Here is a 63,414-nt window from a genome sequence, read left to right as displayed (position 1 = left end):
AAAATGGTCGATTGCGAAAAAAGTAGTTGATTTATTAGTTTTTAAGACACCAAAATCCTCCGGGGTAGGTCCCTTTTTTATTTAACCTATGTCAAGTTTTGTACCTCTGACATCATGTATGCAAAATATCATGACGATCTCTTGAGTGCTTAAGATGTGAAAGCGTAATAAACAAACAAACAAATTTTTGCATTCACCCTATTAGTTAAATCGACGGGTCGAATTTCCGGAACTAGTATTTATTATATTGTGCAAACTATCTTGTTTTGGTTCGAATCGATTTTTTCCAGATATCTTCTGTTAAATGATAGATATCCCTACAATTAATTTAGAAACGGACATTTGATCACAAACTTATAAAAAAAATATTAACAGAAAAAAAATTACAATTGGATTGTTCAGTTATTTGAAGCGTATTATCGATATAAATTTTGTATTTTGTTTAAGTAAGCTCTATTTCATATTTCAAGTGTTGTACTTTTAATCCTGTAAATTTTTTAAATGAAGTATATGGTTATGGTGACATTTAGTGTTTTTTTTTCTGTATAATAAATAGTTCAACCTTCGAGCAGAAGATCTCTTAAAAAATATTATTATATTATGTTTTCAATGGCTACTAGGGTGTCATGTAAAATCGCAAGGTTGTTGTCTTCCTTCCGCGGAGCAGTAAGCATTCCAGTTTAAAGGGCTGGGCAGCCGTTATATAATTGAGACTTAGACCTCATGTCTCAAGCTGAAGTGCCTTGTTGTATACGCATATGCGGGGTGATGTCTATGGGCGCCGTTATGTAGTTATTTTACATCACCTGAGCTGGTTTATCTGTCTACACTTTAAAAAAAAAATAATACAAATTCTTCGAATAAGAAGTCGCTGACTTAACGATGACAAAATAGAAAGGTATGAGGGATCTTTTTAACTTGTCATACTTTTGTGTAGTACTGCTTGATTGTGTGACTTTGCAAAATGAAAAATTTAAATTATTTTGCTCCCGCTTTTTATTATTGAGCAATGACTAATATGTTGTTATAACATTTTTCATCTTTTCGAAACATAAATGAACGAGGTTGGACGGTGGCTAACTAAAGTGGGCCGCCACATGGTGTTAAGTGATTACCGGAGTCTATAGACATCAAAAACGTATACGACTAACCAAAAAAGGTTTTTTTTTTTTTTTTTTTTCCTACCTATGCTGATAGCCTTGAGAGGCTATTTCAGCTTCACCCTAACGTTAGTAGGTGAGCTCGCGGGGCTCAACCGGAGAGTTGCTAACACTGACCCTAGCAAGAGCAGTGCTTTGCAGAATCTACCACCGGATCGGAAACGCGACCCACTGAGAAGATCCGGCGAGAAACTCAGTGGGCTGTGTCTATGGGTTAGTTCGCTTGTCGAACCCGTCGCTTGCGACGGGTTCGACGAGGACGGTGACCGGTGCTTGTGGTGCCTAAAAGCACCGTTAATGGATCAGGAGGATCCGTAATGACGTGCTTTGGGCGACGTCGACGGTTTACCATTCGGTCTACTGGGTCGGGTATGTAATTTCCAGCGGCTACGATGAGAGGGTTCTCATGTCGTGCCGCCTTCTCAAAATGGCGCAGCGATGCCGACTGTAGATACTTACTAAAAGAGTCGAGCTCCAGGTCGTCGTGGAGATCCACATTCCTAAGGAACCAAGGCGCTCCGACGGCTATCCTGCAGAATCGTGATTGAATAACCTGAAGGGATTTCAAGTGGGTGCGGGCTGCGTGAGCGAACACTACGCTTGCATACGTCATGACGGGGCGTATACAAGTTTTGTAGAGAGTTACCTTATTACGGAGGGACAGTTTGCTTCGACTACAAAGCATTGGATAGAGTCGTCCTAGAATAAACGCGGCGCGGTCGCGTACCGTTTTTATATGGGGACGGAATGTCATCCCTCTGTCGAGGGTGACGCCTAGATATTTGACCTTCGAGACCCACGGAATGGGCTGGCCAAAGAGAGTGATGGGACTAACGGCGGAGGTGTTTGCGCGCCTACTACGGAGTGGGATGCTCGAAGTGATGTTCGGAGGGCGACCCCTTTTGAAGAGCACCGCTGCGCTTTTCGTGGGGTTAATGTCTATTCGCCACTTCCGGAACCACTGTCCCATGGTGGCTACTGCGATCTGGAGTCGCCGATGAAGCAGCGACATCTTCCTACACGAGTAGTAGATAGCCGTGTCATCGGCGAAGAGCGCTAGATGGGTCTCCGGAGACCGGGGTATATCATTGATATACAAACTAAATAATAACGGGGAGAGCGCGGAGCCTTGCGGGACTCCGGCGGTCAGTTGACGGGGACGAGAACGAGTTCCCTCTACTCGATATCGAAACGAACGGTTCGACAAGAAGTCTCGTATGATGAGCACGAGTCTGTCTGGCACTCCCATGTTGTACAGTTTATAAATTAAACCGTTGTGCCAGACTTTGTCGAACGCCTTCGCGATGTCGAAGAAGAGGGCGCCGGTCGGGATTTGTTTACGCCTATTTAGTCCTATCAGAATGTGCTCCGTGAGGCGGTGCACTTGTTGTACGCACGAGTGTTTAGAGCGGAATCCGAACTGTTCGTCTATGAGAATTTTGTTCGCGGTAACAAAATCCCAGAGGCGTTTCCTAAGGAGCCGTTCGTAAATTTTTCCTATCGTCGAGAGGAGACTAATCGGACGGTAACTGGAAGTTTCGTTTGTCGGTTTGCCCGGCTTATGTATACCGATAACGTCCGCTTCTTTCCACACCGCGGGAAAGATGCAGTGCGTCATAGCGGCATTTAAAATTGTAGCCAACATTGCTATCAGTTGGACTGGCAAAAATTTTAGCGCGCGGTTGTGGATGCCGTCGGAGCCGGGTGCCTTCCTAGGTTGGAGGTTGTGGATCGCGTCTCTAACTTCGTCAGTGGTAATGGGGGGTAACGCGTCCGAGGGCGGCAGGGAAGCTCTGCGCTCGACCTCCCTGTCGACTAACTCGGTGTGTTCGGGGTCCGCGTGTTGAGTGCTGGTGGTGCACTGCTCTTGCAGTGCATCGGCCAGCAGCTCAGCCTTGTCATCGTCATCGAATGCCGGTGGTTGGCCTGAAGGGCGTATGAGGGGAGGCATAGTAGCGGTAGTTTCGGATTTGAGAGTCCTAGCTAGTCGCCAGTATGCTTGGTGGGAGGGCGCGAGTTGTTCTAGATAACTATGCCAATTATCGTTACGCGCGTCGCTTAAGCGGGAGTGGACTTCGCGTTGTAGACGACGCATCCGAATCCGGTTTGAATGCGTGGGAAGACGATCGTAGGCCCGGATTGCCGCGTTCCTAACTCTTAAGAGATTCCTAAGATCGGGGGACAGTCTGATGCGGTGGAAGCTGTCCTCCACATCGACTTCTTTTGAAGATCTAATGATCGCGGAAGAGATGTGATCGGTAATGATGTTTATGGATTCGACGGTGTCCTCGGGGGATGGATTCGAATCCGGGCCGCAAGGGAGGATTGGCGGAGTGGCGTCGGCTAGGCACGTGCCCAGCTTATTCCAATCCACCATGGTCCTCGTAACAGTGACTGGGTTGTGAGGGCGACCGAGCTGCATAACGACAGGTCGGTGGTCTGAGTCGAGCTCTGACATTGCTTCGATGGAACGTAAGCGCAGAGTTACGTTCCTAAGCAATGCCAGGTCTATAGTGCTCGGACGGAGCGCGATGTTATACGGATAACATGTTGGAGTTGGGGGACCGACTATTTCAAAGGTGAGGTCGTCTATAAACGCGTCGAGACGCCTACCGTTGACGTTTGTACGATGGCAGTTCCACCTAGTGTGGTGGCAATTTAGATCGCCTGCCAGGATGACAGAGTCTCCCATGCCGAACAGTGACTCGATGTCACTGCTCAGAAGGGGCTTGTCCGGGGGGAGATAAACGGATGCGATGACGATCGGCTGGTGTCCCGTCAGCGAGATACGGCACACTGACGCCTCGATATGTAAGAGCGAGGGAGTATCGAGAGGGACAACGTGCAGGGCCCGTCTATAGTAAATGGCAGTCCCGCCTTTGGAGGCGGTGAGTCTGTCATTCCTAACCATGACGTAGTTCGCGACTTTCGGGTCGCGACGCGAGGGCTTCAGACAGGTTTCCTGCACTAATAGAATATCTACAAGATTATCGCGGAGGAATTCAAAAATTTGATCGCGTTGCCGCGCGAGTCCGTTAGCATTATAGAATGCTAACGTAAGGGAATACGGTTTTTCTCTACCTTTTTGCGCCATTGATTATCGGTAAAGATTTTATAACGTACGCGACACGGACTCGTAGACGTCCATGTGATCGAAAGCGGCCGCGAGCCGCTGTTCGGGGGTTACCGACCTACGTATCGCGTCTGCGAACGATCGCAGACGGTCGAAGTTGACTGCGGTGACGAAGTCACGCACGAGCGCGAAGTCGTTGACGGCAGAGGGTTGCGGGGGACGGAACGCGGGTGCGGGGCGTGTCACGAGCGGGGGCGGGGGTGCGGTTTCCGTTCCCGCCTTCGTATACGGCAGCGGTTTTTTCCACGCCGACACCGTGGGAACTGCAGCCGGCACGAAGGCGGGTTTCGGCACTGAAGGCGCCGAAGTCTTTGGGCCGACGGTTCGGGGGGCTGGGTGGGTCGGACGTTTTCGCGGAGCCCTAGGACATCCACGGTAGTTCGCGGGGTGCCCTTGCTTAAGGCATAGGACACAGCTTGGAGGTTCGGTCGCGGTTTCCCTAACACGCGAGCAATCTAGTGTGGCGTGGTCGCCGAGGCACTTTACGCAGCGGGGGCGCGCGTGGCAATTACGAGCCGAGTGGCCGTAAAGCTGACATCTGTAGCACTGCCCGGGAGTGCCACGTTTATGGGGGGCTTCGATGGAGACCCCGGATAGGCCGCAGACTGTCGAGAGGCATGAGATCTTTTTCTTGGCCTCCGGGGTTGGCTCCAACGCGACGAGTATCATGTTGTAGGGCTGCTTGCCCCGCCCGCTGTGCATCCGATGCACACTAACTATAGGGAGTGCCTGAGCGATCAGGTCCTCCTTAACGTAGTCTATGTCTAGCTCTTTCGGTACTCCGCGTATTACTACACGGAGCTCGCGGTCCTCCTGAAGAGCATAGGTGTGGAAACCTATGTTCTCCTTTCGGAGGTATGCTGAGAGGGCCCTATGGTCGCCCGGCGTTGCGACCTTGATCTGAATCCCATGCGCGACGTTACGCGCATGGGTGTAGTTGATTTTATTTGCCTGGAGGGCCTGGGAAACGCGGTTCCACGCAGTTTTTTCCTGGAGAATCAGCGGGGGCGGGGCAGCTGCTTTAGGAGCGGGCGCGGGCTTGGGACGCGGCGGCGGGGTTACGCGGCGAGCGGAGTCCGACTCCGGTGTCACGACTACTTGCGGGCGGGAGGCGGTCGCGGATTTTGTCTGCTTCGTCGTGGAGCTCCGGGACTCCACGGCGCGAGTACGCTTTTTACCGCGCGTTACGGTTTGGAACCCATCCGAAGTTCCAGGCTGAGGGCTTGACGCGGATTCGAAATCCATCTCCGATTCGGTATCGGAGCCTGAACTCGAAACGATCGAGGTCGCGACGGAAGAGACGCGCGATGACGTAGTCGACGCGAGCGCGGGGGTGGGGGTAGCGCTAGGCGCTTCATGAGTCGCATCGTCGGAACGTGCGCTCGAACTTAACGCGGCGGCGGGGGGCGCGCGGCGTGCCTCCGAGGCACGTTTGAAATACGCGGCGACGGACGCGGGGGGGGAGGGATTGCCACGGGCGGCCCTATACTCTAAGTACTCGGCCTATACTCTAAGTACCCTAATTGACGGGTACCTATCCCGGAGGAACCCAACAATATCCCTAACATCTTCTTGCTCCATTTCTTCGGTCTTCTTGCCCGGGGGGGGCGGCCCCGGGACTTTTGTTGAACTCGCCGAAAGGCGAGGCCCCGGATAGGATTTGTAACCCCCCTGTGCTGCAGGACAGCAAGGAGCAGGGGGGGGGAATGCCTATGCCGTGAAAACGGCAATCGGCGGGGAAAAGGAAAGGAACCCGCTCGGGCTGTATAGTGCTACAGCAGGCAGAATCGCGAGCGGGGGTCTAGTCTTGAAAAAGACTGTTGTTTTGGGAAGGGTTAGGAAATCGCTAGCCTGTGAGTGCCACAGGAAGCCTGAACGTAGCGATTGGTTTTGCCTTGAAAAAGGCAGTTGGTAAGGGTGGGTTCGCGGTTACAAAACTTTAGCGCACAAAAATGGACTCCGAGACGCAAATCGCAAGCGACCAACGGATCGGCACGTCCGCACTACCGAATTGTACGCACGATGTATTCACGGTCACTACACTGTCGAGCACAACTGTGAGTTCAGAGACGCAGCTCGCAAGCGGGCTACGGATCGGAAAGCACGTCCGCGCACGACCGAGTCGTGAGCGAGAATGCCAAAAAAGGACTAGATAAGCTCAGGATTTTACAAAGCTAAAGTTTCGCTGAGAAATAAACTCAATTCAAGGGATGATTCATCGTAATTCTTACGGTCAGAAGATAAGGGTATGTAGCTACCCGTTGCTTCGTTATCAACCATAACTTAACTGCCTACTTTTGCTGATAAATATTTTATGGTTACCTATATTTTGTTATTTCCTTTTTTCCACTTAACCTCAAGCTTCGATGCGATAATGTCCAGCTTGCCAAGAGAACACTACTCCGTTAGTGCTACTGAAGTATTACTCCAGGAGGATATGATTTGAAGTCGTTGTGGCCTAAAGGATAAGACGTCCGGTGCATTCGTATGAAGCGATGCACCGGTGTTCGAATCCCGCAGGCGGGTACCAATTTTTCTAATGAAATACGTACTCAACAAATGTTCACGATTGACTTCCACGGTGAAGGAATAACATCGTGTAATAAAAATCAAACCCGCAAAATTATAATTTGCGTAATCACTGGTGGTAGGATCTCTTGGAAGTCCGCACGGGTAGGTACCACCACCCCGCCTATTTCCGCCGTGAAGCAGTAATGCGTTTCGGTTCGAAGGGTGGGGTAGCCGTCGTAACTATACTGAGACCTTAGAACTTATATCTCGAGGCGGGTGGCGCATTTACGTTGTAGATGTCTACGGGCTCCAGTAACCACTTAACATCAGGTGGGCTGTGAGCTCGTCCATCATCTAAGCTATAAAAAAAAAAAAAAAACTCTCGCTCCACGAGAAAAGAATCCTTCTGTGAGGCCGAGTGATCGACCTTCTCGATTCTTGACTCAGAAATGGGTACAGTAAAAAGACACCAAAGAATATAAGCTCCGACAGTAGTACGTAATTGGAGGCATCTCGATAAGGATCGACATCCAGGACCAAACAATCCCACTTTCGTGCCGCCCCACCACCGGAGGATGAAGAGGATCGACGCCTGTATCATGTTATTGTTATCATATTGTTATCATTAGATGCACGACTCGCAAATCTAGAAGCCCATCTGTTCCCAGAAACACGACTACAACCGTCTCTGGATGCGGATGCAAACAGAAGAAAGGACGAACCGGAATCGCACACTAGCGAAGTCGTGCCGGAGGCTACGTCGCTTATTGCATCGCTGCAGACGACACAGATCAACAAAAAGGCGAAGTCCACCGGTAGTCACCGACTCTACCCGAGCTTCAAGCCGGTAAGCTGATCACTCTACCTCGTGTAAAGTGATCAGCTTACCGTGAGGACAGCGGGCGCGGGGGTTTCCCCGCTGCTGATCCACAGTCGCCCACAGAGGACGGAAACCCAGGGCGGAACCGGAGACGGTCCCAACTACCTCTGAACAAAGACAGTAGCAGTGACGATAAAGAAGAAGAGTTGGCTTTGGCCACCATGCTCGCAGGCTGTGGTCCTAAAACTGCAGACGGAAGCCGCTGAGCGAGGTCTCACATACCACATCTCTGCATCCCCATTCAAGAGGTGCGGATCGGCGAGCAAAAATTCTGTTCATGGACGGAGATGAAAAAGAAGTAAAAGCGGGTATACTAGCTGAGAAGTTTAGAGAGATCTTGCCCACACGAAGAATAACCGGCAGAATAATATGACAAAACCATCGGATTTTTTTTCTACTCAATTCTTGGAAACGTAAGGGTCTATTCTAACTACGCACGGACTGCGAAGAAGATCGTCTCAGCACCGCAGCAACGGATGGTGCTTGATTCACGTCCGCCTGCTGAAGGCTCCGTAAGTCAAGCCAACGGCAGCGGGACGCCCATAGATTTTCAGCTTTCGTCTGGCTTAGGGAAGACCTGGAGCTGAAGAAGATCCGGGGCCGCTGAAAAACCGAAGAGGAAGTCGAGAGATGAAGGTAGTGATCTTCGGTTCATCGACAGCGAAGGTGGAGCGGGCGATGTAGTCAGAATGCCCCTGTCCGGCTTCCGCAGAGGCCTGTTGTGGGGCGCCCGGTGCTTGACATCGAGGTCCGCTGGGGTGGTGGTGTGCTGTAGCTACAGCGCGCCCCTCAAAATAGTAGAGTAGAGTATATAAAAGGAAGAAATCCCCCGTGGCAGATTCCGCCCAGCGTATGTACATTGGGGTGGTGCCGGCGAAAGCAGACCCATGGTGCGTATATTGCGGTACCGGGATTCTTGCTTAACCGGAGTGGTGGAACTCGATAGGGCTTAGTCGACAGTGCTTCTGTGGGGCAGATCTTACGGGCTCAGGCTACACGTCATCCCGTGCGTGCCTTTCTCAAAGCGTAGTCTCCTAAGATCTATTGGAAGAGGGCGAGGACTTCGACCGATAGGCAGCGGCTTGGTTCTGCCCCTAGCATTGCTGAAGTCCATGGGCGACGGTTACCACTCACCATTGTTTGGACCGTGTGCTCGTCTGCCTACAAGGGCAATAAAAAAAAAATGCGTCCTCTCCTTCTTATTATCTGGAGGCGCCGGAGTCTAAGATAACCTGGCCTTTTATCCCTCTTAATTTGATAGCCTAAAATATCAAGCCACTATAAGTCAATAAGGGGACGAAAAATATATCATTTTTATATCTTAATTATGTATTTAACTCAAAATCTACTTAGGCCGTCACTTGTTTAAAATCAAAACCAGTACATTAGTAGGCGGCATCTTAATGTATCTAGTGCAGTATAACGCAAAGTGGCATAAAAATAGTAAAATATTTAAATAGGTGGCAATGTATGAGGCAATATGAACTTGTTTTTAAACAGTATTATATAAATATTTAACCTTGTATCAAGCTTTCAGTACCGGTTTTTTTCGGTCATATTAAATAAAAACTATGATTTTTTTAGGCAATCGAGCTCATGGTCCAGCTGTTTGTCTCTTCTATCATTTATCAATAAATAGATATAGATTAACACGAGATAAGATTAATAATGTTCTGAGTCAGTATGATTTTCATGAGAGGAAATCGTAGAACAGGAATTAGAAATACAACCAAACTCAATTTTTACTTTATTTTTAAAACAGCATTAATCACTAAAATTTACCAACAACTTATCAATTTAACCGGCAAGAGAATGAAGTATTGCTGACGGTACAGCTCCGCCGGGACCTTGCTCTATTTCTGGTTGGTAACCATCTTCATCAGCCACAAAAGTCACGGTATAGGTAACGCCGTCTGGACCCACCCAAGAAAATTTACCTCTAACAGCCAGGGATTCATCTTCTTGGCCCTCGTTCTTCAGCGTACCTTCCTGCTCAAATACGGTCCCATCAGATTGGCTATATCTGTAAAACATTAGATACAACATCAGATAGCTATTAAAAACATAAAAACTCTGATTTAGATTTCGATACTATGTGAAAAAGTGTACAGTGAAGAGTAGTCACCAAATATTCCTTTTGTATAGATGTATTTTTGTAGAGATAGTTATACTCTGAATATGTTTGTTTAAATAAAAATTTAAGGTATTTACCCAAATCTGTAATTACCCCGTCCATTATGCACATTTTCGTAGCTTGTTAGCTGAGCCTCACCAGGTGGACGGGAAGCGGCAACTATTCCCACCAAACACAATGCTAATAACTGAAAATTAAGGAAAATTCAAATAGTTTAATTCGAAATGAAGTTTTCGTTTAGGATAAATATATGTATGTTCGTGCTTTTGCTATTTTGAGTCCTTTATAACTTAAAACAACATTAAATCACTTTATTAGTACATGTTTATTTTTTAAACGCAATGTAATTTTCACTTTGTATACATTGATTTTACTTGTAAAACATTTAAAACTTTAATTCTAGAATATTTTTAAACTTTTTATTAATTTTTAACAAAAAAAACTATTTTTTCCAAAATACACTTCACAAAAAAATAAAAAAAAATAATAGCGCACCAGTTTCATTTTCGATTGGATTTCGTAGCTTGTTTGACAAACGTTCGAGTGATCCGACAAATATATATAGCATCCGCTAGAGATACAGTCTGCAAAAAAGATAATATACGATTAATTTCTACAAACAAGAACAAAACTTTAACCTTGACCTATTCCATTACAATAGACATCTTTAATCTTTATATGGCTTATTACTTTCTGTTTTTTTTTAGATTTTCTAAATTTCGAATAATAATTTGAACGAATGAGCAACGATCCATTAAATCGCCGGTCCCAAGAAATAATGACATAAGAAATAAGTTTAAAGGTAATGTTGTCTCTTTTGCATTGACATCCATTTCTAAATACAACCGAAAGGGAAAATATAATATATGTTGGAATATTCTTTGGTTGTGTGTCAGTGAAACTGTTGATTGTTTAAACAAAAAAGTTTTATTTTTACGTGGGTAGATGAACTCACATTCAATCTGGTGCTAAGTGGTTGTTGGAGCATAGACATCAAAATATTGATGGTACCACCCACCTTAAAATCAGTTTCAATTTTCTTGTACTAAAATAGATCTACCGCCCTTTCAACTAGAACGTATTACTGGGTCGTGGGGGTACGACTTTATTATTCTTTTTAAATTAGAAAAAAAGTAAGTGATATAGTTCTGTGGCAAGCGAGTTATTTTAAGGTAATATAGACTAGTAGGTACATAATTTAAAATAGTAATTGTAAATCTTTTTCAAGGTATAAAACAAACATAAAACACATAAAAGAAATTAGTATATACCTAAAAATTGTAAATGAGAACACTTTTCTTTATCTAATTACTATATTTGTATAAAGATAGGTTTTTCAATGGAATTTTATACAGCTTAATCATTAGTTATTAGGTTTCTCTTTTAAGTGAAAATATACATGATATACATATGACATAGATAAATTGATACTGAACTTATTAATATTGAATTAAAATTGAATACAAAATAAATTGAAAAAAATCATATTCAATCTTATTTAGGATCCGCAGCAGCTTCAAAAGTAGTTTTTACTTTAAGGGAACTTGATCCTGAAATAATTTTTTTTAAGCATAGTAGCCTAAAAAGTGCCTAAGAGTGTCTAAAAGAGCCTAAAGAGTACCGGACATTTATAAAAGAGCATGAATCTATTATCGCGCTATATTATTTTTCTGTCATTAGTTTTGTTCTCTTTTGTGTTATTAAATAGGATTATTGTTCTGTATGTTTTCGTAAATTTAAATAGCAGAGTATATGTTTCATTTTATTATATAGATAACAAATATTATGAATATATATTGAATTTTGAAATTTGAATTTTGAATATGTTTTTAAGGTACACAACACGACTACTTGAAATAAAGCAATCTTTAGGTAAAATACAACTAGTCAGGTTGATATCTGACTGGTGGTAGGAACTATTGTACGGTGGGGTACCTACCCCACCCCACCTATTTCTGCCGTGAAGCAGTAATGCGTTTCGGTTTGAAGGGTGGGGCAGCCGTTGTAACTATACTCAGACCTTAGAACTTATATCTCAAGTTGTGTGGCGCATTTACGTTGTAGATGCGCCACAACCTTACTCCAGTAACCACTTAACACCAGGTGGGTTGTGAGATCGCCCATACATCTAAGCAATAAATAAATATATATATATATTTGGTCATTCGCTACCTACACCACAAGTAGTGCATAAAAACGCAAACATCTCATCTTTGTCGTTTTAGTTATATTTGAGTGTTTAAAGGATTGTAGAAATTAAAATATCCATGCAATTCTTGAGCTAACCGTACACAAAAAACAAGTTAAACGGTGTTCCTTTGTAAGCGCATCACCTAAGAACGGCTAAAGCGAAATGACAATTTTATTCAAATGTTCATATTAGTCCTAATATATATTATGAGGAAATAAATAACTTGAAAATGTGACATATAGAGAGATTTATTAATCAAGTTCCAGGCTACACTTCGTTTGACATTGGAAATAGCTAATCTGGGAAGTGAGTTGAATCGCATATTGTTTGAATTATACGAACACAAGGGACCCGCCATCCCTTCGCTTCGGAAACTGTAATTTCTTATTGATTTTAATGAATATTATTTTATACAAATCTGGTCCTGACAGTGACAAACGCAATAAAAAAACTACGTAACAAATGAAAAATCTAATCCTTCCTAAAATTTACTTGCTTAAAACATCTTAAAACTCATCTGTTATTTAGCTACTAGTGTTCCCGCAGTAGTCGAAATTCGACTATAATTAATTGGAATTGTAAGCTTGTACACCATTATGATTGTATTTTATACTTCTATAATCACAAATTTCGCCAAGACTACACTATAAAAAATATTAACAAATACAAATAATATTTAATCTATTCTCAATTTGACAACAGACGTCAAGAACAAAAGCTTGACAATAAATAGTAGGTATGCATGCGTGTGTGCGTCAAATACATGGTACGTAGTGTGTGTAATTTTTTCTTTATCGATTTAATGTATCTTTTATGCATTATTTAAAAAAAATATTAGCGTTGTGCACTTCTTCTCTATATTCTCTATAAGTGTGGAAAATTTCATACTGCTCCGTCCGCGCAATTTTCGTAAAAAGGGATACAAAGTTTTTGCTTCACGTATTAATATGTAGATTTTCATACACATTTGCAACTTAATGATTTAACTTAATGCTTGACATGCATTAAACAGAAAATCGACAAATAATAAAATGCAAAACTGACCAGAGATTACTTTGTCATTTAATTATCTTGTAGTGGCTTTCCTTCACCTAATGTAATATCTGGAATACCTCCACTTTAGTACTAAATTACAAATATTTATAGGCCGATATTTAACATTCATCATATTCAGTCTTCTCTTTTTTCATTTTACCATAAAACGCAAGATTCATCATAGTTTTAACTTAGTTTTAACTATCAGCAATACGTTGCTTCTGTATTTTCGAGATATGTTTTAAAAAAAACCAGTAAAATAAGCTTAATATCGAATTTTATCTATGTGCTGTTTTATAATAAGACTGCATAACTAGTGATAACCCAACGCTTTTCTCGCTTCGTGTCGTAAAAAGCAACTAAGGAATTTTCTGAAAATGAACAGCAGCGTCGACAGGCGATCGGCATTAAATTTATTGGTGGTAAGAAGTATTGAAAGTCCGCGCGGGTAGTTATCACTATCTTCCTTCCTTCTTATAAAAGGTTATAATATAATAATAATAATGTATAATACACTCAACCATTACATAATGAAGACTTCGAGATCATGTCTCAATATAGATAGCATAAGTCGCTCTGTGATGTCTATAGGGTCCCATAACAGCTTAACGCAAAAGGGGTCTTAAATCGTTCACCCATCCACGCCATAAATAAATAAAAATACATAAACATTATCTTTACGTAACGTAAACATGATAGTTATCCAACAAGCATATTAATCAGAAAGGGTCATTTTGGGGAATAGGTTACGAAAGTGAGTATAAGAAAAGAAAAGGAACAAAAAAAACTCTGTTTTTTTATTACTTAAATGGTGGACGAGTTCACAGCCCACCTGGTGTTAAGTGGTTACTGGAGCCCATAGACATCTACAACGTAAATGCGCCACCCAACTTGAGATATAAGTTCGAAGGTCTCAAGTATAGTTACAACAGCTGCCCCACCCTTCAAACCGAAACGCATGACTGCTTCACGGCAGAAATAGGCAGGTTGGTGGTACCTACCCGCGCGGACTCACGTGAGGTCCTACCAACAGTAATAATAAGGGTTAGGGTGCTTTGGAACACACATTATTTATTTTTATTACATACATACTCATATTATATATATTTATTATTTAATACAATGTTGGTCGGGATAATACTGAAACCTAGACTCGGTGCTTAATTAAAAGAAAAATAATATTAATTTGTATATTTAAAATGGTCGTCTGATCTTTTATAGACTACTAATACATATGTATGTTATAAAAAAACTATAACTAGACGCATTTTATCACACGACGATGTTATGCAAATTTAGTTGAAGAATGTTGAATAATATTAAAATATATTTTATTATTTAGTGATAAATTGTAGTTTTCATCTTTGATTCTAAATTAGTTATCTTGTTACCAATATGAACGATTATTTTGTAGAACACATTAAATCGATGGGGCCCTTTGACTAGGTACAAAATTTTAATACCCGCGGAAAATCTGCCTTAGACTCCTTAGCTCGTCTTCGCTCAGTGGTCTGTCTATATGTGTCCTTGCTTAAACGAGTTTTAGAATGAATCTTCATTTGTGGTTTGTTTTGCCCCTAGTATTCTTGATGTCCATAGCGGACGCTTACCACTCACTATCAAAACCTGTAGCTCGTCTGTTAATAAATGTTATTAAAAGTAAACAATAAAAACTGGTTATCGAGTCCGGAACCCGTGACACAATGATGAAGGACACTAACTTGTCGACCGACGGGGCAATCGTTTATGCCATTTTCAGGTACTTGTAGTTCCAGACTAGATGAACGTGGAGACATGTAGAGGAGGTGAAATGTATTACCTCCTGTATGTGCGCTAATTTATGTCACCGTCTATTATTTGTTTTATATGCTTACTCTGTACATGTGGTGAAAGAAATGTGTTAAAGAGTTATATTATTATTATGTTTAACATTACCGGGACTGTTTGTTCGATCGCTGGTCTATTTCAATAAATAAAAATTAAAAAAAAACGGCTAATGTCAAAAATTTTAAAGCAAACTTTTCGAAAAGACAAATGAAACAATCAATCACTTGGCCCTAAACTTTTTAATTTGTTTGAATAATAATAAACAAATAACATGGAATCCCAATTCACGAATGACAAAATTTACTTGCTATATTTTACGATTTAGTCCAGTTTCATTTCCAAGTTATTTATAAGTCGGAGTGGCCGACAATACACTCATGGCCAATCACTGTCAGTTCAATATGGAAACGTGGACGAGAAATGAATGTTCTTAATATTTAGAGTTTACAATTTATTGATCACGATACATAACATAATTCTTAGGGAAAGTATTATGATCTCAACATTACATAGAGCGCAATCTACTTGCCACGTTTATCCCGTTCTACCCTACTTAGATCCATTATATGTACGTTCACAATCATTGCATCTCTGACAATTTAACTCACGACCCGGGATCTATATATATTCATATATATACAACAGATTGTGAGCACGTGGAATAGCATGTTAACCAGCCATAGAACCCAGGATTTGTGGCGGAATGCCACCACCGGGTCCCTGAGAAATATCTGGTTTGAAACCATCTTCGCCAGCTGTATAGTCTATCTCATAAGTTACTCCATCAGGTCCTACCCATGAGTAACTACCTTTCACGGATAGATTTTCGTTTTCTTGACCGAAGTTATTGAGAAATCCTTCCTGCTCATGTCTGATACCATCGGATTGTCTGAAACTGTAACAGTGAAGAATACAAATTAGTGATATAATTCAGTTAATACTTATTTTTAATTGTTTTGATGGGTGAAGGGCTTACCGCAACCCTGGTGTTAAGTGGTCACTGGAGCCCATAGACATTAGCAACACGGATACCGCCACCCACCTTGGGACATGTCTCAAGAATCATGATTCTAACTCTCAGTTTTAAGTACAACAGCTGCTCCATCCTTCAAACCGAAACGAATAACTGCTTTAGAGTCGAAAATAGGTAGGGTGGTGGTACCAATTCGTGCGGGTTTCCACGATGTTGCCCTACCACCAGTAGTAACTCAAATTATATTTTTTACTGGTTTGATTTTTATTACATTTTTCAAATACGTATTTCATTTTTTTTATTTTGTAGTTCCTGCCTGCAGGATTTGAGCAACGGCACAATTGCACAATTAATACTAGTACATCGGTTGTTTTATGCCGTGGACCAGGACGACTTCAGTTCTAAAGTGGTCGTGAACAGAATAAAAATCTAAAAACGTGAACACGTAAAATTGCTTGACATAAAAGAGCAATAGTCATTTTAAACCAAGAATATCTTGTGGCTAATTTACCTCATAACTTATAGTTATAAAGTTGTCATTAGGTAGCAAAGCTGTACGACCGTGTTCTTAATTACTAAAAATCGTATTGCAAGACTTTATACTGCTGCTGATCGCCATTTAATAAAGATATTATTTCCATATTATTATTTTTAGATAGTGTGAAAATCAATACGTTTTAAAATGTGAAACAATGAATTTTTTTATATAATTTTGTCTCCATCTAAAAAAAAAGAATTATTAACATTAAATCGTTAAAAATAGGTGACATACGTGTAATCGCACCAATCAGACTCATTCAAATATTTCAAATAAAGTTCACGATTAGTTCGTAGAACGTGTCTATGAATCCGAGCTTTTTAGCTTTATCTTAAATGCAAGGCTGCTGGCTTCCATTAACGATGCTTAATAATAACATTAGCGATTTGTTCTTTTAGTGTAATAACTTGGCAGAGAAGGTTACTGTCCATCTGATATTAACACATTGACTACCATGTAGGTCATGGGTGCCCTACGCGGTGTTCTCAAGTAATCTTGTCGTATTCTGCTACTAAGCACCTGGATTGCCTAACTTTGTCTTTTTTGTTTGTTTAAAGTACGTTTTAGTCTTTTAGGTCTCTTAGAAATATTTCTCGGTATTTTCGTATTCGTCTTTCCCAGAGTCTACTAAATATTCCGGCGCTTTATTAAGAAGATCGAAGAGCGATATAATTACTATAGTGTGTCGCGTAGGACACCGGTGACCTACATGGCAGTCAACGTGTTAAGCAGTCGCATATTCCCACAGACAACATAACTTGCGCGATACGTGATTGGAGTAAGTTTTAGTCTTTTAGGTCTCTTAGAAATAGTTCTCGGTATTTTCGGATTCGTCTTTCCCAAAGTCTACTAAATATTCCGGCGCTTTATTAAGAAGATCGAAGAGCGATATAATTACTATAGTGTGTCGCGTAGGGCACCGGTGACCTACATGGCAGCCAACGTGTTAAGCAGTCGCATATTCCCACAGACAACATAACTTGCGCGATACGTGATTGGAGTAAGTTTTAGTCTTTTAGGTCTCTTAGAAATAGTTCTCGGTATTTTCGGATTCGTCTTTCCCAAAGTCTACTAAATATTCCGGCGCTTTATTAAGAAGATCGAAGAGCGATATAATTACTATAGTGTGTCGCGTAGGGCACCGGTGACCTACATGGCAGCCAACGTGTTAAGCAGTCGCATATTCCCACAGACAACATAACTTGCGCGATACGTGATTGGAGTACGTTTTAGTCTTTTAGGTCTCTTAGAAATAGTTCTCGGTATTTTCGTATTCGTCTTTCCCAGAGTCTACTAAATATTCCGGCGCTTTATTAAGAAGATCGAAGAGCGATATAATTACTATAGTGTGTCGCGTAGGACACCGGTGACCTACATGGCAGTCAACGTGTTAAGCAGTCGCATATTCCCACAGACAACATAACTTGCGCGATACGTGATTGGAGTAAGTTTTAGTCTTTTAGGTCTCTTAGAAATAGTTCTCGGTATTTTCGGATTCGTCTTTCCCAAAGTCTACTAAATATTCCGGCGCTTTATTAAGAAGATCGAAGAGCGATATAATTACTATAGTGTGTCGCGTAGGGCACCGGTGACCTACATGGCAGCCAACGTGTTAAGCAGTCGCATATTCCCACAGACAACATAACTTGCGCGATACGTGATTGGAGTAAGTTTTAGTCTTTTAGGTCTCTTAGAAATAGTTCTCGGTATTTTCGGATTCGTCTTTCCCAAAGTCTACTAAATATTCCGGCGCTTTATTAAGAAGATCGAAGAGCGATATAATTACTATAGTGTGTCGCGTAGGGCACCGGTGACCTACATGGCAGTCAACGTGTTAAGCAGTCACATATTCCCTCAGACAACATAACTTGCGCGATACGTGATTAGAGTACGTTTTAGTCTTTTAGGTCTCCTAGAAATAGTTCACGGTATTTTCGGATTCGTCTTTCCCAGAGTCTACTAAATATTCCGGCGCTTTATTAAGAAGATCGAAGAGCGATATAATTACTATAGTGTGTCGCGTAGGGCACCGGTGACCTACATGGCAGTCAACGTGTTAAGCAGTCGCATATTCCCACAGACAACATAACTTGCGTGATACGTGATTGGAGTAAGTTTTAGTCTTTTAGGTCTCTTAGAAATAGTTCTCGGTATTTTCGGATTCGTCTTTCCCAAAGTCTACTAAATATTCCGGCGCTTTATTAAGAAGATCGAAGAGCGATATAATTACTATAGTGTGTCGCGTAGGGCACCGGTGACCTACATGGCAGTCAACGTGTTAAGCAGTCGCATATTCCCACAGACAACATAACTTGCGCGATACGTGATTGGAGTAAGCTTTAGTCTTTTAGGTCTCTTAGAAATAGTTCTCGGTATTTTCGGATTCGTCTTTCCCAAAGTCTACTAAATATTCCGGCGCTTTATTAAGAAGATCGAAGAGCGATATAATTACTATAGTGTGTCGCGTAGGGCACCGGTGACCTACATGGCAGTCAACGTGTTAAGCAGTCACATATTCCCTCAGACAACATAACTTGCGCGATACGTGATTAGAGTACGTTTTAGTCTTTTAGGTCTCCTAGAAATAGTTCACGGTATTTTCGGATTCGTCTTTCCCAGAGTCTACTAAATATTCCGGCGCTTTATTAAGAAGATCGAAGAGCGATATAATTACTATAGTGTGTCGCGTAGGGCACCGGTGACCTACATGGCAGTCAACGTGTTAAGCAGTCGCATATTCCCTCAGACAACATAACTTGCGCGATACGTGATTGGAGTACGTTTTAGTCTTTTAGGTCTCTTAGAAATAGTTCTCGGTATTTTCGGATTCGTCTTTCCCAAAGTCTACTAAATATTCCGGCGCTTTATTAAGAAGATCGAAGAGCGATATAATTACTATAGTGTGTCGCGTAGGGCACCGGTGACCTACATGGCAGTCAACGTGTTAAGCAGTCGCATATTCCCACAGACAACATAACTTGCGCGATACGTGATTAGAGAATTGTAATATGACTTACCCAAATTTGTAGGTTCCAAATTTATTTTCGTAATTTTGGTAAAGTATACGAGCGTTTTGGTTAGAATCGAAGGTCGGAATTTGGGCAGCAACAGCTACTGCTATCAAACTCAATAATAGTACCTGTAGAAAAAATCACAATCAATCCTTATAGGGCCCTTTAAGAGACAAACAAACGAGGCTGGATCGCCAGATTAAGTGCGAATACCATATAATAGTCGAAGAAAATAATGAATTATATAAAAATAAATAAAATAAAGTTCAGTTTATAATGCCAGTGAGTGACTACCAAAAAATATTGAACACACAAAAGTATTCTAAAATATTTTCTTAACTTTTTATTGCTTTGGGTGGGCGATCGTCATCCAACGTTTTTGCAAATTACATCGTCGACCAAAACGATGAGGCAACACGCAAGCGCTGTCGCCCTTAACAAGTCATTTTAACCCACACACACAACTTAACCCACAGACACAACCCACTAATTTTCCTACCAGATCTTCTCAGTGGGTCAAGACTCAGATCCGGTGGTAGATTCAGCGAGGCACTGCTCTTGCTAGGGCGGATGATAGAATACCCCAGGACGAGCCCCGTGAGCTCGCCCACGAATTAAGACGAAGCCAGAATAGCCTCTCGGTGTAGTGGGCAGATATAAAGATAAAAAAATATATTTTAAGCTATTGCATAGCTTTTATCGCGGGCCTTGAGCGCGGCGACCGAATCATGAAATTCCATAACGAAAAAAACCTAACACCCCTCACTCCGCCTACCATGTAGCTCGCGTTCAACACATTCATACGTTGCGCTTGTGTAGTGTTTGTGAATAAGCGCGTGGCGTGACGTCACACTGCATGCGCATCATGAAAAGTCTACCCATCTCTCTCTCGCGCGGTCTAGCTTATGAGTGTGAGGGGGACAGTTAATGTTTTGCTTTTATTAATGTTTAATATAGCGTGGTCTTGTTTTGTTATTGTTTTAATATTAAATTATCATTGTCTAATTATAATTGCATAAGTTGATAAAAAATGCAATGCAATAGCTTTACCGCGGCAGTTCCCGAGTGCCACACGTTTGTTTTTAATAGAATTTCTATGTTACTAACACAAAACAATAAAACTCTATCTCCGGTGACTTAAGCTCGTACAATATAATTTAGTTTGGAACATAACTTCAAAAAGGAACTTAGGGACTCATTAATATAATCATATAAACTTTAAATATACACTTACGAACCAGTTTCATTTTTAAATGGCCGTCCTGATGAATTTACTGAACTGGGAAGGACTGTGATTTAACTGAACAATGCGGTCCTTTTATATTGCGTACAGTCAAGTTTTTACTCTATTTTTCTCAAAAAAGATTTCATGTCGCGGAGGAATAACAGGTAATTATTGCTTTTGTATATATGTACATAAAATATGTGTTTGTGCAGCCTTCGTTTTATAGACATTAAGGGTTAAAGTATAAAATTGCCGATTTGCACTGAAAAATTGAAATTCGTTTTTTTTTTTCATTTAACATATTCATTTAATCAAAATATCTACCATATTATTATTATCTATACATTGCTGCCATCTGATAGGAAGGTCGTTTATGCCTTCGTGATAGAACTCTGGTGAGCTTTTTTTTTTATTGCTTATATGGGTAGACGAGCTCACAGCCCACCTTGTTTTAAGTGGTTACTGGAGCCCATAGACATCTACGACGTAAATGCATATTGTACCGCCTCCTCGGAAGAAAACTTTTATTACGTAGAAAATTGTCCAAATCACGAAAAAAATGGTAGTCCGTTGGAGCAAGGTCTGGCGAATACGGAGGGTGACGAATGGTTTGTAATTGGAGTTCCTGTAGAGTTAAAACGGTTCCTCGTGTTTGCTGAGGTCTCGCGTTATCATGGAGCAATGGGTAGTTTGGCTCGGATCGGCTTCAACCATCTCTTTCAATTATTATTCATTATTATTCACATGTGTGGGCGGTCTTCCATGTGGTTCGTTCTTCAAATCAAAATTTCCATCACGAAAGCGTTTAAACCAAAATCACACGGTGCGTTCATTAGCAATCCCTCTATAAACGTAACATTGATGTTGCGAGCTGTTTCTGCAGCGTTAGTAATGCGTCGGAACTCGTATTTAAAAATCACTCGAATTTTCGAAGTATCAATCTTTTTTGTCTAAGCTGAATTAAAAAAAACAACTGAATTCGATGATCGAATGTTGCACATTTTTTAAAAGAAGAACCTCATAGGTACCATTTGAAAAAGTTTCACTCAAAAATCTCAAACCATGAAGGTTCTATGTTGAAGTACTTATTACAATAAAACGGTAGTTTCATACTTTAGCCCCTATTATTACAAAACTGTATGAGAGAGTATTATTATACTACACAATTGAGACTTAGACCTCATGTCTCAAGGTGAGTGAAGGTATGCACGTGTAGCGATGCCTATGTGCTCCGATAACCAGTTAACATCATTTATTTTAAGCAATGAAAAAAAAGATGCCTAACAAAAAACCTAGAACGGACTAAGGACTGTACTCACTCCAAATGTGGTTTGTATATATTCAACACAATCCAATACGAGTCTGATTGCGAACCAATTGCTAAGTGTTCAATAATTTGAAAATTACGTGTTATTAATGTCGTATGAATTAATTCGAATAAGAAACAGTTAATTCTATGCACAGTTAAGTAAGTTAAGTAAGTTTATTAGATTATTTATTGTTTTGATGGCACGATATACTATTTCATAGTAGTAGTAGTAGTAGTAGTATAGTAATAGTAGTATTATAGTAGTAGTAGTTTCATTCATTCATAGTAGTATAGACCACAAATGAATAATGAACGAACCGACCATAATGAAACAACAACTAAAATAACTTCTCAAAAAAAATAACTTGACGAGAGTTCATTAAAGTTTCAACGAGAATACGCTTCAGACTCAGTCTTACTGTACTTTTAACTATGTATAGGTATACCTCAACCTGTATAGGTCAACCTATTTTACTCAAATATTAACATGGTCAATGACCTTGTAATTGATAAACGATGGTAGTAGTGATGGTTTGAAGAGTAGGACAGACGTTATTACACTGTAAAGTTTATGACCTAATCTCTTAATGTATTAGTATTCTTATCGCTTTTCCCCCACATAATCGCTAATAGCATAAGGAGCTATTTCAGTTTCTCACGGACTAGTAGGCGAGCTCAGGGGCTCAATCTGAGAGAGTTTACTAACACTGGCTCTAGCAAGATCAGTGATTAGCATAATCTACCACCGGATCGGAATCACGACCCTATGAGGAATTCCGGCAAAAAACTCAGTAGATTGTGCCTATGAGCTAAATCATCAGCATAGCATCTCAAACTCTCCATCGAAATCATCGACAGCTTAACGAAGACTGTGGTCGGTGCTTGTAAAGCCTAAAAGTATCGAGAGCAGACCGAGAACAAATGTAATTATATGGATCCCAGAAGACATGTTTTGAGCGATGGCGATTTTGCGTTTTCCCGTCGCCTGGATCGGATATGTAATTAGCAGCAGCCATGATAGGAGGGTTATCGTGTCGCGCCGTTTTATCATAGTAATTATCGCTTATGAAGCTGGACGAGCACAAGGTTTTTATTATAATTTGATCTCAGCAACACTGGCCATATCTCGTAGAATAAATACGAGAGTGTGTATGCTGGTTTTGCCAGCAGCTTATAGACCAGAGGATGATGCATGCAACTGTTTACCGGGGAATATAATATAACCTTTTTGATTATTTCTGAATTATAATTATAACTCGTGTGTAAGCACGGGTCACATATGGCCAAATCTAAAGGCGAAATTATATACACTAGAATACTATTCCATAAAATTTATTTACATTGTCATAATTATTGTACTATTTACAGGAGGCAATATTTTCTAATTATATTTATGTAATTTAGCCGACGAGGGAAGCTATGACCGCTGGCGGTATTGCTCCTCCAGCTCCTTGTTGGATTTGTGGCTGGAAACCGTTCTCGTCGGCGATGTACGTAACAGTATACGTGATTCCGTCAGGTGCCACCCAAGAGTACTGTCCTTGAACCGATATAGCTTCATTTTCTGTACCTTGGTTTTTCAGTTGACCCTGTTCTTGGTGCTTACTGCCATCCGACAGCTCCCAACTAAAAACAAGAATATTATATATTTCACAGTAACACAATACAAATTTAAACATAGATCCGAGTGAAAGATAACTAACGCAAAGTCGTAAGCGTTCAAGCCATCATTGTTGCTGTCATAGCGAAGGATCTGTACGTCCTGAGGGTTTTGGGGAGCAGCCGATGCTACGGCGACAAGGGCGACGATCACGAACTGAAAAAAATATTAAAAAACAAATTTTACAATCCTTGTTTCCTGATCGTCCGTTCACAAACACTTTTAGCAATCACGTTCACGTTATTCTTGATTTCACTTCACTTTTCCCAGTACTGACCAGTTTCATTTTTGTTTTGCTTTTGTTTTGAACAACCTTCTTTTGCAGAAAGCACTTGACGTGTGGTATGAATACGTATTCAAACGTTCCTCTTATATACGTATGGATCTCTTCTAATACTTGGTTGCAACACCCCGTTTGAGCCGGCGTTGCTTCTTAGTACGCAGCATCTATCGAGTTACACTCGGGTGAACGTCGCTGTACGTACACACAATTGACTTAATCTGTGTGAGTGAGTGTTTGTAAACATTTAATTTGACCCATGCAACTCATCTTTAGTAATACGTGTATAAATGTCAATGTTAATACATAATATAAAAGGTCACAATATCATTTTACACACAATACATGATTATTAAAAGTTTACGGGGTCTGTAATTTCGTAGTTATAATATATGACAAATTATCATTACACTTCATACGTAAAGTTTTGCTTTGATAAATGTGTTGTTAATGTGTTCCTATTTAGAAACAAAACATACCTACAATAATCACTGATTAGTCTTCATAATGAGAAGCCATGAAATGCTCTTGTGAGAATTGGAACTCTTATTTCATCTTAGCCATTAATGAGTTACATAATTAGGCACCGATATAACATTACGCATTTTAATGGTTCAATTGAAAAATTAGCATTTGTAACTCTTTGTTCTCGTCGCATTGAATTTCAAAGGTAAAATAGCAGCAGAAACAGTAGCAGATATTAAGGTGGTAAAGATGAAATATCTTGAACAGTTCGACGATAATTGTTTTTTAATTACTGAAATTCGTCTATGCATAAACACAAACAACAACACAGGTATATTATACCGGTATATATACAGGTTTATATATATTAGGTATGCAAAATTTTTAATAGAACAATGTCAAAACGAACTAGTGAGCAGGGTTAGATGGGATACGTTTGTTTTGCACTCTTAGCCAGAATGTTGTGCCCATCAAACTAAGTTGAGCGTTTGATTTTAATCGATAAAGCATTCCAGTCATTCAGTAGCATTTTCCTAACCCTTAATACAAAATACGGTAATAACGATCCTATTTCAACAATAAACTCTTTCCTGGAACCCTTTTCTGATGAATGAGAACGAAAGGGAGCTTATAAATGACAAAAGATACGGCTCAAGTATCCATTCTTACGATATGCACGGTAGGCAGCGGCTTGGCTCTGCACCTGGCATTGCTGAATTCCATGGGCGACAGTAACCACTCACCATGAGGTGGGCCGCAAGCTCGTCTACAAGAGCAATAAAAAATCCATGTTCAATGAATTTTCTACTATTCACGTGATTTGACAGTAGACAGTATTTAGTAGACAGTAGACAGTAGACGAAAATTGCACGGACGGAGGAGTATAAAATTTCCCACGCTTATAGAGAATATAGAGAAGGAGTGCTAATATTTTCTAATATCTGTTTAAATTATGCATAAAAAATACATTAAATCAATAAAAAAATATTACACACACTACCATGTATTTGACACATACACGCATACATACTATTTTTGTTTATTGTCAATTTTTTCTTATTGCGTATAGTCTGTGGTCAAATTGAGAATAGATTAAATATTGTTTGTCTTTATTAATATTTGTTTAACAAAATGTAGTCTTGGCGAAATCTGTGATTATATATAAGTATAACAATCTGATGATAGAGATAATAAAGTTCAAACTTATAATTTAAATTAATTATAGTCGAATTTCGACTACCGGGGGAACACTAGTATTCATAATATTGCGAAAATTTTAATATAGTATATTACATATAATACAATACTTTTTTTGCTTATGTGGGTGAACGAACTCTCGGTCTAGCAGGGATGAAATGATTATCTGGGCCCATAGATATTTCAACATAAATGCCACAACTCTAGTGAACTGAAGCCAAAATATCAATTGAATCATGCAGGGGGAGTGCTGCTCTCATCTCTAGGCTGGTGGTCTCAAATACCAGCTACTTCCATTTCATTTCAGTCCATACAGAGCCGTTAGGGTTGTCAAGAGTTCATATGGAATGTTTGAGCCTCTAGGTCTACGGAGGTTTTTTTTACTTATTGTTTTCATGAGTGATGGCCCGAAAACCTTTCTAGTTTCATTAGGACAGGCGGGCGAGCACGGGCGGCAAGCACGTCTAATTTTAATTCCTTTTGAAAGACACCTTTTTTATTATCTTATTTCGGCTCACGGTATACTCGATGTTAAGTGGTTACCGGAGCCCATAGACATCTACAACGTAAATGACGCACCCACCTCGAGACCTGAGTGGTAAGGTCCCATTTCTAACAGTACAACGGCTACCCTGCCCTTCAAACCGAAACGCATTACTGCTTCACGGCACACTTAACAACAACTTAAGGATCGCTGCTTTAAGAAATCGTCTACTGCCGGATAGGAACCACGACCCGCTGAGATGATCCGGTGAAAACTCAGCGGGCTGATGCACTGATTGCACGTCGAACTGTTTGGCGACTTCAACTAGTTACCAGAAACCTTAAGCGTGCTCCTACTGCTAGAGCTGCAGGCGTCTATTAATAGAGTTAGTGGATCGAATGAAAGTCACCGTATTTTATTGTCTTTAAAACTTGATGGGTAGACGGCTGAACACCGCCAAGGACAAGAAGAAGTGGTGTACCTTAGGGGAGGCTTTTACGCGAAGGAGAAGATAAAGAAATAATGTAAATAATATTCAATAATAAATTAATATAAGAAGCTAACTTTTTAATCCTAAACTAACTTTTTAAACTTTTTAAAACTTTTTATTAAAAAAAAATTTATAATATATCTATTAATAAATGTTCAAATTGTTTGTAATTAAGTATCAATTATTATTATTATTATTATTAATAATAATATAAATAATAATAATATTATTATATCTTGATGCTGATTATTCATTTAAATCAGAAATAGTAGAGACACAGGCAAGTCTACTTCCCCACTATTCCATCTTAGTACTAGAATCTGGAATAGTATTCCTAATGCCTGTCTTATTTAGTGTGGCTGACGGTGGACCCCACGAGCATCTCCACAATTTAGCTCCCTTGCACGCTAGACCACCTGATGGTCTGGCGCTACCAAGGGAGCTACTGGAACCCCCGGCTATGGTAAGATAGTCGGCTTAATCGGAGTGATATGGGAGTGCTCATAATGAGTGCCCCCATGGGACTGAGCTGTCCACACTCGTCACTTCCCCCCACATTGTTGGGGTGCCCCCCTATGGGGACCCATTTTCCACCCCCGAGGGTGGACCACTCCCCCGTTTGGGGAGTGTTTTAAGTCGGCCCCTCCCCGTGACGGACTTCCCCTTCTGGGGAGCCCGGAGCGGGTGAGCGCCAAACTAGTGCCGCGGCTCCCCCTCTGATTTGTAGAGGCGGGGCCGCGGCATGGGGCCGGTGGCGGGCCCCTCGTCTGCTGTCTGTTGCCCTGGTTTCTTGTATATAGATGTATATAGTAGTATAGTTAGTTTAGTTAGAATTAGTTAGATTGTAAGGGAAAAAAAAAAAAAAAAAAAAAATGGAGGACAACACGACGCCGGAGGATCCTGCTGCCGGGCGTCATCCCTGGAGCCATTCAAGCCCATCGTATTATGTATAAGTATATATGTTTTGTCGATGTGAGTGTGCCGAGCACGCTGCGAACAGTCCCCTCCCATCTCGTCCTGCATCTATATCACCCCTGCCCTATGTGGCAGGGAGCTTCGTCCCGGGCAGTGGGGATTGCCCCGAGGCCTGTTCCGTGCCCCCGAAAGGGGGTACGACGACCCTTCTTCTCTTATTTAGTAAGTACGCCTTATGGCGTATAATGCGTCAACATTGACGCTATTGTTCTGTCTATATCTGACGTGCAATAATCATCCTTTTCATTTTCAAGGATGACATAGTCATTATTTCAGTGTAGCGGACACTTCTATCTATTATCTTTACGTGAGAGGCAGCTTATGACATAAGCGATTGCTTATCAGTAATTCCTAACCAAACTAATTGAGATAGATAATGGTTAATTTTCAGACAGCCTTCTATTTTGGAAGCGTGAGTTTTTTAAATTTTTATACCTGAATTCAACACTATACATCGAATATGATGATGTTGGACCAAAAATACGTTCTCTTGTTTAAATAAAAAATGATATATCCAGAATTAAAATTATCAATAGAAGGTTGTGTTATAAAAGGCACATGTTCTTTTGGCATGTCTGTCACTAAAGAGTATCCATTGTTATTGATCTCAATGTTGAACATAGATGGGGTGGAGTTACAGTTATATAGATTACATTAACAGTTATATAGAAAACATTGATTTGTTTTTAATGTTTTCACGATTATAATTGTAGGCGATTTCTTAAGCGCAATTTTAATGTCTGTGATAAATGTTAAAATCGGTGTTTAAATATTTTTTGAAATCTTTTTCGCTTTTTTTTTAAAAATTCGGTTTGCTAATTCGAATTATAATTACAATTTTATTTTAATAAGTGCATATAAGCTAACATTATAAAAAGCTTTGCCACTGTCAACAATGAAGAGTAATTGTTAATTCTTTCACAAAAACAAAAATATTCTTGCGCATTGAATTTTAATGTAATTGTATTATAATGAATATTGAGGTCAAAAAGCTTAACAAACATTTAAAGATGCTTAAAACTTTGTATAAACGAATTATGGAATGTTAACCTTAAAGGCACGGACGTTATAAGGTTATGAAAATGCATCTAAATATTCAATTCGACCTTTAACATTTCAATTGGCAGATGCCAGTTGGAAAATGATGCGCAAGCCATGGCATTCAAATAAAAAACACTCTAATTGCGTTAAACGTAAAGTTCAAACTGTTGAATGTGCGTGGATTATTATTAATGAGTGTACAAACCACAGTGCTTAGTCCACAGAAAAGGCCAAGGCTTTACGTTTCGCGCTGATAATTTGTGTCCAATTGGTTTTTGATGAGAATACGTAAATACGGCACGCTTAAGTTTTAATAATTTTCGTACATGTTCATGTGAATCGAAAAATTTACGGATTTAATGTTTAGTTTCTTGATTGCAAAAGACTATACGCCGCGTTTAGTCGGTGTGCTAATCATTTGACGGATCATGGATGCGGTTGGTTTTTATCTCTGTAACCCGATCGTTTGTTCTAGGTAATCATTACGTCAAGTCATCCGTTCCGTGTAACTCCCCTGTAAAAACTACTTTGTATTAGGAAAGTATAACCGGATATTTTAATAGACGAACTTGACCTTCTAAATTGTTAGAACAAGTCTACCGATTCCGCTTAAGTTCTTCGGATTAACATTCTAGAACGCGAATGTAGCTTTTTTCCTGTGCCTTTTTCCTGATGATTGTATAATTAATGCCAACATTATTCATTAAAGGAGGTCGTTGCAATATTTTGTGTGTATTAGCTAAGTTGTACGGCAGTTAGATCTCAACCGGTCTGCTTACGTCAGAGTCTGTTGAACCCGTAACAGCGAAGTTGACCTCTGACTCCACGTTTCCCTTAAAGATGTCAGCAGTTACAAATATTTGGGTATTCTACAAATCTACTTTTCATTCATTTATTAGTAAGGAGGCTAAAATAAGCAGGTATATAGTGTTTTACATACAAGGCCAGCATGATATTTATGTCACCAATATCGTTTTGTTATGTAAGACGAAATTCTTCTTCGGTCAAGTTTCAAGTGTATGTGATAATGTTTGTTTATCGTTACATCATAAAATATTTCAAAGATCACTGATTACTTAATGACGTCATTTTGTAATTTAAATAAATTGCTTGTTTTAAGTAGTTGACTTTTTTGTTTATTCCAGCAATTAGTGACGCCACTTAAATAATGTAACGTGTCGTCAATACTGTAAGTATATACTTATAAAATACATAAATATGTTCCCTGATTTAAGTAGTTGGACTTGCAATTGCCACGATGAAATCTCGAGCAAATCACTAAGCTGCTAAAGATGGTGGCTACAAAAATATGCCTTGCTAAATTGTATGTCATTGTTTATGTATATAAAATTATTAGTATAATAATAATAATCTAATCTGGAAAATTGATAGATTTGCGTAGTTACCCAAGGGGGATGAAAGCATTCACGTTTTGCTGTTTGATCTCTGGTAACTACTTAACATCAAATGAGTTCATTCGGATATCTTTATAATAAAAATACGTTATGTTCTGTTATAAGCCAGGTAAACATACAATGCTTAGTTATAATAAGAAGTAATAATGCATTACAGTTTGAGGATTAGGACAACTTTTATTAGTGATGTCTATTAGTTATGACACTTCCATAAAAAAAAAATATACTGTCATCGATGAAAAACTAGTTTACCGCCCACCTATTTTATTTTAATTTTTTTTATTGCTTAGATGGGTGGACGAGCTCACAGCCCACCTGGTGTTGCTGGAGCCCATAGACATCTACAACTTAAATGCGCCACCCACCTCGAGATATAAGTTCTACGGTCTCAGTATAGTTACAACGGCTACCCCACCCTTCAAACCGAAACGCATTACTGCTTCACGGCGGAAATAGGCGGGGTGGTGGTACCTACCCGTGTGACCTAATTTTAAACGATTACCGTCGCACATAGAGAATATTAATTGGACTCCTTTGAATTCCTTATTATTATTATTACTTTGAATATTGAAGAATGATCCCTTGAAGACGAGGATGAAGAAAATGGCTGATCTTGAACAAGAAAACACTTCCTAAATACAATATATGAGTTCATTGCTAAGCCACATGCTATTCGGCTGACAAGTATTGCTATATTCAGTCGAGAATCTAAACGGACCACCCCTATGTATGTACTATATTATACATTATTGGTTACAGCATAATCAACCGGAAATAAATGGTGCCAGGTAAATTCAGAATAACAGTAAAAATTGGCTTCTAAAATGTTAGGTGTCATTAACAGATTGCACTAGTGCAATATGCGAGGCAGATCTAGGATCTTTAATTACAAAAAAAATGATATTGTAATTTAGCCACTATACTGAGACCTTAGAACATATATCTCAAGATGGGTGGCACATTTATGTTGTGTTGATGTCTATGCGCTCCAGTAACCACTTAACACCAGGTGGGCTGTAAACTCGTCCATCTATATAAGCAATAAAAAAAAATTAGTCACTAAGCAGGCTGGTCGTAACAATGTCAACAAATAAAATTATAAGCAAGGGCTGTCGACCCAAATTCGTAGGATAAGTACAAGAAAAATAAATGAGAAATGACACCTGAAAAAAATTATTACCGTAACAACTTTTTATCGGCTTTCATTAAACACAAGAGAAATTTTGTATTTCTTGGTTTTATCAACGTTAAGGTTTAAATTCAGTCGTATTGCACAGTAAAATTACTCCCAAGTAAAAATAATATATCAGAAAATGACATATTTACTAAGGAACGAACAATAAATCATAACGTAATAACTGTGCCATATATACGTAACACAATATATAAAAAGATTTATATCGATTTTGTCGAAGATCAAACGTCAGAGACGAGCTAAGCACGTCTGTCATTTTTAAGATTGCACATTGCAATGAATCAAGATTTCATCACTGTCTACGTGATCTGTGGGCGTCGTTTTAACCATTTTAGCATTCGTTCATGGGAAATACATATAGTTTAGCAGCAAAGAGAACCAGCGTAAAAGCATGCGGGTACCGCTTGAAAAAAAAAATATTTGTTATACAACGTCTATTGTGTTGTAAGTCGATGTTACGTACTGATAAAACCTAAAAAAACGTAATTGGAACGATCGTCTTAAGTGGACAATCGACATCGGTTCAAAACTATTGCTAGTTTACGCACAGAGATAAAGAGGCCCCTCCTGGCTGAGCCTTTGCTCACCCTGGTGAAACTGGAAAGGCCTCCGGGCCACCAGTAATCTTTCAATCATAAAAAAGGTAAAGAGGAGCCGCCTTCTTACCAGCATCGCAAGTACTTGGGCACACAGTTAACCCAAGATAAACGGTCAATATTTAATCGAGCGAACTCTGGTTAAAATTGGATAAGTAAATATGTGACTAACATCAAAAAGATTATGGAACCGACGTATTTTGAGTACACGCAAATTTCGAGACGCTAATTACGCTACCACTCGTAATTACGCAAATAAAAATCAATTCGTTTCTAAATTTGAGGATTTTAAATAAGCTTTTTTGAATCGTGTGAATTTTTTTATTGATGTTCAAAGACAGAAGGTATTATGACCCATTTGATCTTTAATATGAACTATCGCTCAAGAAGATTCACAGTAACTAGAGCATTATTTGTAGTTTTACGCTAACCAATAACTTAGTATTCGCTTCCGCTCAAAATTCATAGTCTGATGCGTCATAGCGTAGAATAATAATTTTATTTAAAAATAATGTCATGTTTTTCAAAATGAAGCGACGACCCTGTCCAGTTCATCTTCGGTGAAACACAGCAACATTAGGCAGTAGACTCGGCGACGGTCCATATGACTTTCTTTGTTTCTTGACATATAATATGCATTCTCTTCAGGTGAGTACCGTTCGACATCAATTTTGCAAATCTAAAGCAAAGTTAAATGGATATTATGTCACGTTGATGTTACATGTTACCTCTGAAATATGATACTATACTTTTTGAGAGAGCGGCAGAGAGAGACAGAGAGAGAGGCACACACACACAGAGAGAGAGACAGACACAGAGAGAGAGAGAGAGAGAGAGAGAGAGTTTGTATACTTTATTGTACACCAAAACATAATTAGCATTAAAAATCAGTCAACACGCTGGTATAGTTTGTACTATAGATTTAGATTTGTATTGATTGATCCAAACGATCTCTTCCAGATAACCGTTTCCACCAATGGAAAAATATACGACATGTTTGAATAGGATCTTTTCATGATTAAGCATATCCCATTTGTACCTTTTTATTTCCGTTGTTGTAACAAACTAATTCTTCGAAATGACTGTTCAGTTTTGTTTTTGGGTTCTTGAAATACCTTTCCAATTCATTGAATCGGCCTAAATGCTGTAATTAATATTTGATTACTTACAAAATTTGATATACATCAATTGCATATTATGCATTATTAGGGATAATTTAAAAACCACTGCTCAGATCGTGTTAAAATTTTACCACATGAGAAGTACTCAATGTTTTCAAATAATCTTCAAAAACGATTGAGTCGAATTGAGTATTTCATTCTTTTTTTGAAATTGTTTAAAAATAAAGATCATCTTAGCCTGGTAAGCCTTTACGAGGCTTTAAAGTCACAAGGAAAACGAGTTTACAGACCATCTGATAGCACCTAGTTAGTTTTTATCCGCAATGCCAAGGACACAACCAAACCAATGCCTACCATTAAAATGCTAATTTACTGTATAAATTAAAATAATCAAGCCATTGTGCAATTTGATGAACGTAGACAATATATTTTAAAACACATGCATAAATAAAATAGATTTGTTTGTTTGTTCGTGTGTTCTCATTTAAGCCTGGTTTATTTTATCCGAAGTGAGCTTCTTACTTGTTGATAGCACTCCAGGAATGGTAGAAACATAGTATGATCATAGTTCGGTTTGCTATGTAGTTGTTTCAAAAGAAGCTATCGTGAAATAAGCGAGTAACTAACTGGTAAATTGTTTTAGTATTTTTAGTAAAGCTTTTATTAATTTTTTTATTGCATAGATGGGTGCAGGAGCTCACAGCCAACCTTAAGTGGTTACCGAAGCCCATAGACATCTACAACGTAAATGCCGCCACCTAACTTGAGATATAAGTTCTAAGGTCTCAGTATAGCTACAACGGCTGCCCTGCCCTTCAAACCGAAACGCATCACTGCTTCACGGCAGAAATAGGCAGGGTGGTGGTACCTACCCATGCGGACTCACAAGAGGCCCTACCACCAGCAAAGAAATCTAGTTAACTATTACGTACTTCTGCATCGACTGAGCCGCTTCTCCTTATTGTGTCCTGAGGGAACTCAGCCGGAAAGATACGTCTCAGCTCAACGTCTTCACTGGAATTACAAAACTGTTTTGATGCAGCGTTGATCAACAAAATTATGAATAATCAAATCGTTTCGAAATCACTCACTATGTGTAGATTACTCCATCGCTCGTTTTGATTAGTACATGAAGAGCCTATAAGCAAATATAAATAATTATAGGGTACTCGTGTGTGTGATCCGTCTGTGCGAGCCTCGTAGTGGGCCTAAGATATTTGCGAAATTAAAATCCACTAAAATCAAACATTAAATAAGTAACCACTGGTACCAACTGGTGGTAGGACCTCTTATGTGTCCGCGCGGGTAGGTACCACCACCCTGCCTATTTCTGCAGTGAAGCAGTAATGCGTTTCGGTTTGAAGGGCGGGGCCGTTGTAACTATACTGAGATCTTAGAACTTATATCTCAAGATGGGTGGCGCATTTACGTTGTAGATGTCTATGGGCTCCAGTAACCACTTTACTCCTTAGGTGGGCTGTGAGCTCGTCCAACCATCTAAGAAATAAAAAAAAATAAAAAAAGAATAAAAAAAGGAAACTATAAAATTATTATATTAGCTTTGTAAGACGTTTTTTGGTGTGCGATTAATATGATATCTTAAATATTTTTTGAATGGGAACATTGCCTTACAGATGCGAAACTTACAAAACAGGTTAAAGCGTATGTTGCAAATTTGTACATGGCTTTACGATATATTGATTCTTAAGCAAAATCCGAAAATAATTTCAGTGGCGAAACGTTTTGCAATATTGAGAATTTCACGTTCATACAATAAATAAAAGATATTGTTAAAATATACGACTTGTTTTATAGGCTAGTGGGAAATAAAAATTTGTTTTGTTATTTGACTTCTGCGACATATTTAGATTGTTGTTTGTATTCTTGAATGTATTATTGTTCACTGGACCATTTAAATTGTAAAAATGTTTTTTTTTTTTTTATAATTTGTAGTTTCTGACAAATATGATAATAATAAGGAGAAAAATTAAAGTAACATTGTATTAATTTTTATTTGTACTAATGTGCCAAGGCGGGATCTTGACCTATAATATAGAGTAAAGAAGACAGCTTTTGAGGTGAGAGGTCATCAATACTATGTACTGACTGGGCTTCTCAAAGCAGACTTGCAGCTTGAAAAGCCCACTATAAACTAATGTATTAATTAAAGGCAAATAGAAGCAGATGGCGAGATACTGCTAGGGAAACGATATCAGACATGACCACATCGCCACATCAAAGAATTCGACAGTAAGTTGATACAAAAAAGAAAAATCTCGTGTGAGTTATTTTGAATCACACATAATAAGATATAACCTTCAGCTTACTTCGTTATAAACGAAAGCGGTAATGAGCAAATTCGAATTTTAGGTGAAGGTTCGTGTAAAATTTTAAGAACATTTCGGTGTTGAGCTTCTCGCTGAACGAGTCCTCGGAAGCTCAGCTACGGGCTTTATCTTATCTTATCTTTCTTATACCTTTAAACGAGCAATTCTTGTATCGATATAATCTGAATCTCGGAAACGACTCCAACGATTTTCATAAAATTTAGTATACAGGGGATTTCTGGGGCGATAAATCGATCTAGCTACGATTTATTTTCAGAAAATGTTGTTTTATTCGTGTTTTCAATAATCAACTCTTCCCGACATCTATTGGCGAATAATAATACTGTTTTTCTTAACTGAGGGCAACTAACCGCTTTAAAGACACAACAAGATGGCGTTATAAAAAAAACGAGCAAAGCTCGGTTATCATATAGTTATTATAAATGTTAGGAAAATAGCTGTAAATATTACGTTATAAAAATAATAATTAAAGTACGGGTAGCCCTATTACATGGTAGATACGTTCCTACAAAGTTCCGTGTTGTGCTAACCGTGTTATACCGAATACCGAACCGTGTTATATGAATTCTGAATGAAGTTCTGAATTGAGTGGAACCGTGTTGCAAAATACCCTGTTATAAGAGGTTTGCCTGTATATTAAAATTAAACCAAGATTACTATTTAGTAGAAAGAAGTAAAATTTTCAATTTTAATCATTAAAACGCTTAATTTACAATAATTTGAATTTATATTATATTGAATTTTTTCGTTTTTGTTAAATTTAATCATTTAAATAATGTACATTTTAGGTTTGTGTGTATTGCATTATATTTAAATTATGTGTTATTGTACATAGGTATTGTACCATAAATGTACAAATAATAGCGCAATATCAACAGATAGTATACTCACTAAATATATTTAATATTGATTGTTTCAACAATGATTAAGAATAATGAATTTCTTCATTTTTAATTGGAGAATCGATTTGCTTTACTGTTATGGTGTTAAGTGGTCACTGGCGTTTAACATTTGTCCAAGTATCTTCGGAAAGGACAGAATACGTTAATTACAGGCTTAACAAGTACTTAAGTGAGTCCTTTACACTTTTTTATTTGTAAAATAAAAATTCAGCGCTATACTTAAGTTCTCAGCATACAATATATTTGTCCTGACTATATTTTTATTTATTTATTTTATTTATTTATTTATATTTTATGCACAAAACAAAATTTTGTACATAGGCGGACGTAATGCCCTGGGCATTCTCTTCCAGTCGACCAAAGGCTGATGCAGAGATAATGCATGGTAGGTGCATTAACAAAAGAATACCAAACAACAACAACAAAAAACAAAAAAGAACAAAATAAAAATAAAAATCTTCCTTTAAGTAACATCTCAGTATTATAGAATACACATAATGTTAAATGTAGGTACTTATATAGATTACATATCACTTTGTGTGCATATATAAACATACTACAATTTAATATACCTATGTATAAAATGGCCTAGGGATAGAGGTCCCAAACGATGGTCGGACCAAATAGCGGAAGAACTGGGGATACCTGTCAGTGACGCACTCCACCGGGCTGCAGGGCGGGATCGATGGAGATAGCTGGTTGACGGAATTGGACGGAGTCACGATCCTCAGCAGTCCCTCACTGCTGAGGATCGAAGAGAGAGAGAGAGAGAGAGAGAGATGTATAAAATAATAAAATACATACATACACATAATTACACACAATATAATATGTAAAGCAATAATACATAAATACACATGAAAATACACTATTTAGTATTATAGTTAAGAATAAAAAAGGTAAAAAAATAATAATAATTGAAAAATAGAATAAATTAGTTTGGAGATGATTCTTCCAGTTTTTTGTGGATATATTCGCGAACTTTGAGTTATACATTTATAATTAAATATACATTTATAATTAAAATTTTGATTGACTTTGATGGGAACTTGAAACAGTTTTTGATCACTATCCACTTGTTTTCAATATGTGCTGTTCAGTATGTATAAATATCACATGATATTTAGTACGCAAAAATCACCGGCTACTTTATAATTTATAGACAAAGGTCGAGGAAATTGAAAGAAGTTAGTTGCAAAATCTTTATTTCACTTTGTGCGTGCAAGCAGTGAAAATAATTGCAATTTCATTGTCACTGCAGTTGTTTTACTCGTCAAACTGGAACGTATAAAGGTTTCGATCTTAATAAGCAAGGTAGGCGAGGCAAGGCAATATACCAGTGAGGTCTATTATACGTTTAACTATAAGTAATTAATGATATTCAAAGACGTTCGCTTAGAAAATAAACAAATGACATAGTACAACACCCACGTTCGACTCTTCTCAAAGGACATTTTTTGAGATTAGTCGAATCTTTAAAATAAGAATAGTTTTATATTTTTTTTATTAGATGACGATATTCCTTAATCGCCGAAGTTGTTCGTGAATTTATGCCTTGTATGTATTTTCTTTAAAAATTTGACAGTTGCTTGGGGGATTTGATCATCGATTTATATTTGCATCGCTTGATACGAATACTCCGTGCGGTTTACCTTTTAGGACATGAGCAGTTTTATCTGTTCCTCTTGAAGGTCGTTTTCGTTCTACGAAAGTTTAATAAAGTTCAGTGATAATTAAGATATATTTATTTTAAACTTAATTGGGTTTGTTTACAAATTTTACAAAATGACCAACATTCAATATCCTCAAGCAGAAATCTCAGGCTTAAAATATCGATTTCCTAAGCTTGCTTGGATTTGCGGACGAACTCACGGCCCACACTGTGTTAAGTAGGTACCGGAGCCCATAGACATCTTCATTGGATATTTATAGTCACTCACATTGAGACATGAGTTTTAAATCTCAGTTTTGTAATACAAAAGTTGCCCCAACCTAGTAACAATAGGCGTGGCGGTAGTACTTACACGTGCGGTCTCACAAGATTTTTGCAGGGTCGATTTCTCTTACACGATGCTATTCCTTCATCGCGAAAGTTTTGTTGTTTCATTAGAAAAATTGGTACGTAGGAATTCGAACACCGTTGCATCGTTAAATACGAATATTCTGACGACGACTTTTGATCGCCTAGTATGAAAGTATTGACGGGGTGTGGCAGTCACTCTAACAGTCAATCTAAGCTGGCGTTCAATCGGTTTCATCTCTGAATAGAAAATCCTGACAAGTATAGCAAACTGTTACACAAATATGTGATTTTGTAAACGTAACAACACCAGCTAGTCTGATAAATTAAAAGAATAACTCGCGATCATAATTTTGGCGGCAATTTTCGCTCAATTTACTTTGACAAGTGTTGGTTCATTTTGAAATAGTCAAACAATCGAATGATTCAGAGATTCGTCACATGTTACAATATCGTAAAGATATATGAAATTGCATGAGATTTTACCCAACGTAAAAGTATCCACATAAAGTGTAGAGTTTTTGGGTACATATTGTCATATGTCCTTGAATTCTACTTTACTATCACAGCGTTTTTTGTCAACTTCTGTCACGGAGCAGCAAAATTTTAGTTCAGCATTAAAGTTTTACGATTTCTTTTAAATCTATTAAAGTTTAAACCAACTGGTTTTTAATTCAGAGGACTTTTTTCGATTACATTTTATTTGGTCAGGTAATGAAATGTCGATTCAAATCAAACTTCCGTGCAATAATGAATTCTACTATAATTAGCGAATAGGAAGGAATTTTTCTTCCTAAATAATATAACCCTAACAATTTTATTTTATAAAATAATAGCCAGCCTGTATCTCGTCTGGATGAAAATTTATGTTTTAAACTTTTGCGTAATTGTAATACTCATAAATGCTATTTAATTGTTCGTCACATAATCATTTTATAACGGAACAAATTTAAGATAATCAAAGGGCTCGTATTCAAAATAAACACACTTTATTTGCCTCTTCTAAATATATAAAACTATATTATTCTTCTGTCATTATATCTAACATTATCTTCGCCAAACTTCGGTTGAAACCCGTTGACGTCGGCGATATATTTAATGGCATGCCTGTATCCACCTGGATCTATATACCCGTATTCACCTCGTACAACGAAAGAGCCCCCAGAATTACTCAAGAGTCCGCCTTCTTCTTTCCTGAACGATCCTTCCGATGTTTCGTATCTGCAATTAATCGAACATCACACGATTAAGAAACAATGCTCTTTTGTTTCTAATTAAACAACAATGCACCCTACAGTAAAATATTTAAGACAATAGTAAAGAACAACTACATTTAAAACTTAGCCGCTAATTAAACGGATTGCGCTGAGCGCTGTGAATGTAACTTATTAAACACAAATAGCAGAGGCATAAAAAGTTTGTCATTTGAAACCAGTTTACCAGATCATTTATTACACTGTTTTTTTTTTCTCTTTAAAACCGGCCCCACATAGTTATTTCACCTGTGTATTAGATTAAAAAAATATTATCTACAGAATTAAAATCAAAAGCTTTTTTGGTTAGCTAAGAAAATAATTGAAAATGAAACAAAGCACGTATTTGACTTAACGACCGGTGCTAATCGGAGGCCATGCATTTGTTCGGGTCTATGTGTAAAATGTTATTTAAAATATTAAAAAAATTATAAAAGCTTATATCTTTCGAATAAAATAATTAAAATATAACGTTAACGATAATTACTCACTCGAAACTATAAGTCCCAAAGCCATTATTATTGATCACGAATCTTTTAAGTTGTTTTTCATTGGAACTGGCTTGCAAAAAAAAGACGAGTGCCATAAATGACAATATGGTGAGCAGCCAACTATTCTTAACCTGTACAATAAAAAAAGCTTTAAGGTCAAGACAGCTACATTGTACAATATTTTTATTTTTATTGTCTAGACTCGCGAAGCACCAAGAGGAGACACAAAAAGAAAGATCTTTCAAAAGGTGTGAATTGTAGAAAGAAAAGAAAACGTTTTCCGTATTGGGCACTCAAATCCCTGACCAGCATTCGTTGTAATTTATAGAATATGAATCAAAAAATTTATAAAGGATTGTTCGGGTTAGTATGTGGTAACTCACTCCAAGTCCCGGGCTTGATTTGACTTTACAGCCAATATCTCAGTTAAAAACAATAGTCAATACTTTTTTGTCTCCTCTGTTTTTATAATGAGGTATCAAGAAAGCAGAAGAAAATTTTAAGTTAGGGCACTTGAATGTATTAACATCATATCCGATCCAGACGACGAGGCAACGAAAAGTCGCAGTCGCCCGACACATGTCTTATCGGATCCCCCGGATCCAGTCTCTGTGCTTCTGGCCTCTTTCTTGACGAGTTCGAAATTCGAAAAGTCCGACGAAGTAACCCATAGACACAACCCACTCTTCAGTTTTTTGCCGGATCTTCTCAGTGCACTGTTGGACATAAGCTTCCCCCAACAGCTAGCTACAATGACAGATCCTGTGCAGCTAGCATTTGCCGGATTCGCCCGACCTTTAAGAGATCGCCATTTGAGGACTTTTGGTCTCAACGGCTATCTGTTTTTTTGAGTTATGTGCCCTACCCACTGCCACTTCAACTCAGAATCCTTATACTAGTTTTGTTTGAAAACTTATTTATGTATGTTGCTATGGGCTTGTTAAGTGATTAAAAAGATTAAAAATGAGCCATTTCTTTATTTGTTAACGAACTATCCACTAATGATTTTGTGCTTAAAATCCACGCACACGTTCATGCGGCTGTCAAAATCTTGTATTTTAAAAACTGGTTTTTCGACTCACCATAATTGTCACCGTTCTACATTGACGTGTATCTAAATAGACTGCGAAATCTTAGCAATCGCCCACACTTATATCCAGTTGTTCAAGAATGTCAATTCTGGTCTTCATTCCTGGGAACCCTATTTGATCGTGGGAACGATCCAGTTAACCCTTTTTGTACACGGGAAGAGCAAAGCAGGGTTCCTCTTTTATTTCTTTCAGTTATGATCTAATTCAAATAATGTTGTCGACTCGTTTTTTACAATAATTGTTCTGAATAAATTAAGTTTTAAATTTAATGAAATTTTGGATTATTCTTGATAACTTTGAAGTTTTTTTTTTGTTTCATAGCGTACAGTTTTTTTTACTTACACTAATCACGGCTCATTTGGTGTTAAGTGATTACCGGAAACCATAGAAATTATAACTTGAATGCCATCACCTTGGGGCGTAAGATCGAAATCTGTTGAATTGTCTAATTCGCTATTTGTTGTATTGTGCACGTTCTAACCTGAGCGCATAACTGCTTTACGGTAGGGTTTGGCAAGATATGGTAGCTATCTATAAGTCGCCCTACTATCTGTAATATTGCTGGTATTTTGACAATGTCACTATCTTTGATTTTTAAATCGTTCGTGAACACGTGTTGCTTACGTAATTCCTTACAAAAAATAGCATTTACTTGAGCGATTTGAACATCGGCATAGTCGTATCGGTTCATGAGAATATCATTCAAATTAAATAATTTTAATCAGTCCATATTCGTCCACTGCTGTATATAAACCTACCCTAAAATGCACTAATGGGCTCAGTTTTTAAGCACATGCTCCTTGAATGTCATTTATTAGTTGTGTTGTGGGCCATACGCTCTCCCACATATTGGTTGTATTGCACTCTTCAAAACTAGAGCTTACTTGATCCAGCAATTTAATAATTTGAAAAAAGCTGTTTTAAAATGAAATTAAATGAAACACAAAAGTTGCTAATTAGATTATGATCATTATGAATTCCTTAAGAGAAAATTTTACAACAATGACCTCTGTCTTCTCTCTCAAGCAAATCTAGAGTAGTTCGAACAAATTGCCAGGAAAAACGGAGATAATGTTGGAAAGCGATGGATTACTATTAAAGTGAAGTTAAGTATTCGCACGATTGCAGCCAATTCGACTCCATCTTTTGAAAAACGAAACTTAGTGAATTATTTCGTTTTAGAATATGACAAATTGTTCCAAAATGGAGAATCACGGTAGTGATGATTCATTCAGCCAAACGACAAATTGATTTTTTATCAACTATTTTTGTGATAACATTAGTTTCAAGTGATAAATGTAATATGTCGTAAACAGGGTCAATTTTAAAGTATACGAATTAAAACAAGATTTAGAGTTTCAACATATTTATTTACCTTTACCCACCGAGGAGTGATGCAACTATTGCGTTAGGCAAATTAAAAGATCCGCTGGATATTTTCTGAAATACAAAAAAATGATTAAGTAAACTTTTAAAAATAAAAATTTTAAACTGTAGGACTTAATTCTGAAAAACCTTTTTTATGAAATTCTTATTTTCCCGTTTAATCTCTTTAACTATTCTTCTCTTTATTTTTTTATGTGAGTATAGGGCTAGTAGGGGCTTTCTAATGCATCTAAGATTTTAACTTTGAAGTCTGAACTGAACACCTTAACTCAAGTGTACCATAAAAATATCTACCATAACAATGCGCAGGTGTGAATGTCCTACTTTTGTCTATTATTATATATATACTATTATGAATAAATAAATTGTGCTGGTGTTTAATTAGTAAATTGCGATGATTTCATGTCTTCGCGTTTAAAATTGAAGTCGTCGTGGCCTAGAGGATAAGACGTCCGGTGCATTCGTGTTGAAGCGATGCACCTGTGTTCGAATCCCGCAGGCGGGTACCAATTTTTCTAATGAAATACATACTCAACAAATGTTCACGATTGACTTCCACGGTGAAGGAATAACATCGTGTAATAAAAACCAAACCCGCAAAATTATAATTTGCGTAATCACTGGTGGTAGGACCTCTTGTGAGTCCGCACGGGTAGGTACCACCACCCCGCCTATTTCCGCCGTGAAGCAGTAATGCGTTTCGGTTCGAAGGGTGGGGTAGCCGTTGTAACTATACTGAGACCTTAGAACTTATATCTCGAGGTGGGTGGCGCATTTACGTTGTAGATGTCTATGGGCTCCAGTAACCACTTAACACCAGGTGGGCTGTGAGCTCGTCCATCCATCTAAGCAATAAAAAAAAATAAAAAAAATCACGTTTAATCACTAGGAAGTATAACGAATAACTCACTTCGATATGAAAGCCAGTTTTGTCAGCTCTATACGGTACATAATGTATTTTCCCTTCTGGATCAACGTATGAATAATATCCAACGACAACCAAATCGCCATCTTCGTTGAAATATGCGGTCTCGTCTTTCTCGGTTTCGTCTATTGTTTTAAAACTTAAAAAAAACAAGAAAAATTTACAAAAATGTATACAATACGTTGCGTCTTCATTACCGCGTTAGTTTTAAAAGCGTGAAAATTCGTAAACGTCGATTATAGTAAGAGGGTAAAGCTGAGCCGTAAAGATGTCAACATATTGAATTGATTAATAATAATTGAAAATGAAATAAAAGAGATCGAAAATTTTTTTGTTTTTATTTATTAAAAATAGCAATATTGTTATTTTAGATGGGTGACAAAACTGGTGGTGACGTTAAGTCACCTGGGCAGTGAAACGAGTTTGCTATTGGCAGCATACTAATAACACTCTGGTCTATTGAATTATATGTTCTATGGTATATATCATAAGCGCATCGGCATCGATCTGCTAGAATAATCAATACAAAGGATGAATACAAGCAATTTCAACAACATATTCATAGTTTTAATTTAATACTGTCATAGCTCTAGCCCACTGAATTTCTAGCCGGATTTTCTGAGTGGATTGCGTTTCCGATTCGGTGGTAGATTCTGTGAAGCACTGTTCTTGTTACGGCCAGTTTTAGCAACACTCCCGGTTAGAGCCCCGTGAGCTCACCTACACATAAAGGAGAATCTGAAATAGCCTCTCAAGACTATCAGCATAGGTAGGAAATAAAAAAGTCATAGCTCTGTTCATATCTTTCTTTACATTGAGAGCTTTGTAATTTTGTTCTCTGAAGAAATTAGAGTGGTGAATAGAATAGTAAAATCGTTATTGTGATAATACTCAATAACCAAAATCTGTAGGAGTAAAAAATTGATCAAAGAGAGATTAATTTTATGACAACAACAACTAAAAATAACATACCGATAGCTGTATTCTCCTTTGTCGATGTTTTCATTTACGAATTCATTATAAATTATATCATTTCCATGGGCACCGTCTAAGGGTTGTCCTTCAGTTAAGCTTTGGATAACACAAACTACAAGAACAAACAGAAAAGGCACGTTCATCTGAAATGATAATGCAATATTAATTAAATAAGTATGCACTATTACCTACACACTGCAGCAGATGCATAAACATCAAATTAAATAGTGCAGAAATATAATGTATCATTTTTCGTTAATTGAAAGTACCACTTCAACGAATGATTGAAATCGCACATATTATTTTCGTTTTTCGAGACATTTTTGTTTCAGTTCCCGCAGTCTCGCAGACGGCCGAAAAATCAAACAATTCAAGATATTTTACATAATGTATCTGATTTTCGAAAATTTACGTAAATATTTGAATACATTTTAATTCATTTTTACATACCGTTCAATAAATTTTGATGAGTTGAAAGACATCCAATACTCAGCACTAGAAATATTTAACTGATAGAACCGCGTGAGGATTAGTCGTAGCCGTAGCCCGTTACTGTAAAATATTATTTATTGCTTGAATTGAAGGATAAAAAAGTTGCTCAATAAAAATAACAATTAAAGACTAGAATGAAGAAAATATTTTTAGATTTGATTTCTTGCTAATGAAAAAAAAAAAACCAAAAGTCCATAATGTAAGCTGCATTTTATAAATATGTAAATATCAATTTGGATTATAGGAACTTGTTCGTTCTCCTTTCAGTGTTTTGATATAACAGCTTTTTTTAATTAATATATCGATGACAATTTTTTGGCTATCCTGAAAAATTACTAATGTATGTATACACCTTTTTATAACTTCAAGTACGGCTCCCTTGGTTTAACACCAAGTTACTAAAGCCCATTGACGTCACTTTGCGAATGCTACCATCGCAACCTCGAACGGAAGGTCAAGGTCTATTATCTGTTTCTATTAAAAATATTACAAACGTACGAAAACATTCCGTTCTTCGTGTATGCTTGAAAGAACAAAACAACGGATACGTTTTGCATTGCATACAATTATTATCACTACTAATGTGAGTCAAAGTTTCATTAGAATTAAATTAATTATTTTAGCTTCTTCATAAATTGACATGTTATTACGAAATCCAACGTTTGTAGTCAAAACTTTGTGTGATCTCTTTGTGTGATTTAAATCATAAATTCCTTAGATCCTCCATTAAAGATGAAGAAGATCTATAAATTTTGATACTCGAAGTGCTTAGGAATTAGTTACAATACGTTTTAAAAGTAAACTTGTAATTTTTAGTCAGAGGCACATTAACAAAGATTGAGCTTTATCCGAAGTCTGTCAATATTTAAACCTTGAAGCAGAATATTAACTCTGATTTCCTGTACAATTAACAAAAAAACTCGTGAATCCTGAGAAACGTTTTTTTTTTCTCTAAACGTGTACAAAATAAACACTACCTCTCGTACATAAATGAAAATATTAATTTATTTGTACAATAAATATGTCATGGTATTTTTATTTTTAATGAATAGTCATAGTTTTATATGTATGTTGACAGAAAAATAAATAAATAAATCTTTATCTCTTGATGAAACAAGATTTAAACAATGGGGGTAGATTCTGCGAAGCTCTGCTTTTGCTAGGGCCAGTGTTAGCAACACTACTGGTTTGAACCCCGTGAGCTCACCTACATGTCAAGGAGAAGCTGAAATAGCCTTTCAAGGCTATCAGCATAGGTAGGAAAAAAAGAATTGAACAATTTTTTTGTAGATCCAGTCTTTATTTGAATAAAAAGCAGTAAACGGTAAGTACGCCACGATTCACTTTTCTTTTCTTGATTCTTTTCTATGTAATGATTCTCTAGAAGATTTCACTTCAAAGAATAAGGTCGCCCGTGATACCTTTAAATTTTATTGAATTTTTTTAACTTTCCGGAAAAAACTAAATTGCTATGATTGATTGGACGCTATTGATCTAAACATTAAAAAACTTGTCAGTGAGTTAGTAAGTTTAATAAAAGAAACATTGTATTAATTTCACAGACTATTTTATCCTACAAGTGAAGCGACGACACTCTGAGGTAATGCAGAAATCTGAAAAAAAACGTGCATTGATAGATCAAAATTCTTAAAAAAAGTTCGAAGTTCATACAAGAAAAATGAAATATCTTAAATATCTATCATCTATGCGACCTTTTAGAGGATAAGATTCCAACAAATCTAGATGTCAAGAACCCCAAAAAATTTAAAATCAAGACTCAAATCCCTAAATAAGCAATCTTAACAACAAGCAAATCCGTTTGTTGGCTTCGGAAGTAAAGATTCACGGAAAACTTTTACTAGTTGACTGAATTTCTCACATAATTTTTTTATAGTACAGCTGCTGCCCCACTCTTCAAGCCGGGAGACATGCTTCGTGCTAGAAATTGGTCAGAATGGTGATACCTAGCCTACATATGAGTATCTTCGTGACAGACGTCGCATGCTCTAACCGAAACTTTAATTTATTTATTCGCTTTGTACGCGGACAAGCATACGGCCCACATGATGGTGAGTGTTTACCGTTCCCCAGGGACTTCAGCATTGCCAGAGGCAGAGCCAAACCGCTGCCTACCGTTAAGTACTCTGCACAAGCCTCGTTTGAAGAAGCACATGCTATAGCGCTTTTAAGTGAATAGTAACAAAACTTACAGTCATATCTTTCTGCTCATCTCCAATTTTGTATCCTTCTTCAGTTGCGGAGTAATCAACTCTAACAGGCTCACCAGCGTCATTTATGTATGAATAATAGCCGTAGACTTCTATGTGCTCATTTGGTTCACCGGAATTCACTACTATACCTTCCTCGTATCGTATAAGATCATTAGTTGTTTTAAAACTGAAACAAGTAAGTTAATCGAGAGAGGACACTCTGGGAGTCTGAAAGTCATCATTCCTTCTGTGGTGAATACAAATACATTTTGATTACCAAGGGATCATAACAATTAATATGATTATCTTAAAAAGGGCACAATTAAAAAACAGAAGACTGCAAAATATGCAATTAAAAATGTGAACGAAAGAAAAATAAGAAATTACCAATAAATAAATTGTTGTTAAATAAGATAAGTAGTACGCATGAGAAAGTGGCTTTTTGTTAAATGCTCAAAGTAAAACCAAATATTTCGTTCCCGTGATAAAATATATTCGATATCGATCTTTTGAATTAAAACAACACAAATTATCAGTAAATAACAAAAATGCCGACCTAGGCACATTGTCGCGCACACAAAAAAACAATATGTCTTTGTACTTGAGATACACTGAGAGATACCGTGGAAATTGTTGAAGGCTTCATATTTTGCTACATATTTAGAAGCAAAATCGATTCAGTATCATTAAGTTCATTACCATCAAGTCCCAGTTCATCACAAAACAGAGGCTTATCTAAATGCGCGCTTTTCAAAACTAGTTTTTTAATAATCAGCAGTCTTATGTATTAGTATCTATGTGTGGACAGAGCTTATAATGCACCTGAAATTAAGAGGTAACCAAACCACCAGGAAACAAAACGTGGTCCTCCTCCTTCCTGAAAACATGAAGTCAAAGTTTCGATTGCTGAATAAAGCCTATCTTAGCTCTCATACCAGAATGCATGATTGCTTCGTGATGTATTTGTGTACTGTCTACTTATATGGCAGTATTGGCTAGTCCGGTTTCCTAATATGCTATGAGCATACTAATTTGTTACGCGAATACATAATTGTATTGATTAACAATATTATATGAGTAACACAAAAATTACAACAATTTTTTTAACATGAATTTATGGATTAATATTAATATTATATATTAATATTTAATGAAATAGTGGTACCTGAAGACGTAGTTACCCTTTGCGTCAATTGTATAATTATTTTCGATTATTTCTGCTAAACTTTCATCCTTGATTGGCGCAGAATTAACGACTGCTATGAAAATATGCAGAATAACTATTTTTAGCACAGTTCCCGTCATATTGTTGGACAAGATAAAACTGAGTTGTGGACTGGTCAGGATTGTTTCTTATATCGTACGGAATCGTGATCATTTTCAGATAATTATTTCCATGTTTATGATTCTTGAACTGGTTATAAACTAAAATCTGAACAAAAACGCTAACAGCAAAAAAAAAATTCAGAGCCAAGAACATTATAATATTCAACATTATTTAATTCCATCATATAAGAACAGTATATAGTATATTAGATAGAACTATTATCATATATTATTATCATATAGAACAGTATATTAATACGTGAAGCAAAAACTTTGTCTCCCTTTTTACGAAAATTGCGCGGACGAAGGAGTTTGAAATTTTCCACACTTATAGAGAATATTAAATTATTATTATAATTTCCCTTAAATGAGTACAGTAGAATGGCCTCGAGCAGGGAGAGATGGCGCGACATCGTGAGACGCATCAAGTCTGCCCCTTCCAACACTACATGACGATCACGACCACTCTGTCAAGAGTGACACGACTGAGAAGAAGAAGAATAGAGAATATAGAGAAGAAGTGCACAATGATAATATTTTTTTTAAATAATGCATAAAAGATACATTAAATCAATAAAGAAAACATTACACACACTACATACCATGTATTTGACGCACACGCGCATGCATACTATTTATTGTCAAACATTTGTTCTTGACGTCTGTTGTCAAATTGAGATTAAATATTGTTTGTCTTTGTTAATATTTTTTATAGTGTAGTCTTGGCGAAATTCTTGATTATAGAAGTATAAAATACAATCATAATAGTGTACAAACTTACAATTTCAATTAATTATAGTTGAATTTCGACTACTGCGGGACCACTAGTAATGTCAAAAGACCAAAGTGCGTTATGATTTGGCGCGTGAGGCCACTCCTATTTTTACATATATATATTTAAAGTGGACGCAAAGAAGGTGTTAATTGTGCTAAAAGTATCTCTTAAGTTTTTTTACCGCACGAACTTTTTACGTAACGTTCATTCATATTAGGATAATTAATCTATGCTTTTTAAAAATTATGAAATTTAAATTATGCCAATCATTAATGAGCCGTCAATAATAAAACTTATAAAAGTGAAGTTAAGTTTTGGGAATAACTACGGCACCATTAACAAGCACCAATAAACATTTTCATGGTCAAAGCTATAAAATAAAATAAAAAACACATCATTCATACAAAATCGTTTACATAAAAACGTTAATACTAGATGATCCGATCCGACATTGATGCCATAAAAAATTAATCAAAAATAGCATTTAGAATGTAAATTAAAAAAATATATATAACACGGTCTCAGCATTCAATAAACATGTTTGACGAGTATTTAATGAATTTTGCGGAAAATCCCAATCTTTCTTTTTATCAAATATACGATATTATATTTTTCATTCATGTCCTTGAGTTTGAATTACTTTTATTGCTGTATTGTCGGAATTCACAACCTAAAACCGTCACCTGCCTTGAAGTATGAGGTTGATTTTTTTTTATTACCCTTGGAGGCAGACGAGCTTACGGCTCACCACTGGTGAGTGGTTACCGTCGCCCATGGACTTCAGCAATGCAGGGGCAGCGCCTTGGCTCCTACCGCTAGAACTGGAACACCCTTCAGAAGGAAAGCAAGAAACTTCTGTCTGGGATACATGGGCAGGTGGTATATGATGGGCAAAATTCAAAAATTCAAAATTCAAAATCATTTATTTCAACTTAGATGTCAGTATGACACACTTGTTGAATGTCAAAATACATATAACAATGTTAACTCTACCACCGGTTCCAAAAAAAGCCACAGTCCGGAGAAGAACCAGCGAAACAAACCCAAGGCATCGGTAGGCACATATTTGTCAAGATCGGCTTACAGCCACATAATCTGTATCCGGATATAATATTGTTACCTTTGATTATGACAATAATTATTATTATCTACATCATAAAATATGTTGACAACACGATTGTTCTATAACTGACTTGTTGTTACTTGACATTATATTAACATTTCTTCTTTTCGATATGACATGACATTTTTAGACATTTTTATTAATATTTCAACAAATAGTACTGTTTTTTTTATTATTATTATTATTGTATTCCATTTTCGAGCCGATGAATTGCCAATGCTATGTACGCCATTGTTGTCACATGCATCAGGCCATAAATTAAATAGTTTAAATTTATTTTCAATGTTAGATGTTTGTGATGTGGCAGTACTTATTTAAATAAATAAATTAAATAAATAAATATGTTATTTATTGTTCACGCGTAATGCCAATGGTTCTAGAAATTTGGTTGTTGCTTAATTTATGTCATGTTTTGTTATCATAATTATTTAATATAAATCAACAGGGCGTATCTACTATCATCTCAATATATTTATAACTCTAAAGGTGGAATGTTGTGTACATGTTACCGGAAATGTATGTAATCCGTCATTGTATACAATTCCTAGGAAATGTATGTAATTCCTAAAATCGCACGGAAATGTGTGAAATAAATTATATTATACTTACACATTACACATTTCCTAGGAAATCTATACATTTCCTAAATAGCAATCGGAAATGTAAAACATTTAAGATATTGGTGGGTACGCGGGGACAGCGGGACGAGTCTTGCACTACGGTCAGTTGCCAACTTGCAATCCACTGGAACCGGCCACGGATTTAAGAAGTGCCTTTGCAAGAAAAACTGTGCTACATCAAGATGTCTGTGTTTTAAAAATAAAGTATTATGTACTTCCAAATGCCATTCGAGCTTACCCTGCAAAAATAAATAGCTATATGGACTGACAAATTATTATAATATAAAGATTTACTTTTATACATTGACATTTGTAATTACTTAATTATCAGACTGATTACTTGCCAAATGAAAATTTGATTTTATAAGAATAAATATAAGTTGATTTTGTGATACGTTAAAAGTTAATAGATAGTTGATTTTAGAAGTTTTAATTAGTAAGATAATATGAATATATTATTACTATTTTACGGTATGACTGTTACCCGATTGTCTCAATAAGGTTTATAATAAAAAAATATTATTAACAACGTGTTTTATTACTAAAGGATTTACTTTATATATTTCCTAATACGATATTGGAATTATATACAATTCCGAGGAAATTTATACATTTCCTAGGATATCTATGCATTAAATAGTTTTTCAAACAATATTTTATACATTTCCTAAATAGTATCGGAATTGTACACGTTTCCTAGGATTTGTATACAATTCCTTGATTTCATACATTTCCGGTAACATACACACCAAATTAATTCCAATGTAGGTATTAAGTGCGTTGCGACTGACAAAATGTACCTTATCAATTGTATTTTTATTTCATCATCTAATGTATGTTTGATTTATGTTCTACATTTGAAAACTAATACATTCCCTGCCATCACTTCAAAACATTATGTAATTAGCTATTATGTTCATTTTAAAACGAAATGTATCTGTATCTAGCTTTTGTTTCAACTATTACGTAATACACCCAATAAAGTTCAAACGATATTGTTCGTGGTTACCATCCAGAAATTGATTTATGACGTGTCATATAATAATGGCGAAACACGAGTTCAAGTATTGTCGAGTCTAGTATGGCGAGGATTTCAATGGTTATGTAAGGTGAAAGATGACACCGGAGCAAAGGTAACTGGCCCACTCTGGTACATCGCGGGCCCATGATCAGGCGATGTCATAATTCCACAAAGAGACCGCAAGGCTTTAGCAATTATTTAAATTGTGATCGATAATATGAATATGTGAGTAATACTCACTGATAATGTTGTAATCGAACAACAAAGAGTTCGTCGAATCAAAAATATTATATTTCAACATTCTTCTGTGTATTTAAATAAAAAGACCTACTTACGCCTATTATAATCTAGGCCTGCACTTTTCATGTGTTTTAATATTAATTAAAAATACGTCAGTAACTGGAGATATTTTTTATTTATTGCTTAGATGGGTGGACGAGCTCACAGCCCACCTGGTGTTAAGTGGTTACTGGAGCCCATAGACATCTACAACGTAAATGCGCCACCCACCTTGAGATATAAATTCGAAAGTCTCAAGTATAGTTACAACGGCTGCCCTACCCTTCAAACCGAAACGCATTACTGCTTCGCGGCAGAAATAAGCAGGGTGGTGGTACCTACCCGCGCGGACTCTCAAGAGGTCCTACCACCAGTAAATAGAATGTAAAAATCAATAAATAATAATTTATTGCTGAATAATCAGCATGTTACTTAGGAAAGTTCATTTGTACTTTAAATTTGTATTCAATAAGAATATTTACCTATTAGTTATTTATAATAAAAAATTATTGCTCAGAAAACTATTTAAAACATTAGCACCATCTAGTTTTCAGAGAATGAACCACTATACGTCGGGCTTCAATATCGAAAATTGTTTTAAATCATCGAACGTCTGTAAGATTTGTTGTCAGTTGTCAATACGTTACGTTCATGTAGTAACAAAATAAATTCACAGATGGCAGTAAAAAATGTTAACATGAAATAGAGTTTTTAATAATATAAAACTTTGGCTATGATGGATAAAACATATGAAAATAAATCATACGATCTATATCAGAAATATTTTTGTTGTTGTTTGTGTTGATATATTTTTAAATATGAGTTTATGAATCAGACCTTTAAACCGGCTTAGTTATTATTTAAATGCAGTTCTTAGTAATTAATATTTTATAATACAGTATAATTATTTAATATAGTATTATCAAAATTGGATAGGATAGCAGAGAGATATGCGCTACACGCGAAACACGTTACCTTGACCCCAGCCCGCCTCATCCGAAGCTCGGGCGAGGGTTGTTGGGCGATAAGGTGCTTTAGTCGGTCTTACTCCGATATGGCCTGCCTACTACCCCCAACGTCTAGGCGGATGTCCAAGAAATACATCTCGACACAAAAATAGAGAAAAGTATCATTGCAGTATTTTTTCCAATGTTTTGTTTTTATTGCATTGATTTTTGAACGAGCTCACGACCCAGCTGACGTCAGGCGGTTACCGGAACCTTCAGATATCATAGCCTGAACGCTACCTATTTTGAGACTTGATGCTTAAGTTTAACTTGTATTATAGCACAGCGGTTGTTTCTTTTCCAATCGAAACGGATTTAGGGTATAAATAGGCAAGGAGCTTTCGGGTATAAATAGCTAAGGATATACCTACCCGTGCGGACTCACAAGACACTCACCCGCCAGTGACGCAATTTAAGGGTTTGCTTGTTTGATTTTAATTACACGACGTCTGACCTTTTTCACGACTTCAGTACATTCTTAACATAATAACTGAACAAAATTGCTACAATCACGTCAAAAAAAACGTAAAACAGACAAATATTTTGATCTATGGCCAAGAGAAAATTGACGGACTTATATATTTATACCTTTGTATGGCTTTCATAATGAGATAGATTATACATCTACAGCAAAAGAAAACTAAGTTATGATGTATTTAAATGTAACACCGAATATTTAGTCTGGCCATAAATACTGTTACAATTAAAAATAAACAAAATATTACATTTCAATTTGGAATCTGTCATTTTTATATGATTGTTCATTGAGTTTTCTCATTTTGACGCCAATACATTGTACAATATTTTGCGATATTAAAATGGAGTGGGGTGATAAAGAGAACCGAATCGCTGTGATTGCATTACACAAAGTAGGTATGGAGCCAAATGCAATTTTTAAAACTCTCCATACGCTTGGTATTAGTAAAATATTTGTGTACCGGGCTATTGATAAGTGCAATGAGACCTCCTCTGTTTGTGACAGAAAAAGATCTGGCCGTCCACGAAGTGTTCGTACGAAAAAGGTGGTCAAAGCAGTAAGGGAAAGAATTCGAAGAAATCCTGTCCGACGGCAAAAGATTTTATCTCGGGAGATGAAGATAGCACCTAGAACCATGTCGCGTATTTTAAAAGATGACTTAAAACTTGCAGCCTATAAGAGACGTACTGGTCATTTTTAACTGATAATTTAAAAGAGAATAGGGTGGTAAAATCGAAACAACTACTGAAGCGGTACGCAAAGGGAGCTCATAGAAAATTTTTGTTTACGGATGAGAAAATTTTGACAATTGAGCAACATTTTAACAAACAAAATGACCGTATTTATGCTCAAAGCTCTAAGGAAGCTTCCCAATTAGTCAACAGAGTGCAACGTGGGCACTATCCGACTTCAGTGATGGTTTGGTTGGGTATTAGCTATGAAGGAGTGACTGAGCCATACTTTTGTGAAAAAGGTATCAAAACATCGGCACAAGTGTATCAAGATACCATTCTTGAGAATGTAGTGAAGCCCCTTAACCATACCATGTTCAATAATCAAGAATGGTCCTTCAAGCAAAACTCGGCGCCAGGTCATAAATCTCGGTCTACACAGTCTTGGTTGGAAACGAACGTTTCGGACTTCATCAGAGCTGAAGACTGGCCGTCGTTTAGTCCTGATCTTAATCGGCTGGATTTTATTTATGGTCAGTTTTAGAGAGTACGGCTTGCTCTAAACGCTATGATAATTTGGAGTCCCTAACACAATCCGTACGATTGGCAGTGAAAAATTTTCCCATGGAAAGAATGCGTGCTTCTATTGATAACTGGCCTCAACGTTTAAAGGACTGTATTGCAGCCAATGGAGACCACTTTGAATAAGCTTTTTAAACTTTAAATTGTTTTATATTTTTATGTATTAAACTAACACACTGTAAAAGTAATAAATGTTATTTGCAATAGATTTTTTTTCCTTTGTAACAGTATTTATGGCCAGACTAAGTATATATGGGTATATTTATAAGGTGAGTGTCTTTGAAACTGAACTATTAGCAGCTGGACAAATTTCGATGAATTGTTTGGATGTACAATTGAATCAATTGACTCTTTCAGGCTTGGGAGGAGTCACATAATGCCCTTGGGGCTTTCTGCGACTTATCTAAAGCTTTTGATTGTGTTGAGCATAATACATTGTTGAGGAAATTACACCATTATGGTATTAGGGGCGTTTCATTAGAACTTATTAAATCTTATTAATCCGGAAGAATCCAAAAGGTAGACGTTAAAGGAACGAGATCTTCCGGTGTCTTACTTAATATGGGTGTTCCTCAGGGTTCCATATTGGGTCCCTTCTTATTTCTTGTATATATCAATGATTTACCTAAGTTTACTGAAACCCGTCACGAGGTCGTATTATTCGCTGATGATACATCATTATTGTTTAAAATTAAACGACATTTGGAAGATTATGACAATGTGAATGATGCTATCTCGCGCGTGGTACATTGGTTTAGTGTTAATAATCTGTTATTAAATAACAAAAAAACAAAATGTATAAAATTTACCACACCTAATGTGAGACAAGTAGACACTAATATTACTGTAAGTGGAGAGACACTGGAGCTTGTGGATTCGACAGTTTTTCTTGGTATAACAGTTGATTCCAAGCTGCAGTGGGGTCCTCACATATGCAAGTTAGCGAGTAGACTTAGTTCTGCAGCGTTTGCGGTAAAAAAAATACGAACGTATACTAATGAAGATACGGAACGCCTGGTTTATTTTAGTTATTTTCATAGTGTTATGTCCTATGGCATTTTGCTATGGGGCAATGCTGTCGATGTCGAAACGATTTTCATCCTGCAGAAGAGGGCTATTCGTGCTATTTATAATATGCAGAATACAGGATTCCCGAGGGAATCCTTGAGGGACAAGTTTAAGGAAATCAAAATTCTAACTTTAGCGTCCCAATACATTTTTGAAAATTTATTGTACGTGCGTAAAAACATTGAAAAATTCTCCAGAGTCTGCGATTTGCACAATGTGAACACTAGGAACAAACATAGGCTTGCGTTGCCGGCGGCTCGAATTAAGAAAATAAGCAACACTTTTAGGGGGCTGGGTGTACAGCTTTTCAACAAGATCCCACTAAACGTTCAATTACTACCTGTTCATAGATTTAAGAAAACTGTTAAGGAGCGTTTGTGCAGCAAGGCATATTATAAAGTTAAGGATTATTTACTAGATGGCACTACGTGGGAATGAGGCGCTCGCTCCTGGCCTTTTCATTTTTCATTATTATTATTATTATTTTTTTAATTGTAATTTGTTTTTTTCTTTTATTGTAAATATTTTTATTTATTTAAAAAAAAGAAAATATTTGAGAAAAAAAAAAAAAAAAGCCCGCTGAGTTTGTTTCGCCGGTTCTTCTCAGGACTGTGGCTTTTTTTGGAACCGGTGGTAGAGTTAACATTGTTATTTGTATTTTGACATTCAAAAAGTGTGTCATACTGACATCTAAGTTGAAATAAATGATTTTGAATTTGAATTTGAATTGAACTTTAATTTGGATTTAAAATTGAGCCCAACGGGTGACGCTGCAAACGGGTTTTTGAAGTAAAACTTCTTAAGGCGCATTGAGAATAAAATTGAACTCACGGCAGATTCGTTACGGCTAGAGAGAAAAGATACAATTCGAGAAAAGCGAGAGTGAGAAAATAGACAGAGCGTCTCGTGAACCACTCGAGTGTGGAGAGAAGGACAGATTAAAGCGAGCTAGGTCGTTTCTCTTATACGCAGCATTGCTTATTACAAGAGAAATTTAATTTAAGGATGAAAATAAAGAAAACTTACACACCGCAAAAGAAGTTTCACTTCTTTCACGTGCACCAAGCGGCACGCATGAAATTTTTTTTGCAACAGGCACCGATATCTGCTCGGCCCACTTGTTTGTAAAATCATTAGGTTCGTGTAACGTGCAAATTCTATGATCAACCATCAATGTTGGATCTGTGGGATCGACGATCTAGGCCATTGAATTCAATGTCAGAACGGCAATTTGTTAAGGCTATGCGCTATCCCCCACTCCGGCTGACGCAGAAACCAGTCACCGTTGACATCCTAAGCACGTCCTTACAGATCCACCCGATCCACTAACGTTGTTATTAAACTTCTGTAGATTTAGCATTTGGAGCAGGCATAGGAATCTTTGTGATCCTATTCGTCACGGAGTTTGGTCGTCAAGGCATTAGATACAATCGTGAAGTAGCTACACCTGAGCTGTTAGGTCTCCATCAGGAGGAGCTCATGGGCAACTGTTAGCAAACACCATCCCTCCCGGCTAAGTCCATACTCGCCCACCTGTTCTAGTTAAACCTGAAAGGCCTCCGGGCCACCAATAATCACTCCATCCTAATAAATAAAAGTAAAGTATGATACAATTAACAAAGTTATTTACGATATAAGGATTGATTATTTAAGAATTTAAGTGTCCACAAAATACCCCGCTTAATGGCTACTTATCTTCCTGTATTCGTGAAAAAATACATAAAGGAATACATTTTTAAATATTGTTTTATTCATTGGTGAACAAGTTCATATACGACCTTGAGATTTTGACCACTTCTACATAGTATTTATTTATTTATTGCTGAGATGAGTGGACCAGCACATAGATCACGTCATAGTGTTAAATAGTCACCGATGCCCATACACATGAACATAACGTAAATGCCGTCACCTAATTTGAGACATGAATTCTAAGTCTCAGCTTCTACATTACGACTGCTTGACGTACTGACCCTTGCGGACTTACAAGACGCCCTACATTGAAATTCGTAATTTTAATTAAGTTAATACATCAATTTTATCTTATTGTGATTTATAAATGTAATAATTATGTCGCTTGAAAACACATTAAATTTATCTAATACTAGCGACCCGCCCTCGCTTCGCTTCGGAAACATTAAAACACACATGACACCAAAAAAAAAAAATTAAAAAAGTAGCCTATGTTCATCAGGGACAATGTCGGCTTCTAATGGAAAAAGAATTTTTCAAATCGGTCCAGTAGTTTCGGAGCCTATTCGAAACAAACAAACAAATATTAAATATTAGTATAGACAAAATTCAGATTTCCTCTAACATATTATGAATGTGGAAGGATATAGAAGAAGAGGTAGACCTAAGAAGAAATGGATGGATTGCGTGAAAGACGATATGGGTAAGAAGAGAGTGACCGAAGAAATAGTATATGATAGAAGAGTATGGAAGGAGAAAACATGTTGCGCCGATCCCAGGAGAATGGGAGAAGGGCAGGATAATGATAAAAAAATTCGACCAAGAAACTGTTCTAATAGAATGTTACTATTACTATTATTAACAAAACCGAGAACGTGTTTAAAAATATCCAATGGTGCGGATCGTTTATGAGACAATTAAACACCTCGATAGCGACGATAAAACAGACGAGAAGTACTTTAGATCTATTCGCACTGTATGTTACATAGGCAGCAAAAGAAAACCACACATCTATTTCGTTTCACATTTCTTTTATTATTTTAATATTATAAGTCCTTATTAAATAATAAAAATCACAGTAACAAGTTATTCGTACTTATGGCTATTACACATTAATGTGTATCGATAGGTACAAAGGGTGTGAGTATTGTCAAGATGTCCGGTATTGTTTAACCGCGGAAAGGCTGGTATTGTTGGGGTTGGTAGGTTGGCTGGGGTTGGTAAGTTTGCTGGGGTTTCTGGGGCTGAGATTCGATGTATTGAAGAGCCCGGAGGATGGCTTCTGGGATCGGGGGAGGAGTAGGAAGATGAGCACCTTCTGGGCGGAAACCTGTAAAAAACAAAAAAGGATATTAGCTTAGTTTTCGAAGTATTAGCTGTATTTATATCATTGAATTACGTTTTAAAGAAACTAAAAGAAAAATGGGAATTTTCGTAATACCGTTAAATTAGGTAAACGGAATACGTGATAAATTTCTAAATTATACAAAACCAGGCAGTTTACTGTTCCGGTATTGTACGCTACTAATGTAATGTACCAGCACGTTAATTATTACGCTCAGGTCAACAAGATGAAATCGTTTCGTGTTGTTGTGATAAGTTAATTAACACTAATAATTGAATGCAAAAAAAAACATTAAATGGAACCTCATGTACGAGTATGCTTAGATTATCATAAAACTAAGATCTATAGTTCAAACGTTTTATTTAGCGGTTTCTGTGTTCGGTAACTTTATTGCTTCAATATTGCGCGTCCATTGTTTTAAAACTTTGAGTTCTTCATTTAAAAATAATGAAACGCTTGTATTTTTTTCTTTCTAGAGGTAAGTTTGTCTATGTCATTCTTTCGCTGAGATGTTATGTAGATGCATCGCTTTACTGTTGTGTCATACTGATCAGCAATCACGCTGTTATATTAATATTGTAATATGTATTTTTATTACAATAAATCATATGATTAAGATTAAGTAAAATAATGAGGCTTTATAGTATGGCATAAAGGAAAGGAAAGTAAATTACCGTTCTCATCAGCGACGTAAGAAACAGAGATAGGGATGCCCTCAGGGGAGGTGTAAGTGAAAGATCCTTGTGCAACTTGGGCTTCGGCATCCTTAGCTCCAGCGTTCTTGAGGTAACCTTGTTCTTGAGCAGCGATGCCATTGCCGGTCTCGTAGCTGAAAAAAAAACTCCTTGTTAAGCCGTGCAGCTCTAGATTATAGGTATATAGCCGTACTCGCTCGCTTCGTTGGGTATTTAAAATTAATATTATTATTTATTGTCATTATTGTATAAATATTAGCCTATCCATTAAGTACATGTATTTTCTACACGGATACCAAGTTTCAAGTCAATCGGATGCATGGTTCAGTAGTTATAATGGAACATCCGTAAAAACCACTGTAGATTTATACCTTATATTAGTATAGATTTATGGCCCTAATAGGCAGACGAGCATACGGCCGACTTAATGGTGAATGGTTACCGTACCTCATGGACGTGAGCAATACCAGAGTGCAGAGGCTTGGCTCTGACGTTGCCTACTATTATTAATATTAATGAACAATAATTTCATGTTAAAGTAACAATATGCATAAACGTATGACCTTTAAGAGAATTAATCATCCAATTTAACGTTATGAAGCCGAAGGAACTTTAGTTCCAGACCATGTGTAGTTGAGAGGTCACCAGGACATATTATTACGATTTCGTTGAAGTTCGACTTCGTAACCCTACAATATTTGATTCTAAGCACGAGAATAGAGGGCTTATTTTGCAACAGAGTATATAGCCTTTGATTTAAGCCTTAAATCCTTAAAGAGCAAATTTAATAATATGATTGAGTAAGGCGTTTTTGGGTCACAAGATCGCGTTGTATACTGTCAATCTATTGCTTTTAGGAATGTTTTGATTTTGAGTAGAATTTGATTCTTAGGAAAGGCTCAGTTTCGACTAAGCAAGCTATAAACAACATACGAGATAAAATATGGTGGAAAAATTGAAACGTAAGGCGCAATCCTAAAAAATTTTATCATCAATTCAATTCAATGAATTTAAGTTTCAAATGTGATATTGATCACGGAATACACTGTTGGGAAATTTGACATTATTGCGCTAATATTTTTTATGGTCACACGGGTCATTCAACCTTTACTTTATCTAATGAAATTAAACGCGAATCATTATATTTTGCAGTTATTGATCCTACCATCCTTTTGGTTACACAAGCAGGAACAAGTACGCTTGCACAAGCTCTCACACAATTCTCGATCTAGTTAGCATGTAAATCACATGAGTATCTTTTTGTCATTATATTAGCATTGACTGTCGAAAATTCTTGAGAAATGCCAATTCAACCTGAATAGTATAGTTCAAGGTAAACTAATTTCCGAGGGATTGAGACGATTTATGGCGTGTGATGTGGATCAAGGTGAAATTGTGTCAAGTGTGTAATAAAATGTCTTTACGTGCTCAAGATGATTCAATATTTTAGAAAATGCGTTGTGACTTATTCATTTGTGTAAGTTAGCAATAGATTGTGTCATATGGTCATGTAATAAAATACCACGCTTTACCTTACAAGCTACGGCTAATAAGCCATTATTAGAATCTTTCGTAATCATTTACACCTATCGAAGTAGTTTGTGTTACAATTCGAACACATAGCTTTTAATTCTCTTACCTGAACTGGTATGAGCCATCGAAGTTCACGTCCTGTGATTGACTCAGGATGGGAATTACTTGACCTTGGTATTGTTGCTGATACTGTGACAGCTGGGGGGCGGCGCAAGCCATTGCCACCAAGGCGGAGATTACTACGAACTGCAAAAAAAAACACATTAAAAATTATTTATTTTGTGCAAAACTGACCAAAACCCTCAAGTGTTTGAATACCGGCTCACGGAAGGCTATTTCTGCCGTGAAGCAGTTATGCGTTTCGATTTGAAGGGTGGGGCAGCCGTTGTAACTATACTTGAGACCTTAGAACTTATATCTCAAGGTGGGTGGCGCATTTACGTTGTAGATGTCTATGGGCTTCAGTAACCACTTAACACCAGGTGGGCTGTGAGCTCGTCCACCCATCTACGCAATAAAAAAAAAAAATTGGTAGTACCTGTAAAAGCGAAACGATTGTATGCTTTGTGGCACAAGTAATGAGATGTATGTAGAATAACTGCGGATTAACCTTTGTTCCAGATACTTTTTTTTTAATGAAACTAACTTGCAAAATGCTTTATTCTTTGATCATGTATTTCAAAACGACCATTTACATTTTTATGCCATACCGAGGATGAAACAGTGATCCGTACGTAAATAGAATGTCAATATTTCGTAAAGGTTTCAGAACTGAGATAACTCTGGCAATTGCTAATGACCACAACATTTATTTAACATTCGGTACATAAAATATAAACGATATAACTATTCGAAAATCTCAATAAAGCTTTATTTAAACAATTTCGGCCGTGACCATTGTTTATGATATAATTACGCAGGCATAAAAATCTATTTTACAAATTGTAATTTGAATTTAGCGCTTGAGATGTAGTTTAAAATACAAGTTACTGATGTTAATGGATTTGATTCTTGAAGACCAATTTATTTTAATAATTCTTAAAAATGAGAATTGTAGTTAATAAGTGGTTTTTGTTGATACATAAATTATACCAGCAATAAAGGCTAAACATTTAATTACTAGTGGTAAAACTACATTGTTTTTTTTTCTTCTTATAAATTATCTTAAATTTTGTTTTCAAATACTTAAAAAACCATCTTTACCGATTTTGAAAATCAATAGATATATTAAAGAAGTTGATGGTAAACAAAAGTATGCAATGGTAAAAAAAATACTGGCAGTAAAATGTACATTTACGAAGTTCACTCACCGATTTCATTATTGATATTAATATATTATTTTTTTGAAAATATAAAATCTAGTATGTCGATGATCTACGTTGGATGTGTGAGGCGGGAATGATTTTTCAGATCGACCGGCGTAGCTTATATACTACGCGACGCTGACACACCTCGTGAAACTAGAGTATGCGAGTACAACCGCGGAGGCTTTGAATACCGCATCGCATTTTTTTTTTATTTGTTTTTTTTTTTGCTTACATGGTTGGACGAGCTCACAGCCCACCTGGTGTTAAGTGGTTACTGGAGCCCATAAACATCTACAACTTAAATGCGCCACTCATCTTGAGATATAAGTTCTAAGGTCTCAGTATAGTTACAACGGCTGCCCCACTCTTCAACCCGAAACGCATTACTGCTTCACGGCAGAAATAGGCAGGGTGGTGGCACCTACCCGTGCGGACTCACAAGAGGTCCTATCACCAGTAAAATCGCGTCAAAGCCGCCCGCCCATAACATTTAACGTACTACTCATACGATGCAGGTTTCTAACAAATTAAATCTGTAGTGCATTTTGACATTTCGTTTCTCAGTACTCGGTGATGGGATGCTGTCTGCAATACGACACTCAAACGCCTTCTTCCTACGCCTACTTCACATTTTTGCGTGTGATATCGTGGAGTGTTTTTTTTTTCTTCTGTTCTCAATCTGTATTTATAAAGCAAAAATTATACTATCTCTAAATTAAATGTTTGAATTAATTATGGTACTTTTCGGAGGTACCGTTAGTTATGGTTGCCCTTTGGTGACTACAAAACCTTGTAATATATACGAAACATCGGAAGTTGTACAATTATATCATATTAATAAGCCCATTATAAAATCATAAAATTTTAAGTCATAGTAATACATATACATTTTTTTTTCGAGAATGAAAGTAATTAAAGTATTTTTGAAAAGTTATTTTGTTTACGTAACATAA

General features: G+C 37.2%; 8 protein-coding genes across 8 annotated transcripts; all 8 read right to left on the bottom strand.

Moving 5' to 3' along the window:
- Positions 1 to 9,418: 9,418 nt before the first annotated feature.
- CPR28 (cuticular protein RR-1 motif 28) lies at positions 9,419 to 10,454 on the bottom strand. The gene is made up of 3 exons (XM_028176723.2): positions 10,314 to 10,454; positions 9,896 to 10,005; positions 9,419 to 9,707 (listed from the first exon to the last, which is right to left on the bottom strand). Exons 1-3 carry the CDS (start codon positions 10,320 to 10,322, stop codon positions 9,482 to 9,484), a joined length of 345 nt encoding a protein of 114 aa, XP_028032524.2. The 5' UTR covers positions 10,323 to 10,454; the 3' UTR covers positions 9,419 to 9,481.
- A 4,582-nt stretch (positions 10,455 to 15,036) lies between these two features.
- Positions 15,037 to 20,678, bottom strand: CPR29 (cuticular protein RR-1 motif 29). The gene is made up of 3 exons (XM_028176747.2): positions 20,632 to 20,678; positions 19,400 to 19,521; positions 15,037 to 15,766 (listed from the first exon to the last, which is right to left on the bottom strand). Exons 1-3 carry the CDS (start codon positions 20,638 to 20,640, stop codon positions 15,541 to 15,543), a joined length of 357 nt encoding a protein of 118 aa, XP_028032548.2. The 5' UTR covers positions 20,641 to 20,678; the 3' UTR covers positions 15,037 to 15,540.
- Positions 20,679 to 23,280: 2,602 nt separating this feature from the next.
- On the bottom strand, positions 23,281 to 24,135 carry LOC149500332 (endocuticle structural glycoprotein SgAbd-5). The gene is made up of 3 exons (XM_089736745.1): positions 23,865 to 24,135; positions 23,631 to 23,743; positions 23,281 to 23,553 (listed from the first exon to the last, which is right to left on the bottom strand). The coding sequence occupies exons 1-3, from the start codon at positions 23,871 to 23,873 to the stop codon at positions 23,328 to 23,330; spliced, it is 348 nt and encodes a 115-aa protein (XP_089592871.1). The 5' UTR covers positions 23,874 to 24,135; the 3' UTR covers positions 23,281 to 23,327.
- An 8,113-nt stretch (positions 24,136 to 32,248) lies between these two features.
- On the bottom strand, positions 32,249 to 33,898 carry LOC114244708 (uncharacterized; the record flags this gene model as incomplete). The annotated part of the gene is made up of 3 exons (XM_089737052.1): positions 32,249 to 32,404; positions 32,765 to 32,869; positions 33,779 to 33,898. Coding segments are annotated over 3 exons (381 nt in total), but the record flags the coding sequence as incomplete, so codon positions are not given.
- A 5,190-nt stretch (positions 33,899 to 39,088) lies between these two features.
- Positions 39,089 to 41,129, bottom strand: LOC149500331 (endocuticle structural protein SgAbd-6). Its single transcript, XM_089736746.1, has 3 exons — positions 40,943 to 41,129; positions 39,861 to 39,991; positions 39,089 to 39,337 (listed from the first exon to the last, which is right to left on the bottom strand). Exons 1-3 carry the CDS (start codon positions 40,943 to 40,945, stop codon positions 39,133 to 39,135), a joined length of 339 nt encoding a protein of 112 aa, XP_089592872.1. The 5' UTR covers positions 40,946 to 41,129; the 3' UTR covers positions 39,089 to 39,132.
- Positions 41,130 to 42,300: 1,171 nt separating this feature from the next.
- Positions 42,301 to 44,829, bottom strand: LOC114244709 (uncharacterized). The gene is made up of 4 exons (XM_089737096.1): positions 44,688 to 44,829; positions 44,235 to 44,380; positions 43,248 to 43,401; positions 42,301 to 42,391 (listed from the first exon to the last, which is right to left on the bottom strand). The coding sequence occupies exons 2-4, from the start codon at positions 44,378 to 44,380 to the stop codon at positions 42,329 to 42,331; spliced, it is 363 nt and encodes a 120-aa protein (XP_089593222.1). The 5' UTR covers positions 44,688 to 44,829; the 3' UTR covers positions 42,301 to 42,328.
- A 1,275-nt stretch (positions 44,830 to 46,104) lies between these two features.
- CPR31 (cuticular protein RR-1 motif 31) lies at positions 46,105 to 48,284 on the bottom strand. The gene is made up of 3 exons (XM_089737111.1): positions 48,105 to 48,284; positions 46,944 to 47,126; positions 46,105 to 46,343 (listed from the first exon to the last, which is right to left on the bottom strand). Exons 1-3 carry the CDS (start codon positions 48,242 to 48,244, stop codon positions 46,298 to 46,300), a joined length of 369 nt encoding a protein of 122 aa, XP_089593237.1. The 5' UTR covers positions 48,245 to 48,284; the 3' UTR covers positions 46,105 to 46,297.
- A 10,309-nt stretch (positions 48,285 to 58,593) lies between these two features.
- CPR32 (cuticular protein RR-1 motif 32) lies at positions 58,594 to 62,592 on the bottom strand. Its single transcript, XM_028176667.2, has 4 exons — positions 62,465 to 62,592; positions 61,261 to 61,400; positions 59,601 to 59,755; positions 58,594 to 58,911 (listed from the first exon to the last, which is right to left on the bottom strand). Exons 1-4 carry the CDS (start codon positions 62,471 to 62,473, stop codon positions 58,751 to 58,753), a joined length of 465 nt encoding a protein of 154 aa, XP_028032468.1. The 5' UTR covers positions 62,474 to 62,592; the 3' UTR covers positions 58,594 to 58,750.
- Between the last annotated feature and the right edge of the window lie 822 nt (positions 62,593 to 63,414).

This window comes from Bombyx mandarina, chromosome 22 (genome assembly GCF_030267445.1).
Source record: "Bombyx mandarina strain Sakado chromosome 22, ASM3026744v2".
Classification (NCBI taxonomy): Eukaryota; Metazoa; Arthropoda; class Insecta; order Lepidoptera; family Bombycidae; genus Bombyx; species Bombyx mandarina.
Note: the sequence above shows the minus strand (reverse complement) of the source record. Positions and strands in the feature narration are given on the sequence as shown.

What these genes read in the sequence shown, in the direction of transcription:
- LOC114244709 (XM_089737096.1), bottom strand. Translation starts at nt 44,380, where the DNA reads ATGAACGTGCCTTTTCTGTTTGTTCTTGTAGTTTGTGTTATCCAAAGC. An exon ending in AAAGGAGAATACAGCTATCG is followed by an intron (nt 43,402 to 44,234) that starts GTATGTTATTTT and finishes GTTTTTTTTAAG; the next exon opens with TTTTAAAACAATAGACGAAA. An exon ending in AAACTGGCTTTCATATCGAA is followed by an intron (nt 42,392 to 43,247) that starts GTGAGTTATTCG and finishes TTTGTATTTCAG; the next exon opens with AAAATATCCAGCGGATCTTT.
- LOC149500331 (XM_089736746.1), bottom strand. An exon ending in TTTGGGACTTATAGTTTCGA is followed by an intron (nt 39,338 to 39,860) that starts GTGAGTAATTAT and finishes GATTAATTGCAG; the next exon opens with ATACGAAACATCGGAAGGAT.
- CPR31 (XM_089737111.1), bottom strand. Translation starts at nt 48,244, where the DNA reads ATGACGGGAACTGTGCTAAAAATAGTTATTCTGCATATTTTCATAGCA. An exon ending in AAGGGTAACTACGTCTTCAG is followed by an intron (nt 47,127 to 48,104) that starts GTACCACTATTT and finishes TACTTGTTTCAG; the next exon opens with TTTTAAAACAACTAATGATC. An exon ending in GGAGATGAGCAGAAAGATAT is followed by an intron (nt 46,344 to 46,943) that starts GACTGTAAGTTT and finishes CGTTTTTTTTCA; the next exon opens with GATTTCTGCATTACCTCAGA.
- CPR29 (XM_028176747.2), bottom strand. An exon ending in TTTGGAACCTACAAATTTGG is followed by an intron (nt 15,767 to 19,399) that starts GTAAGTCATATT and finishes TCACTGTTACAG; the next exon opens with TTTCAGACAATCCGATGGTA.
- CPR28 (XM_028176723.2), bottom strand. An exon ending in CGGGGTAATTACAGATTTGG is followed by an intron (nt 9,708 to 9,895) that starts GTAAATACCTTA and finishes AATGTTTTACAG; the next exon opens with ATATAGCCAATCTGATGGGA.
- LOC149500332 (XM_089736745.1), bottom strand. An exon ending in TTGAACGCTTACGACTTTGC is followed by an intron (nt 23,554 to 23,630) that starts GTTAGTTATCTT and finishes TCTTGTTTTTAG; the next exon opens with TTGGGAGCTGTCGGATGGCA.
- CPR32 (XM_028176667.2), bottom strand. An exon ending in GATGGCTCATACCAGTTCAG is followed by an intron (nt 59,756 to 61,260) that starts GTAAGAGAATTA and finishes TTTTTTTTTCAG; the next exon opens with CTACGAGACCGGCAATGGCA. An exon ending in TTACGTCGCTGATGAGAACG is followed by an intron (nt 58,912 to 59,600) that starts GTAATTTACTTT and finishes TGTTTTTTACAG; the next exon opens with GTTTCCGCCCAGAAGGTGCT.